This window comes from Lygodium microphyllum, chromosome 30, assembly GCF_053477565.2.
Source record: "Lygodium microphyllum isolate KBCC chromosome 30, Lygodium_microphyllum_v1.1.10, whole genome shotgun sequence".
NCBI lineage: Eukaryota > Viridiplantae > Streptophyta > Polypodiopsida > Schizaeales > Lygodiaceae > Lygodium > Lygodium microphyllum.
In genome coordinates, this window is record NC_141164.1 from 44,334,667 (window position 1) to 44,406,755 (window position 72,089).

General features: G+C 38.0%; 1 protein-coding gene across 2 annotated transcripts; it reads left to right on the plus strand.

The window, feature by feature from the left end:
- The first annotated feature begins 25,735 nt into the window (after positions 1–25,735).
- On the plus strand, positions 25,736–29,057 carry LOC148009799 (uncharacterized). 2 transcript variants are annotated; one of them, XM_087673466.1, is made up of 7 exons: positions 25,736–26,365; positions 27,127–27,520; positions 27,710–27,809; positions 27,921–27,996; positions 28,129–28,242; positions 28,386–28,443; positions 28,626–29,057. In XM_087673466.1, the coding sequence occupies exons 1-7, from the start codon at positions 26,248–26,250 to the stop codon at positions 28,813–28,815; spliced, it is 1,050 nt and encodes a 349-aa protein (XP_087529592.1). In that variant the 5' UTR covers positions 25,736–26,247; the 3' UTR covers positions 28,816–29,057. The 2 variants fall into 2 exon arrangements, with proteins under 2 accessions (XP_087529592.1, XP_087529591.1); XM_087673465.1 differs by having other exon boundaries at positions 25,741–26,365; positions 27,921–28,242.
- Positions 29,058–72,089: the final 43,032 nt, after the last annotated feature.

Sequence of the window (72,089 nt, forward strand, 5' to 3'; positions counted from 1 at the left end):
TCTCTCCTCTCCATACTCTAATTAATCTCCTCTCTCTCTCTCTCTCTCTCTCTCTCTCTCCTCCTTTTACTCTCTATGCTCTCTCTTCTCTCTCTGCTCACTCTCTTTTTTTCTCATATCTCCTCTCTTTCCTCTTTCTCTTCTCTCTCTCCTCTCACTTTTCTCTCTGTCTCACCTTTCTACTCATCTGAAACAATTCCCACTAATTATTTATTATTTAAAAAATGGAAAGTTATTTAATGTATTAAACTAACAAACATTAATTTCCTTTTCTTAATATAATCTGTGAGAAGTTGTGTTGAAGGATTTTGGAATATTTGCAGATAAGGAACATTTCCCATTTCATCTTGCCAATTAGATAGAACTTGTTGGTAGTAGCTCGTAAGTTAGGCACAAAAAACTTGGGGCTCCAAAAAGGGGGATGTTAAAAAAATAGGGAAGTTAGGGCTCCAGTACATAGGTAGATGTTTATCTTGGAAGGTAAGCTTAGTGTTCATCCTAGGTTCAATCATTAGATGTTGAATGGCCTATGCTAGGGTGACCATGGTATACTCTAGGTATTATCCATCCCATCTTGGGGCTTCATGAAGAGAGCTTGGAAACTTGCATCCTTGCAGTCCATCTCTACAATGCATTCTTCATAAATCCTAAACTTCTTCATGATAATGCCCTTATTATCTCCAAGGGGGGAATGCCCTCGTACAAACTCACGACTTTTCTTTTAAGCACAACTTCCTTCTCTTTCTTGCTCAATCTCTCAAGTGCTCATCAGATCTCCATCTCTGCTTCTATTTTGCCAGTTTTTCATAACACATGGGAGAAAAAATTAGAAGTTAGATGCATGCTACTATCTTTTGATTGGCCTTTAAAACTTTTGCACACAAATAGATGCCTTTAATGCAAGTACAAATGAGAGGGGGAAGGTTATTGGCTTTCCAGAGAAGAATCTCATTCTAGCTAAGTGGAAATCAATGATAGAACATTATGAGAGAATATGACCAGTTGAAAGACTTGCTGCTTTCTTTGCATCCAATGAACAAGTGGGGTGTGGTTTCCTTATCCTTGCAACACATGGGGCACAATCCATTTCTAGTCCAATCTTTGGAGCTTTTTCATGTGTCCATATCCTTGCAACACATGAAGCTAGCTAAAGAGAGGGTCCCTGAGGAAAGATTAGACCCAATCTGATTGAGTGATAAATGCTAGGAAAACTTGTGTGCCTAAGTTGAATCCTATGACAATACAATGTAATTTGAAAGTTAAAACTAATGATTTTGGTTGGAAAATGCAGGCTAAGTTATCTCCCATCCCTAGTTTACCATGTTCTTGGTATGAAGATCCCATATACCCCAAGTTTGGATGCCTTTCCCATTGAGCTTGATAGCACTCTTGAGGAGATTTTATGAAATCGGGGGTATAATAATTTTGTACTATATGGAGACTTTAGCAACCTAGCTTTTAGTTTTTAGCTCACTTAAATAGGTTAACAAAGGTTTGTATCTTTGCTAGGCTTCCCATATTTGTTTAATTAGTGGAAAGGCCTCATTGGGGTAAAGTGTGTTTTGGAGAAGATAGCATTATACACAAGAAGGTTCATTAGTCTAGGACACTTAGATACCCTAAATTTGTTGAGATTAAGTAAGGAGAGGATAGCCTAATTCTCTTTGAGTTGCTCTCAACATCTAAGGACCCATCTCCCAATGAGCTTATCTACGATGTCATGTATATTGAATATGCCCAATTATCCTTGTTTTCTAGGTAGGATACAAATGTTCCATGCCACTCTCAAAATCCTATTTTTTTCCAATCCCTTCCCCAAAGGTAATTCCTAGATAAGGCTTCTAGTTGGTCCAAAATAGTTTTTGGTGGCTTCCAATATGCTAAAATAAATATGCAGAAAGGCAAAACTATATGATAAGATGAGTACCCTAGAGCCAAAGCTCTGTTGAAGGTCATTCCATTTGTTTAACTAATTGGCTTGCATTTTGTTTAGTACCCATGCCCATCTCTAATTTAGGTTTACCCCAAAACCCACGGGGATGCCCAATAGCATAAAAATATTATCATCTTTTATGACATGATATCTTGCCTCCAATATCCATTCAGGAGGGTTGGTTAACAAGGTTTTGATTCCTATTTGGCATGGGTTTGGCACAATTTCCCCATGAGCCTAACGCTAAATAGAATATTTGACATGACTTTTGTATTAAATTAATAATCTAAGAAGTAGTTTTCTCTCTACTCACTTTAACTTGAAAAATAATTATTCATTTAATTTATTAAAATAATTAATATATTTATTTCACATTAAATTAATAATCTAAAAATAGCTTATTTACATGCTTGGATACACTCTTTGATGACTAATTGCTTCCACAAAGTGCTCTCTTAGCCTACCTCCCCAATTACATTATTTACCTATGTCAAAATAATTTTGTATGTTAAAACAATTCATGTGTGTGTGTGTGTGTGTGTGTGTGTGTGTGTGTGTGTGTGTGTGTGCGCGTGTGCGTGTGCGTGTGCGTGTGCGTGTGCGTGTGCGTGCGTGCGTGCGTGCGTGCGTCTCTCTCTCTCTCTCTCTCTCTCTCTCTCTCCAAACAAAAACTTAAAGAAAAAGTAAAAGCCTTCACTAATTTAAAACCTACATTCCATATTCATATTCAAAGCTTTCAAAAACATACCATGGAAGTGAGAGAAAAGAGCATTAGAGTTTGGAGAGTACTTATCTCGAAGATCAATAGCATCAAAATCAGCAAAATAGTAGACTCTTAACCCAAGTGATTTTAACATTGTCTTGTAATTTACCACAAACATTGTTGCAAGCCACTTAAGTGGCCGAGGTTCTATTTGACTATATTTAAAATAACATGTGCATATGATACCAAAATTACATGAAATTTTACCAATATTATTAGATAGTAGAATAAAAGCAACAAGGTCCAAGTGAAAATTCATTATCTATAAAATTTGGATTTTCAAAAGTGCATAAAAATCAGTCAAAAAAACCCTCAATAATAATATTAAGAGCTATTTAAAAATTTGATAATTTTTAATTATCTATATTATCTTAATGGAAATCCATGTGATGTATATTAAATTATTTTTCATTATAGTCTTAGCCTTATAAAAATATTTTTGAGATGTTTTTAATTAGAAGCACTAAAACATTTTACTTTTCCATGGAAATGGCCATAAAGATAGACATAAAAATACACACTTTCTAAGTTGTTTTGATCCCTTTTATTTTTTCAATTGCTATCTTATATTAATCACATTTTCCTAAATCCATTTCTTCTTAATATTTATCATTAAGGAGAAATTAAATTAATTTTAGATTATTCAAATTGCCATAAATGTGGCTTGTAAAAGAATTCTATGTTAACCAAATGTGAAGGGCTATAATGAAAGGCAAAATCAAAGACAATCGAAGCATAAGCACTGAAATTACTTTTTTGTGGATTATTAGTTTTGGGAACTTGTGGTACTTCATGGACATCACATTATTATGGTTATATTATTTTGTGAAAGCCGGGCTCATTACTCCCATGCACGTTATATCATCTCCCATAGTTATATTTGTCACAAACACAATTGTTATATGCATTGCGTCCATGGATTTGTGATCAGAATAGCATAAGCTAGATCTAATTAAGCTAGCATAGAAGTATGGTTCAAGGATTGATTGGTCTAGATCCCATAAAGTGGGTAGGATATCCAAAGGAGGATGAAAACCATGATGGATAGTTGTGAAAACCCTAAAATGCAAAAGGAGTGCAAACCCTAACATGCAAAAATGGTGAAAACCCTAAAATGCAAATGGGGCACTACCCTAGAGAAGGGGCCTAACTCTAACCCTAATCTTGTTCTATATAAGGGTGGAAGGTCTCAAGTGTATTTACCCTTTTTCCATTCTACAGAATCATTATCAATGCAACTATTAAAGCAACCATTCACTTCTTCTATTCTATCATCTTGTCTCCATCATTGAGAGTGAGGGAGAGAGAGTGTGAGTGTTGTGTGGAGTGAGGGACTAAGGAAAAATTAGGCTCTACATCTTCTTCTTGCATTTCTTCTTCTTCTTCCCATCCATGGTAAGAGCTCAATAAGAGGGTTAAGTTTGGATTTGTGTGTGAGGTTGTAAGCTTGTGAGACAGCAACGGATCCAACAAGGTGAAGTTATTATCCTTCTTCTTTCTCTCCCTCTTCGTTTCTAGCATCTTCTCTCATCATTGGCATACTTGATAGTGGATGCAAAGGAATGATAGTATTGGATTGTGTTGTTTAGGTCATGGAACCATCTTTGAGCCTTTAAGCTTTCAGACTACAACACAAGAAGGTAAGATTGAGTTCACTACGTCTCAAAGCTAGTCTTGTGTTTTTTCTTGCTTGGTTTGGAGAGAAGGATGCATAGTTAGTTAGAGCAAAGCATTGAGAAGAAAGGTGAGAGATTGTTGCTGAACCAAGTTACAGCTTCTAAAAGAATATAAGTCTATCTAATGTCTTAATTTTTGTGCATATAGCCCAACATTTTGGTTCCATTGTTGGAACAACAAATGGTACAATCATCAAGGTACACTTCTAGTGTATGGTGGAATAGGAGGCTTATAAGAGATGCTTGAGCATGATGGGATCGATAGGATATCAATCCATTTGTTCTTTAAGGATTCTTCATCAAGACCGTTTGAGTATTTGGCATCTACCTTTGATGTGAGTGCCATGGGATTGGTACTCATCTCAAAGGGGGATAATGTTGACATCAAATATGGAAGGCTATACTGAAAGGCAATGTCAAATGTAATCAAAGCATACGTGCTGGAATTATTTTTTGGCAAATTATTGTTTTTGGAAACTTGTGGTACCTCAAGGGCATCACATTATTATAAATATATTATTGTGTGAGAGTTGAGTTCGTTACTTTGGCGCATATTGTATCATCTCATGTAGTTGTATTTGTCACAATCGTAATTTTTGTATGCATTACACACATATGTATGTAATCAAAATAGAATAGGCTAGGTCAAATTAAGCTAAAGTAGAAGCATGCTTGAAGGATTGACTAGCCTAGATCCTAGAAAAGTAGGTTGGACATCCAAAAGAGGATATAAATCCTAATTCACAGTTGTGAAAAGCCTAAAAGGTAAAAGGGGTGCAAACACTAAACTGCAAATAGGGCATAACCCTAGACAAGGGGGTTAAGTCTAACCCTAATATTGGTCTATATAAGGGTGGGAGGCCTCAGTTATATTTACCGTATTATTGTATCCATGTTGTAGAAGCTCTATCAATGCAACTATTGAAGCAACCATTCACTTCTTCTATTATATCATATTGTCTCCATTGTTGAGTGAGGAAGAGAGTGAATAAGCATTGTGTGGAGTGAGGAATTGAGGGAGAGTGAAGCTCTACATCTTCTTATTGCTTTTCTTCTTCTTCTTCTTCTAATCCATGGTAAGAGGTTTGAGTTTGGAGTTGTATGTGAGGTTGTGAGATTGTGAGAGAGGGAGAGATCTGACGAGGTGAAGTTCTTCTCCATCTTCTTTCTCTCCTTCTTCTCTCATCATTGTTCTCGTCATTGTCATACTTGGTGGTAGATGTGAAGGAGCGACAATATCGAATTGTGTTGTTTGAATTGTAGAACCATCTTTGAGCCCTCAAGATTTTGGACTATAATGCAAGAAGGTGAGATATGTGAGTTCACTACATCTAAAAGATAGTCTTGTGTTCTTCCTTAGGTTGGAGAGAAGGATACATAGTTAGTTAGAGTAGAGTATCAAGAAGACAAGGTGTGAGATTGTTGTCGAAGTGACTTATAGCTTCTAAAAGAATAGAAGTTTGTCAAATGTCTTGATTGTTGTGAGTTTAGCCAAACATTTTGATTCTCTTTTTGGGACAAAGGGTGTTGTAATTATTGAGGTCCTTATACTCCTACCATGTGGCAAAATAGGAGGCTTGCTCACTTGAATATGAATGGGATTGATGGGGTATCGATCCATTTCCTGTTCAAGGTTTCTTCATCAACGGTTCCAATATCCTACATCTACCTTTGATGTGTCATGGGAATCAAAGGGGAATCATGTTAATAGTAAATGTAGAAGGCTACAATAAAATGCAAAGTTGGACATCACATTATTATGGTTATATTATTTTGTTAGAGCCAAGCTCATTACTCCAATGCACATTCTACCATCTTCCAAGGTTGTATTTGTTGCAAGCACAAGTGTTGTATGCATTGCACACAAGGATTTATAATTAGAATAGTACCAACTATGTCTAATTAAGCTAACGTAGAAGCATGTTTCAAGAAATGACCAACCTAATCCAAAAAACTTAATAGAATGTCCAAAAGAGAGTATAAAATCCTAATTTTGCAATTGCAAGAACCCTAAAGTGCAAAAGGAGCATAAACCCTAAAACAAAAAATGGATGCAAACCCTAAAATGCAAATAAGACACTACCCTAGAGAAGGGGCCTAGCCATAACCCTAATGTTGTTCTACATAAGGGTGGGAGGTCTCAATTGTGCTTGTCCTTTTGCTCATCCATGCTACAGAGTCACTATTAATGCAACTATTGACATAATTATTCTCTTTTATTCTATCATCTTGTCTCCATTGTTGAGAGTGAGGGAGAGAGTGAATGAGTGTTATTTCGAGTGAGGTGAAAGTGAACATCTATATCTTCTTCTTACTTTTCTTCTTCTTCCCATTCATGGTGGTAAGAGGGTTGAGTTTGGAGTTGTGTGTGAGGTTGTATGATTGTGAGAGAGCAAGGGATCCACTGAGGTGAAGCTCTTCTCCTTCTTCTTTCTCTCCTTCTTCTCTATCTTCTTCTCTCATCATTGGCATACTTGGTGGTGGATGTGAAGGGGTGATGATATTGAATTCTATTGTTTGGGTCATGGAACCATCTTTGAGCCGTCAAGCTTTTGGACTACAGTGCATGAAGGTAAGATAGGTAAGTTCACTACACCTCAAAGCTAGTGTTGTGTTCTTTCTTTCTTGGGTTGGAGAGAAGGATGCATTGTTAGTTAGAGTAGAGTGTTGAGAAAAAAAGGTAAGAGATTATCACTAAAGCAAGTTGCAACTTTAAAAAAATAGAATTTCATCCAATGTCCCAAGGCTGTTATGCATTTATCCCAACATTGTGTGTGTGTGTGTGTGTGTGTGTGTGTGTGTGTGGGTGCGTGCGTGCGTGCGTGCGTGCGTGCCTCTCTCTCTCTCTCTCTCTCTCTCTCTCTCTCTCTCTCTCTCTCTCTCTCTCTCTCTCTCTCTCTCTCTCTCTCTCTCTCTCTCTCTCTCTCTCTCTCTCTCTCTCTCATGTCCATGGAGTTATATCTGCCATAGCCTACTAGTCTATCTTTGTGAGCTCCATACCCAACAAAGAGCCACACTTGAATTTGCAACCACTAGAATCATTCATTTTATCCTTTTCCATCTCAAATATGGATTGGGCTCTTTTACATGTGGATAATGACACTTATTCTTGGGGACCATAGCTAAACTCTTCATTGCATATAACCTTATGATTTTTGACATGTCAAGCATATCCAAATTTATTTTCATTGACTCACACACATATGGCACCTTTATGTATGCACAAATTTAAATTACAACTTACATGAGAGTGAGCTTGGTGCTCTAAAATAATATTACAATGAAAGCTTAGGATTCCTAGAAATTAAATTTAATGTCTCAAATTATCTTGTTCACCTAACAATAGTAGGTGAATTCATTAGCTCACTTCTGACAACCACAAACTCAACACCATAGAACATAAATGAGGATTACTAACAAATTGCTCAAGTAGACACTATAGTAAGCACACCAGGTTTTCCCCTTTTCAACTACACTTCATTCAAAACTTTACCCAATGTTTCAATAGTTCATATTTTCAAAAACACAGAATCTGTAGAATCACAAATCTACAAAAACTATGGGTCTACAAGATTGCAAGAATTGCAAAATTTAAGGATCTACAGGTTTGCAAGTTTTACATTTCTTATAGATCTACAAGTTTGCAAGTTTTTACTATTTTTGAATTGAAATCTCTATTTCTACGTAGAGCTATACATATCTTAATGGGGTAATCTCTAATAAAACCATTACAAATCAATGGACAAAAGCTTTAGAATCTTACATTTCTCTAAGATTGTCTTGCATTCTTTTCTCATTGTTATGCAAAACCATAGCCTCAGTAAAACATATACGATACACTATCCATTACTCAAAAACACAACAAGTTCTTTGTTGTTTAAACATTGAACACAATCCAACTAAAAAATGTCTTCATCAACTAGTTTCCCTTGATCAATATAGGAAAAGAAAAGAAGAAGAAAGTAATCCCTTCCTATCATACATAGAGAATGTAGGAATTGTGATAGCAAACACAAATTCAAAGCTTTTTCTCCATCCACGTTGCATTGTCCTCAAAAGCCAAACAAACTATATTTATATGTTTTTCATAAGTTTTCGACATTCAATGTTGTATCCCCTATCAATCATGTTCATCCACCATGATTATCCAACCTCCTAGTTTGGTACACAAATTGTGAATAGATGCCCTATTGGAAAATCCAAAATAAACATAATAAAGACATGCTTTTAGCTTTAAAATCGTATCAATCATGACAACCTTATATAAAACTACTTGTAACTTTTGATTCATAACTTGCATCTCCAACCTTTTTGAAGAAAAATTATAGCCCCAATTTCAAATTGCAACTCTCTAGAAGACAATATGTGCAAATTCCCAAAGCTTAAGCCTTGAAAAAACTCTCAAAAAACTCTACACAACCTACAATATTTTTCTACATGCAATCCATTTCAAACAACATTAAAGCTATCCAAAGTTCTAATCTGTAGTAACTTATTCTTTGACCTGTATATGCATTACTTACACAACATCCTTATTTGCATGATCTTGCAAATATATATTTTTAGATGGAACCCATTGATCTTGTTCTCATGAATTGTCCCATCCAAATCTTACAATAGATAAGTACCATTGTCAAAATTTTGCTTAATAAAAAAGGGTCACTACCACCTAAGTCAAAACTTAATCTGGAAAGTAGAATCCATACTACTATCATATCTCATAACCAACATGCATGAGAAACATGACATTCATAGGCATTACAACCTCTTGATCATACACTAGATGAAAATAAGTAAACCATGTTTAGTCTTTTGAGGGTCCTATAAGCCTATAAAGCTTGATGCAAATACTTATCCCAATCCTGGGGATTATCTTCCACAAGCTTGAATATAATTTTTTGTAAATTCCCATTGAATGCCCAAACGTTCGCTTCAATTCAAATTCAACTTCTTTGTCAATTCCTTTACTAGCTTATTTTTGAAATTAGGACCTTGATATGTCACTATCTCTAGTGGTATCCCAAACTACAACATATATTCTCCATCAGAAACTAGACTTCTTCCTCTTTCTTATATTTCCTAGTAGCATTAGCTTTGAGCTATTTTTTTTTGAGAGATAGGCATGTGAACCCACTTCATCCAAGGGTGGATAAGGGTAGTTGAGTGTGAATGGATTAGGGGGCATGGAAAACCCTAACCCTAGCCATCTAGAGGCTATTTAAACAGCCCTAAGGGTCACTCTCAGTGTGAGAGAGAGTATACCAATTGTACTTGTTAGCAACTTACTAAGCAAGATCTTCTTAGATCCAACGAAATCCAAAACCCATTTTGCTAACCCTTAGACGAACAAGGTGAAAAATCCAAAAAATCTAAAGTAGAAGACAAGGCCAAGGAAAAAGTGAAACAGAAGATGAAGGCATGTCAATAAAAATCTGGAAACACAAGAAGTGCAAAAAAGTCCTAAATCAAGGAGAGAGGCGCATAAGAAAAAGTGCAAGTTAATACTTTGGTAAAAGAGCGCAAGGCGCACTATGATTTATTTTGTAAAAGAGTGCTTGGCTCTCACCCGTGCAAATTGTAAATGGTTAGAGGCATGGGTTGAGGCCATGCCAATAAGGAAGAGGAGGAGAAGGGTTGGAGGAATGGGCCAAGCCTAGACCAAAAAGGGGATGACCGCCCAAAGAGAATTAGGATTAGGGTTTTGTATAAAATGCAAAAAGTGAATGAAGAAGCTCATTCTTGTGTGTAGCCAAAAGTAGCTCTCCTCCTTTTCTTCTTCTTCTTCTTCTTCTTCTTCTTCTTACTTGCTTGAGCTTGTGCTTGAGAGAGGGAATGTGAGAGTGTGAGGGAGTGAGTGTGTGAGGGTGAGGGACCATGGTGGAGAAGCTCTCCATCTTCTCCTCTCTTCTTCTCTTCTCTTCTCTTCTCTTGGTCATGGCGGAAATGGAGCGTGGAGCGTGGAGCTTGAGGATCGAGCTTGCTTGAAGCTTGCACTTGGATTGTGGAGCTACTGAAGTGCTCGAGAAATGAGGCAACTCGATTGGGTATGGAGGTAAGCTCACTACACTCGTAGAGAGAGATAGTGCATTGGCTATGTGAGAGGTAGCCATTAGTGCTCGTCTTGAAACGCTTGAAAGAATAAGTGGTCCGTGGGTCTTGGCGGTTGAGCTTGAGCATGCCTTAACATTTTGGTCCCGTCCTCGATGTTGCAAAATATCTATTGTTACTAAGTAGGTTGCCACGATTACTAGATACATATGCCACACTCTAATACAATCCTGAGTTCTACAATTGGTTTTTATCCTCACGAAGTGACATGGATTCATAAATGTGTACATAAACAAATAATGTGTTTTGTGACTATGTATAAATAATATCAAAAGAAGCAAAGCCAACACACACACAAGCAATGATAATCAAGCACAGGTGATATGCATCGAAGTCAACACTATGGGATTTAGATAAGTGATGTCTTTTTGAGCTACACCCATTCATTATGGTTGAAGCATATGACTTGCATGTACTCTCACTATGGGATTTAGATAAGTGATGTCTTTTTGAGCTACACCCATTCATTATGGTTGAAGCATATGACTTGCATGTACTCTCACAAGTTGACAAGTGAATGCAGGACAACACAGGTCTTTGTATGAAAGTGTTCAATGTCCAAGTCACCACAAGACCACCAACCCCACAAAGAACCATTATGGAGAAAGCGACAGAAATACCAATTAACAAAGACCCGATGGAAGCCCCGTTGGAAGAGAAAATCACCCCTACAGAAAGCACACATTGCATTTGAGCATGGCCCAAAGCATACTCATTGGCTACTCTCTCTTTCTTGGCAAAAACCTGCATCTGGGTAGGAGCCATACTTTCAACAATGACAAATGTTTCTTCATCAAGTAGGATTCAATTCGCCAGATGCTCTGTCCCTTGTCCACGCACAGCTCACTCCAATTGCTACCTCAATTGTTCCGATGTCTCACATGTTACCAAGAGGTTTGCAAAATCTCAAGTGTATATCTTCATCTCAACAACTATTCCTCTAGCATCAAGGCTAGTAACACAATCATCTTTGTAATATCCATTTTTCATAGTCTTTGGATCTTGACATTTCTCAATCCAAATGGAAGGCTGATAGTCTCAATGTATTGCATTGATTGTATTCATTTCATCCCAAAAAAAGAGAAAATAAAAATAAAATAAAATAAAAAAGGCACCCATGATCACAGCACAGCACCTAGGGGTCCTCAAATTAGGTATGTCCAGTGACCTTGGTCGGTTGGCTTCGTCCCTAGTCCCCTAGCCCTTCATACATCCCCCACAATTGTTCAAGGCACATCAAGGGCAGGACATACCTAGGGAGCTCGTCGTCTCTGGTTAGACATGTCACCCTAAACCATTTACATGATTCTTTTTTGCACTCCATCTCAATGCCATCGCAATCAACAGTGGTAAGGAAGGCACGAAAGACCATGGAAAGTACATTGTACTCTTCAAACATTACAAGTAGCCACCAGCTCTACCAAAAGCTAATGCGTCAATGAGCTAAATTATGCTACATGGTGTTGTCAAAATTACATATGATGTCTCAAGAAGCCTTTAACTGTACTTCTCCTCAACATCGATAATTTCTTCCACCCCATTGAACCCTCACTTCATCCACACATTGCTATGAGAAACCAAACCAATAGTCTTCTAACTACATGATATCTAAGTATGCACGTGCACTCATATAATATCTGCACCATAATCTATACACAGTTTGGGTCCTCAAGTGCAGGACAATACTCTCGGATTGCTTAGAGTTTGACCTGTCTCCCAAACCAATCAAACTAAGCCTTGTGCACGATAAGAAGACTAGCACTAACCCCTAAGGAGAGACCATATGAGAGGTTTTCAATTGTAGGTATTGAAGACTCCAACGAAAGTACTGTCAGCTCTTAATCAACACTCAACTCTAAACTCTTGTCCTTCATCATCATGCAAGCCCACCAAAGAATCATCACAAATACCAACACCTGTGTCAACCATGAGTGTAACTCCCAACAAAGAACAACCCTATCACCAACTACAAAAACCCTATCACCAGGCAATTAGGCCAACAGCGTGCCCCCAATGACCTTCATTTGCACCACCACCAAAGCCCCTCCAAGGCAAACCACATTGGTCCCTTCCACCCACATCTTTGGTGCATGCCAAAGCCTGCTACCTACGACCGAAAGTACCATCATGGGATTGGCACTCATGTCTAGGAGGGGGTAATGTTAACCCTCAGATGAACAAGGTGGAAAATCTAGAAAATCTAAAGCAGAAGACAAGGCCAAGGCAAAAGTGAAATGGAAGACGAAGGCGCACCAAGAAAAATCTAGAAACCCAAGAAGTGCAAAAAAGTCCTAAATCAAGGAGAGAGGCGCTTAAGAAAAAGTGCAAGTCAATACTTTTGTAAAAGAGCGCAAGGAGCACTATGATTTATTTTGTAAAGGAGTGCTCGTGCAAATTGTAAATGGTTAGAGGCACAGGCTGAGGCCATGCCAATAAGAAAGAGGAGGAGAAGGGTTGGAGGAATGGATCAAAAAGGGGATGACCACCCAAAGGGAATTAGGGTTAGGGTTTTGTATAAAAGGCAAAAAGTGAATGAAGAAGCTCATTCTTGTGTGTGGCCAAAAGTAGCTCTCCTCTTCTTCTTTTTCTTCTTCTTCTTCTTCTTCTTCTTCTCCTTGCTTGCTTGAGCTTGTGCTTGAGAGAGGGAGTGTGAGAGTGTGAGGAAGTGAGTGTGTGAGTGTGAGTGTGTGAGGGTGAGGGACCATGGTGGAGAAGCTCTCCATCTTCTCCTCTCTTCTTCTCTTCTCTTCTCTTCTCTTGCTTGCGGTAGCAATGGAGCTTGAGGATCGAGATCGCTCGAAGCTTACACTTGGATTGTGGAGCTACTGGAGTGCTCGGAAAAGGAGGCAACTCTATCAGGCATGGAGGTAAGCTCACTACACTCGTAGAGAGAGGATAGTGCGTCAGCTATGTGAGAGGTAGCCATTAATGCTCGGCTTGAAACTCTTGAAAGAGTAAGTGGTCCGTGGGTCTTGGTGGTTGAGCTTGAGCACGCCTCTACACATTTCTCCAATGATCCATAAGCTCTTAGAAAATTATTGAGATGCATGATATCTTTTACACCAATGAGCAACATCAATACTCAAATTAGGCTAAATAAGTCTCGCTAACATGATTTTTCTTGTATTAAGTCAAAACCAAAGTGACCTCTGCATACTTCTTCGTGGCTTGAAGATAAACAAGCTAGAATTCCAACATTGTCCCCTGCCCTTTCGAGTACATTATCAACACGTCTCATATACAACTTATCACTTTACAAGTATGTATGACTTGGATTTTCTAACAATGGCATGCCTTTTCTACTTATCAGTTAGATATTTTAGCCCATTAGTTTTTAAAATTTCTTCTATTAGATGAAGACTTTCTCTGCCCTTATATCTAGGACTGTCCATCATCATGGTAACAACATAACCCAAAAGAGCATTTTTAGCCAGCTCATGAGCTCTATTGTTATTTTCTCTACCAACATAGTAAATTTCAAACTTCTACAGATACTTAATTAGCCCGTTTATCTTAAACAACCATTCCCTGAAAGATTTCTTATTAGCTTTTCAACATTCTAGATTTACCTAGCTATCAACACATCATGTCCTTTTGTAACTACTTTTTTGTATCCTAGCCGGATACACTATTTTAAATCAAATTGGAACATAAGTCTGGTCCCCATACTGATAACTCTTATTTTTTCCAAGCCTTTTTTTGTAGAACATAAGTCTCATATAAGACATTCCCTTGCCTAATAGTATTCTTTCCACTACTAATGCTAACAAAAAAAGACTTGTCCCAATTTGGAGGCATGTGAATGGGCAAAGTACTCAGCTTCTCTTTTATCTATAAGAATGTGTCCTCTTAAGCCTATATCCAGATTAAAGGATCTTTTTGAGTTTCTTTTTGTGAAGGATGTACATATTTAGTCAGCATATGGAAAGTTCTTGACAGATACCTTAGCTTCTAAATAAAGCATATAAGCTCTTTCAGAGTTTTTGGAGAATCCATAAGAAGCAAAGCCTCAACTTTACTTGGTTTGGGTGAAATGCCATTAGCAAATACCTCATGCCAAACTCATGTCCCAAAAGTATCACTTCGGCCCTTGCTATCTTGCATTTTTCAAGATTCAGGTATCCCCCCATATTGGTCTAGCCTTAAAAAACCTTATCCATCTTTTTAACATGTAAAACTTTAGAGCTATATACATATAATTCATTTATAAATACCCTTATAGATTTCCTATATACATATTTTTGGCATGTAAAACTTTAGAGCTATATACATATAATTCATTTATAAATACCCTTATAGATTTCCTAATGAACTGAGAAACAAACACCCAATTGACCACCCATCTTTGAAATTCGATGTACACATTTACCAACCCAAAAGGCACATGGACTTCCTTGTCATCTTAATATGCATTTGCAACATTGTCTCCTCAAAAACTACACAAACTTAGGTAGTGTCATCTACATAAACATGATCAAATTTTTGTCCATGTATCCATGCATCCATGATAGGTACTATGTCTTCCACATCTAATAGGTATACAACTCCTATATGTTTTGGGGACCTGATTGACTCCCAAAGAAAAATCTTCCATATGACTTTTCCTTCTATATCTAGCCTTCTTGCTAGTCTCTAGCTCATATGTAACTTGTTTTTCTTTGTTAATTATGCTTTCCTTTTAAGCTTCACTTTTGATATTTCTCTCTCTAGCTATTTTGTTAGCTAGAGCATCTACATTTTTCCCATCATCAAATAAGTTAGTTTCAATTAGATTCATATCAAATGGACCTTTATCAAAAGCCTTCTTTCTAATGGCTGCCTAACATGTTAATGCTACCTATGTTCCTCCTAGTGCCTAGCATCTTGTCTAGCATTGCTTTGTGGCATGGGATACATCTCCACTCCTACTCTTCTTGGATATGGAAAATTAGAGGCAATATGTCTTCTTTACCTCCTATTGAAACATTCAAAGTTATTTTATCTATTCCTAGGGGTCCTCTCTGGATGTTGGTCACATTAGAGGTTTCTAGCTTGCAACATACCCATTTTCAAATTTAGAATTGCCAATTGTTCCTACAATTTCTAAATTACATCATCATCAAGTATTCTATGACCTTACTACATAACTCTTTCAACCCCTTCGAATACCCAGAGAAGATTTATAGCTTGATGTCTTGCATTTCCTGTAGCAATATCAACCATGCTAGACATTTTATTGGTAGGTGCAGCAATACCGGGCATCTATTCCAACCTCATTTGCAAATTCCTTTGCTTTTCTGGTCTTTATTAAGTCTTCTCTCTAATTTTTGATATAAGAAGAGAAAAAGACTTGTTTTCTTTCAAGAACATGATTGGAGTTTGCTCCATACCCCATATTACCTCTATCCATCTCTCTTCAAATCTAGTCACAAATTTAGACATTTTCTCATTTTCTTTTCGATATATTCTTTCTAAACATTTTCACAGACCCTCAAAAATTTGCCACATTACAAGCCTAGTAACAAAACTAGTTTTAACTTCATTCCAATTTGCCTTTACTTCATCGATATAAGTGAATCCCACCTCAATCTTGCAAAGCCTTCAAGTAATATATCAATCATTATTTGCTTACAGCATCAATATCACTATCCATGTTGTAGGCTATCCATTCCAATTTCCCAATAAACTTATTAGCATCCTCATTTTCAATACCAAAAAATGGCTTGTACCCGAGAGCATCCATGCTTCACTTTGTGTCTAGGATGGTCATCTATCCAGACACTTCCCAATTAATACAATCAACAAGGATCCTCTGTGGAGGCACCAAACTATGGTAGGTGAATTCATTGGCTAGCTTCTTATCGATGTGAATCCAACACCATAGAAAAAAATCAAGGATCTCCTTCCTAACAAATTACTCAAGTAAACATTTTAGCAAGCACACCAAGTTTTCCACATCTCTATCATCTTTCATTCAAAACTCTACCCAAAGTTTCAACATTTCAAACATGGTATACAAAATTACACATTTACAAGAATTGTGGGTCTATAGGATTGCAAGAATTGCAAAATTGCTTATCTATAGGTTTGCAATAACTACACAACTACAAGTTGTAGAGGTCTTACGAGTAGGAAACTATTTTTTGAACTCAATTCTATATTTCTACATAGAGCACATATCCTAGCAAGCTAAGCTCTTATAAAACCATTGCAAATAAGTAGACAAAAGCTTTAGAACCTCATATGTAGCAAGATTTCATTGCTTTCTTTTCTCACTATCATGAAAATCACAACCTCAATAAAACATTTGCTATACACTATCTACTACTTGCAAACACAACATCTACTCTTATGTTTCAACTACTAAACATAACACGACCAACACAAGTGTCTCCATCGAATAGTTTCTCTTTATCAATAGGAAAAGAAAAGAAGAATGAAGAAATCCCTTCCTATCATACATAGAGAATACAAGAATTGTGATAGCAAACATAAATCCAAAGCTTTGTCTGCATTTACATCAAGCTTTGAAAGTAAAAACCCTCAATTATGTAGGTCTCCCTCTCTCTATGGCCTTCAAAAACCTCTAAAGACTCTTTTCCCACATTTCCCCCTGCTTAAATTGAACAACCCTCTAAAATACCCATTTTTCATGTTTTCCCTCTCTTTTTACACATATATAGCTACCCATTAATTGCCTTTATTTTGCCAAGTGGCAAACATGCCATTGACCAATTGAAAATCCATCATTTGTATAAACTCCACCTTGTGTGCACATACTCAAAAGCCAAACAAACTCTATTTATATATTTTCTATAATTTATGCACATTCATTGTTGTCTCCCCAATTGATCCACCAACGCCTTTGTACTATTTTTAACTTTTTGCATCTTGAACATCTCTTTCACTTCCAACTTCAATTTTTATCGATTTTGGCCCTTGGTGCCCATTACTTTTTTATTTCATTGTACCCAATCTTGAAAAGGGTTAACACTAGGTTGTCATCTTCATGGCCTTTGGAGGCCTCCTTATAAGGAAAACCAACATAGCTTTTGCATTAAATTTGAGAATATTTGAGCATACTTTGTTAGCATCAAGGATCACCTTCATTGCTAGGCCTTTTCCCTTTTTTTCCATGTTTCCCCAAATAGATGTCATCAAAATCTCAAACATTAGTTGAGAATTGGCTTCAAGTCAAAGCTTGTTGCCTTCATTTATTCCAATCGAGTGATGACAATGCTCTTAATTTTCATCCAATGGGATAGTTGCTTTAGATAATATGCAATCCAAATCAACCTTGCCACATTTTTGCTTGTGTGTCCTTGAAGTAGTGTTGGCATGCTCTATCAATACCTCACTATCTTCGACTCCTTTCTCCATGACCTCATCTTCCATTTAAGCACCCTACTTGCCAACAATCACCTTGGAAAGCTCTCATCCAGAGATGTGCATGGGGTGTCACATATTAAACACCCTAATAAATTCATCCCCAAAGGGGGGGGGTCTCACTCGTAAATATGTGTAAATAACTCAAGAAAATGAACTTTTAAACTCCCTTGTTTAGACCCTTTTTATGTAGGAAAGGGTATCATTTAATAGGGAACTTTATAGGTTGAATAAAAAAAGGGTGTGTTCTATTCATGATAAGTTCATAAATAAGGGGTTGTTGAACTATGCCTTAAATGCACATGATAGTAAGAGGACACATGTCACACATAGTGAAACCCCAAGAATATACCTTAGGTGAGATTAATGCTACATATGAGTTAAATGCTCCACTTTGCCACTACGTAATCTCACCACTTGCCCCCAAGCTATCAATACATTTCGTTACTTTTTGCATTGAAGACAACCAACCTTTTATGTTTAGTGCATTTTCTCCTTATTCCTCTCAAATAATTGTACAAACATGTTCAAGTCTAACATTTTGGTCTTCAAGCTTCAATCTTTAAAGCACTTGGTATTTCTTTGATTAACCTTGCTTGACAAGTAAAATTTTGACATTCTCCTAGAATTCAATCATACTTAAACAACATGGAACATTATACTTATCACAATATTATTCTTGAGTAACCTTGCTTGACAAGTAAAATTTTGACATTTTCCTAGAATTCAATCATGCTTAAACAACATGGAACGTTATACATATCGCAATATTACACAATATTAATGAGCTGAGAAACTCATATTTTATCTTACTACTATATTATTTTAGCTATAGGTTCGGAAAGCCTCGAACCTCCAGAGGGCTTCCTGAACCTACCCCCTTTTCCAAACCTCCATCCTCTTCCCCTCCCCTCTTTCTCTCTTGTAATATCTCATTTTCTCTTCCCCCTCCCTTTTTTCATTAAAGCCTCCCCCCCCCCTCTTTTTTAAATTAAAATCCCCTCCCCTCTCTCTCACTTATAATCTCTCTCTTTCTTTCCCCCCTCTCTCTCTCATGTGTAGGGCCTAGGTTTTCTCTCTCTCTCTCTCTCCTTATTTTAATTAAACAAAAATTTTACATTTAAAAGTTTAATTTAAGAGAGAGAGAGAGAGAGAGAGAGAGAGTCTCTCCTTATTTTAATTAAACAAAAATTTTACATTTAAAATTTTAATGAGAGAGAGAGAGAGAGAGAGAGATACAAAGAGCAAAAAAGAAAGAAGAGAAGAGGGAGGGAGGGACATAGAGAGAGAATTATAGAGAGGAAATATAAAATTTAAGAGAGAGATAGAGAGAGAGAGAGAGAAAGAAAAAAGAAAAAGAGAGGAGAGAGGGGGGAGAGAGACAGAGAGAAGCAAAAGAGAGAGAGAGAGAATAAGAAGAAGAATAAGAGAAAGAATTTGAACACAGTGAGAGAATTATAGAGAGAGAAAAGATAAAATTTAAAAGAAAGAAAGAGAATTATAGAGAGATGAAATATAAAATTTAACAGAGAGAAAGAGAGAGGAAAAGAAAAAATGAAAAGAGAGGAGAGAGGGGGGAGAGACATGGAGAGAAGAAAATGAGAGAGAGAAAATAAGAAGAAGAGAGAATTTGAACACAGAGAGAGAATTATAGAGAGAGGAAAGACAAAATTTAAAAGAAAAAGAAAAAGAAAAAAGAGAACCTTTCTTTTTAATATATATATATATATATATATATATATATATATATATATATATATATATATACACAAAGAGCAAAAAAGAAGAGGAGAGGGAGGGAGAGAGAGGAAAAGAAAAAAGGAAAAGAGAGGAGAGAGGAGGGAGAGAGACATAGAGAAGAAAATGAGAGAGAGAAAATAAGAAAAAGAGAGAATTTGAACACAAAGAGAGAATTCTAGAGAGAGAAAAAATAAAATTTAAAAGAAAGATAAAAGAAAAAAAATTATAGAGAGAGAAAAAGGAAAAAAGAGGAGAGAGAAGGAAGAGAGAGAGAGAGAGTGTGTGTGTGTGTGTGAGTGAGTGAGAGAGAAGAAGAATGAGGAAGAGAGATGGGAAAAAATAGAAAAGAGAAAAGTTTTTTTTTAATTTAAATATTATTTGAGAAAGAGAGGAAGGGAGAAAGAAGAAGAGAGGGAGAAAGAGAGAGAGAGAGAGAAGATATAATTTAAAAGAGAGAGAAGGAGAGAAGAAAAAACGGAAATTTAACAGAAAGGGGAGAAGAAAAGGGGGCAGAGCAAGAGAGAGAGAGAGAGAGAGAGAGAGAGAGGAGAAGAAGAGAGAGAATATAAACATAAAGAGAGAATTATATATAGGAAAATATAAAATTTACATACTTTAAGAGAGACTGAAGGGGGGGAAGAAAGTGAAAGAAAAAGAAGAAGAAGAAGAAGAAGAGAGAGAGAGAGAGAGAGAGTGAGAGAGAGAGAGAACATGTAGAGAGAATTACAGAGAGAGAAAAGATAAAATAGAGGAGAAAGAGAGAAGGAAAAGAGAGAGAGAGAGAGAGAGAGAAGAAAAGCGCAAAGAGAAGAAAAGGAGAGAGAGAGAGAGAGAAAAATAAAAATTTTAAAAAGAGAATGAAGAGAGAGAGAGAAGAAGAAAAAAACGGAAAAAAGAGGAGAGGGAGAGAGAAGGAAAAGAGAGGAGAGAGGGGAGAGAATAAAAAGAGAGAGAGAAGACAAGCGGGGAGAGAAAAAAAGGAGAGAGAGAGAACCAAGAGAGGAGAAAAAATAAACTATAATAGAAGGCAGAGAAAGAGAGAGAGATAGAGAGAATTAGACATAGGGAATTTGGAGGGGGAGAGAGAGAAAGAGGAAAGAGAAAGATGAGAAACGGATTGTTGAGAGAAGTTTATGTGCGATAGCACAGCTACTTGTTGCTATAATTGATTCCAATAAAACAGTAGAAGTAGATCCACTTAATTGAGATTTTAAGTATCAAATTAAATGTTCCATAAGATCAAAGCAAAAGATGTGAGAAACCATATAGACTAGGATTGAAGTGATTATGCAAAGGTTAACCCACAATCAACCCTATCAAAATATGTAAATTGGTTAGATAATATTTTGTAAAAAAATTATTGTCCAATCGAAAGGCTTTCTCTTCCTGAAATTTGAGTATGATTTATTCATGAAAGACCTTCTTCATTAACAAAAAGTTCTTCCACAATGAACAAAATTGTGTTATTGGTGAAGAAAGCAGCACAATCCTACTTATTTTGATTTTGCTAAACTCAATTACAAAAAGTTTCCTTGGTGACATGTTGGTTTATTTCTTTTCCTTATTGTTTCTATAAATCGTCCATTGGTGTCGGTAGTGGTTATACCTTGGTTGCAAGAAAGGTGAAGGGAACAACAGAAAAGCTATTGCCTACTTATATTTGGCATAGTACAAGTTGTGGCCACCTACTACCGAGATTCTATTAGGCATTAGTTTGTGGTGCGAATTTGAGTTGGTAAAAGATGAATGAATTTATCATTTCACATGAAGGGGAACAAAAGCATGTGACATATTGTGGATGCAATGTATAGGTACTTCATGTAGATCCCCTAGCTAATTATCTAGGAGTGGTTCAGCTATACAACTTTGCAAACATGTGAATTGGAAGAGTATTATATATAGCTCTTACTTTTAGAGAAAGGAATGTGACATTTGAATCACAACAGAGTTGTATTAAAGTAAACATGTGCCTTTTTTAAAAGAATTGGGACCACATATGTGAATGTTGGTATTAAAGCTATCAATTGTAAAGGTAAGCTTGAGAGTGACTTTTGTAAGCTTTGGTGGTTGAAATAATATATCACTTGCACCTTGAAAGTAACATAAGTTCCTCAACATTGTTATAAGCTCTTAGCACATGAACAAAACGGTTAAAATTGCTTCTATGCTAGAATAAACTTGTCATTCACCTTGTATGCCTTTCGTTCCTCTTTATAATAAGTATTGGATAATGCTAAAATTTTAAATTTGCTATTTAAGAAACTTGTTGCACACCTTTTTCCACGATACCTCTCATGTATCTAATGTAACTTCTTTGCAATATTGTCTTAATCAACTAGTTGTGGCCAAGCAATCAACATGTCCTTTTTAATCATTGATGGGCCAAAACAACTCCTCTACCTCACTCATACCTTGTATTTAGAAAATTTTCAAGGGGTTGATGGGTTAGTTGCAATGATCATCAACTCTTCTTATTCATTTTAATTAGATGGCACCTTCTCTAAGTGTATGTTTTAGGATTTCAATGGCATACATTATGCTTAGATCAAGGAAGCTTTAATACAAGGTCAGTAACCAAGTTTCATGAAATTTTTGTACTTCATTTTCATTTTCAACACACTTTGGACTTTGGAGTGCAAGCTTTTTTGCCACTATTCATATCACTATAATAATACCCCTCTAACTAAGATCATGATATGACTTCATCAATCCATGACAAAAGGCCAAGAGCAATCAGAGACATATTGCTTACACAGTGAGCATGAAGAGGAAGAAGGAATTGAATAAAGTTAACATGTATAAATTCCCATTTATGCATCACTTTAGATTTACCACATCTTCTCATGGATAACAACAACCATTTTAGTACTACTTAGATTATGAAAGAAAAGGTCTAGATGAATCAATTAATAATAAATACTCTATAAGGAAATCCATTATCCATCATGCATTAGTGGCTAAAGCTATGTAGAGACAATTTTGCATGTTATTTTCCATTGGCACGCATGCTAGATTTTGCTATTACTTTAATACAATAAAGTGGCTAATCACTCCCTAGATTGTCATACAATGAAGCAAGACTTTCATGACTTGACACATGCTTGTTAGATTATACTACACAAAAGTTTGATGCCTTGTCACATCCTTGTCAAGTTACGTCAATAACAAAACAAATGTTGTGCATATAAAGAAACATCTTTTCACAATGAAACTGTAAGTTGGGGTTTTAACAGCATAAAATCCTTATAAGATGTGGATATTGAGCCCAAAGGCTACAAAAATCAAGATGGCCCTTGAATACTGTTCAAAAAGCTTGGCACACTATAGTCCTTGGAAAAAAATCTTGATCAAGGTTCCTTGCATAGATAACCAATTATAGGCATTATAGTAACTCGGTATAATGTTAAAGTGAGACACATATACATGAGTATTTGTTGTAAGATGATGTTGTGATGGAACTTATGTTACACATGTGTTAATGCATTTTGAAATCTTACCATCATTATATATATGCATGCATGTTGATTGATTCTACACACTTACATACAATAATCAAAGGAAGTTAGATTCTCAATTGTTTGCTTGAATGATTGGGTGGTTCAATCTTTCAAGATGTAACTAAGGGTGCACTATCACATTCAAAAGTATTGCCCTTTTTGAGAGAGAGAGAGAGAGAGAGAGAGAGAGAGAGAGCACCCTTTTTCTTTAAATTTCTAAAACAAACTCTTCTTTTTAGAAAAGCAAGAAATCCACAAAGGCTAAGTGGATCACTTAACTAAAGTTAACAGTGGGCAAATTTTTTGGCTTGTCATCACTACACCATTGTATAAGGGCAATGCTAACAAAGGCTCGAATGTAAAGCAAGATGTGTGTGGTAGCCCTTTAGAGACGACAATATCTTTAAGTTCATGAGATTCTTGTGGTTTGAGCAATCAATTCTTTTCTAGAAGGCTTAAGTGGCCTTGCTATGTTTTAAGATGTTATATTGGTCCAAATTTGAAGGGAGAGGACCAAAATGCGCCATTAAAAAAAATGCAAAACTTGCATGACACATGCCAAAAATAAGGCCTCATACTTGTGCTCACAAGAAACATTTCTGGAAACCAATAGAAATGCATGATAAAATTGAGAGTTTTTCCACCATAACATATATAATTGAAAACATTTTTGGGAACCATGATAAGATTGAGGCCTTTCCACCAAAATATATTAAATTGATCATAATTTCATACCTACAAATAACAATCTTATGGTGTACTTTCACATGGAAGAGGTTTGAAACTAATCTTGACAAAAAATATAGAACTACCTTTAAAGCATTTCGGTTTATTAGCCTACCAATATTTAAGGCCTTTGCATTCATTTCCTCAAAGGATCACATTCTAATGTATTTTTAACATCTCCTTGGATTGATAGCTTTTTTAAGTGAGCTTGATTAATGTCAATGCTAATGATACATTCTTGATGTTGGGAGTTGATGATAAGAATCTACACGTCAACCATCTCAATCAAATAGAAGAGTTTGAAATGAAGATGGGGGCATGAGTTGTCAATAGCTAGAAAACACGTTACTAAGTTTAGCGCTAGCATTCTCAATATCCCCCTTAATACTCCATTAGTGGATGTCCTAAAACATAACTTAGGATGTAGTCAAGTGTTCCTTTAAACTTGACTAGATGGACTCATGCATGTAAACTTTACATACATGTTCCTTGCACTATTAGAAGTGGCAAATGAACTCGTTTTTGTAATAGAAAATGTTTGAGAGCCTCGACATGTGCAAGTAAACAAGCTTGTGTGAGAAGCTAGCTAAAGTTGAGTAGCAAGGGCATGCATAGAGAAACTAGTCATTGAAAAGATGTTGAAATAGAGCAAGGAGGAGAGAGAAACTAGGAGGAGAAAGAAGCCATCAACTTGCATTCACTGTGCTTGAAAAAGTATTGGGAGGAGAGAGATAAAAAGGCCATTGGCTAATCACATGTTATTTAAGCTTTGAAGGTGTTTTTTGACATTTTTGCAATTTGTTTTGCATTAAACCTTGGTTTTCGGTGAGCTTTGCATGTGTTTCTTGACAATCCTAAACCATTAGGCATGCTTTGCATATGCAAGTCAAGAGAGTACTCCCTTGATTCTATTAAATGTTGTTAAACACCCTAACAAGTCAGTCGGATGAGCTCAGATAGCCACTACAAGTGACAACCTCTATTGACTAGTGTTACTAGAATACAAAAACCTTCACCCTCGATGGGTCTGGGGGGTTTCCCTTAGATTTTGCAGGTTCTCTTACCTTAGTATAACAAAAACTAGGCGCTCTGCACCTAGAATCAGCTCGGCGCTTCGCGCCGAGGCGGGCGCGATTTTTGCGGGCGGGGGCGGGTGCTAGACGGGTGGCACCTGCCCCCGCGTTCTCTTTTTTTCTCGTGGGGGAGGTGGGGGCTGCCACATGGCACCTGCCCCCACCTCTTGTTAACTAATAGTAAAGATGACACTAGATTTTTTCCCATGCCAAAAAAATAAGCCTAGAGTGTAAAATCCAAAAATAGTTTATTCAAAAATTCCATTTGTTTTTCATAATTGACAATTCACGTGACACTAAACCTCGGTTTTTGGTGAAGGTGGATAATTTACTTACGTAGGTCGATTGACCTGTGCGTGTTGAGGCTGTGAGGCAGCTGAGACAGAATCATGTGAGTCTGAGTCCAGCGACCAGGCATCGCTGGCGAATAACGTGATGGACATGAGGTGCATGGGCGAGGTAGGCCCCGCTGATGTTGTTTAAAAGATAATAACAATAAAGTGTGTATCATTGGGGGGTTCACGCAGGTGCTGCGCTGCTTTCTCATGTACAACAGTACAAGCGCGGGCCCCGTGCGCTGACGGCAGCCCCTTAATCAGTTTCAAAGGATAGGAACAACGTGGCAAATACGGGCACAGCCGGTAGTCGGCGCATGCACCCACACGTGCCCTTCGATGCAGGCTTGCGCGCCGCAGGTCAACGGAAAGAGCGAGACGCTCAGACGGGGGCGAGCGGGAGCAGCCTTTTTCTTCTCTCTCTCGCATTCTCACTTTTGTCTCCCGAGGTCCCCCCCCCCCCCTTTTTTCTCTCTCCTGGCATTTTGCGCATGTTCTCGAATTCTGAAGCAGGTTTAATAATGGAGTATGGTACACGGCAACACAGCCACAGGTTCTCCTCTCGGCTCTCACTCGCTCGGAGTCGCTCCCTCGTAGTCTCTATCTCTCTGTGTCTCGCCCTTTCTTTGTCTCAACACAGAAAATCATAAGCCTCTGCGGCCTTCCTGTCTTTCTCAAGCGCGTGCCCAGCTTTCTTTCCCTCCCAGCCTCCCCTTCGTCATCTGCTCCTCCCTTTCCTTTCCGTGTCGCATACCTGAAGGCGGAATCCACCTCTTCACCTGCCTTTTTTGTGTCTCCCTCCCTCCCTCCCTCTCTCTCCGACCGCATTCCTGTCGGCAGGCTTCCCTTTACGCAATTGAAGCTCAGTTCGTGTGTCCATGGCTTTCCAGGACAGAAGAAGAGAACGGATGCCTGAAGAGAAGATGGAATAAAACCGCCGCACGAATCTTTACAACAGATCGAGAGAATCTCATGTCCTTGCTGCGAAATTATATCTGAAACCTTGGCTGTGCTGGCTTGCTGTCACTGAAATGGTTAGAGAGCAACATCAGGTTGTTTTTAGGGATTTCCTTGGAGTCGGCAAGCTTGCAAGCAGCAGCGGGGACAGAGAGGCTTCTGCACAGCCGGAGATTAAAAGCGAGGATCATGGTACGCTGCCTTCTTAGCTCCTATCTTGGCATGCTTGTTTCACTTTCGTGCTTCGTCTGTTTTGGTTTTTGCATTATGCTTCAGTATAACGTGACTTGTGTCATAGGCTTCTGATAAGAGTAGATCAATGCGGTGATCATCATCTTTGAGTCTACATATATAGAGAGCATCTGCTATCGCATAAGCGGTTAAAGATGATTGCCTAAAAAGTCATGCATCATGTCATTAACGGGATAGATCCAGATCACGAGCAGTGTTCACTGAAAACATTTTAAGGAACTGATGCAAAAAATTGATCCACATTTGCAGGTCGTGTTTGCAAGATTTTGAAGCTTTTAGCATCACATTTGGTCTCAAATTGTCAATTATAAAACTACTTTGTCTAAACTTCTGAGTTAGCTTTTCCCCACTGGTTTCATACCAATTCTACGGCAACTATCTCTAGGATTGCTTGCCACTGAACCTTACTTTGTAGTCAAAATTGATCACAACTGACCTCTTCACCGAGAGAAGTTTCAAATGTTGATTCATTAAGCCAGCACATCAGACATGGTTTTCCAAAACCTGGCTGTTTCAAAATTTCTCTAAAGAGAATCTCCAGTAGTTAATTCCCATCTGCACATATGCCATTAAGAAATTCAATTGTTTGTTGCTGGAGGGCTTAAATCTGATGTTTGAAGTCTAAACTGTGAAGGGAAAAGGTGTGCGGTTGGCTGTTTCCTGGCTTCAAGTAATGTCTCAGTACTTCATGATATCTCCAGGTACACATGATACTTCGTGGAACAGAGCTTCAAACATGCAGCAACTTAACTTTCATAAAAACGTCTGGGATGTAACAACCGTGGAGAAGTGTGGTGATAGCCAGCCGCTAGGTCAGGCTGGACAGTATGGCAATCCAGGGATCGAGGTTTCTTCTCCGTGCTTTATAAATAACAACTCATTACTCCAGCTTTCTAGTGACTTTGGAGGGCCTATGCCAAGATCAACGATTTCTTTCTCCTCTTGGACGTCCAAAGATCAGGTCATGCCTATTAGAGCTCGTGTGGGCCCAGAATTGAGTGAAGCTTCCATGATAAACAGGCCTGTTGGACAATTTCCCTTGCCTGGTACATCGTTGAGAGGCTCTTCGACTGGAGCAGTGTCAGCTCAAACAAGGTATGCCTGCTTGTTTATGCTGAAGTGGGCTTTATAACATGCGGATGTTGACAAATAGATGTTCAAATACATTGGAGTTCCAATTATCTATGAAAGATATAAGCTTTCATCAAAACTTCAGGTGGTTTTGAATTATGTTGCATTTTACTGGGGCTCAATAAACATCACACACATTTTGTTGGGAATCAGGAACTATGCATCAGAACTTAGTGGCAAGCCAAGCACCTCAAAGCTCACAATATTTTACGCGGGCAACGTCAACGTATTTGATGGTGTCTCTGAGGAGAAGGTAGCTCTCTAATTTACCTCCGAAGATTGTTTTTTGAGTGGGGGATTTGTATGGTGTGGACTTGACTTTAGAATCAGGGATTGTGATTATGCCACTTGTTGTCTGTTGTAGGCTCAAGCCATCGTGAATCTGGCAGCCAGTAATTGTTCGTGGCCATCAAGTGTATTGACTGCTCCAGTTTCTCAAGGTTCTCCACTTCTAGCTGCCGTAACTTCTCAAAGCAGGCCTGGCTCCCTTCATCTCGGGAATCTCATTAAACAAGATGTGGTTGAGTTGAATGCCAATACTGGTCTATCAGTTAGCTCCAATCTGATTGCAGTTGAGCAAGTAGGAAACCCTCCTCCGACTAACGATAACCAGGAGTTGCCACTTCCAAACACTCCTTCAGCAGCATCAAGTGCACTCCCCCCAGGCCAGCCTGCAGTTCCTCGAGGTTTGGTAGACTGTTGTTGCTTGTGTGCTTTCATAAAAGATTCTGTTTTTCTCCTCTGTCTGCATCCAGAGCATTCCTCTGTTTAACTTCTCTTACTTGTATGCTTTAATCAAATGCATGCTGAGTTGTCCCTCTGTCTGCAGCTTTACCGCAAGCAAGGAAAGCATCATTAGCGCGCTTCCTTGAAAAACGCAAAGAACGGTATATTTCTGTTTTCTCAATATTGCACTTGGGGAGAATAGGATGCTTGTGTTTTCTTTTTGCACTCAATACAATGATCCGCTATGGTCTGAAAGTCTTTAATGGAGACTCTATTCTCTTAAAGAGTTCTTGGTGAAATGAGCTGTCTATTGAGTAGTTGGTAAATGTGCTCTGTATCTCAGGGTTCAATCAAAGTCTCCCTATCTCTTAAAGCAAGAGCAATCTCTTCTGGTAGGAGAAGGATTATCGAGCTCAAACAGTCCAATGCCGGACGATGAGTGTGTAAGCAAAGTCAGTGTTCCTTACACTTGTGGGGTCGTGGACAATACAGGCTCATTTAACGGCATTCCCTACGGTGCTATTAAAAGCTGATATAGAGATGGTGTAATGATATCTTGATTATTAACATTTCTAGAATGTTAGGTATTTTTTGGATTTGTCCTGTTTTGTAAAAGTTAATCCTAACCCCTTCACAATCAGGTATAGCCGAGGACTATATCCATGTACACCGCATATTTGGCAAATCATCTTTGGGCCGTTATATGTTCAGGCCATTGATAATATCATTTTCAGACTTAGATTAAAGCAGTCGTCCTGCTCTTGAAATAGACAAAGCTTACAAGTCTGGTTCAAGGATCAATATGCCATACCAACCAGCGGCAGCCCATTTGTTGGGAGCGCGTGTGTGAGTTATCCTTCAATAAATTCTACCAAAAGGCACTAAAAACACATGGTAAAAAGAACCAATATGTCATGGTACATACTGTGCAGCTATAACTTGAAGGCACTAAAAATACACTGTAGGAAGAGTCAATATGCCATTTGTCCATTCTGTGGAGCTAACTTGAAATCTTTAACTTTAAAGCCTGGTATGCTTGATGATGTTGAGGGTTGATAGTGTGTATATTTCACGGAAATTCCTTTACACAGCATTTGGCTTTTGTTTAGTAGCTCAGAAAACGGAGGCAAAGCCAAATATTATAAATTAAGCTCAGTCCCAAATGAATAAGAATGAATGGCATGTACTAAATTGCCAAAGGACGACACCATAGGATGTGCGACATGATGCACATGATGGAGCTCTAACTGGCTTCGATGGCCTTGCGACATCAGTCCGCTCATATTTCCTTTAATATTTTATCAATCAGCCAACCACATGCACGACGAACCCAATTTGCCGGGTAGGATTTAGACGGTAGGGCAGTTCCATGCTAAGAGATTTGGCTAGGGTTTCAATACAAAGGTAGCCGTAGCAAGGCAAAAGAACATGCTACGCCATGCTCACTCCACACAATTTAGTAAGAGTTGGGTGTGACACCACTCTTAGGTTGGGTTTAGATAGAGGCAGCAGCACTCCAAAACATGATCAACCTTCTGCCTCCTTGTGTGAAGAGTGAGGCGAAGGTAAAGAGGTTTTGTCTTAGTTCCAAGGCTCTTCCGAGGGGGGAGGGGTTGGTAAAAAGTGAGTGGGCCCAATAGAAAGAGGAGGAAAGTCTCAACCATTTGGGGGATGCCACATCAAAAGCACGCCCCTTTGATATGTCTTTGCCACTGCTCGTCTGAACTCGCCCTTAATGCGAAGGGTGCCGCCTAGTAGTTGAGATATTGGACTCAAAATAGTACTGAGGGTAAGCATTCAAGTCTTGTTGTGCACATTACTTGGTTAGACTTGCACATCTTTACTCGTTGTGACTTGGTTTACTAATATCCCTTCAATTCATCTCCTCAAGGAATCTAATTTCTTTGAATTCTTCGTCATATGGCATTGCAAGGCTAGTGTTGCAAATTTATGCATTGATTTAGTCATATTCATCCTTATACATTGATGGATCTATTGATTGGTCTAGTAGATGGTGTATGGGTTTCATTTCCTAGTGAAAACATTTAGAGATTGTGCTCAAACCCATAGAGGTTTACATGTTCACTTTTCAAATCATTGCTCTCTATCTATTTTCTAAAATAACTAGTACATTTTTTCATCCTCTAATTCTAGTGGATGGGGTATGGGCTTTGTGTCTTGTAAGAAATTTAAAGGTTGTGTCCAAATCCATAGAAGTTTCTAAGTTTTCATTCCAATTCATAAACTACTTGTTTCCAAAAAAACACTAGTCTATTTCTTTAATCCTCTCTAAGCCTAGTTTTTGCACCTAAGATCATCTAAGGAATAAGTTTGTCAATCCTTTCTAAACCGTGAAATCAATTGAGAGTTGGGTGCTTGCAATTTTGACCTAGCAAGTTTCAAGTACATCCCTTGTCTTGACTTTAAAGCTTTTGGCTACCTTAGTTTGAAAATTTATTCTCAATCGAGGGATTATCCCGTGATTAAAGTACTCTTGTATTTGTAATTTCTTTTCTTGTTATATCTCCTAGGGTGCTCTAGTTTATTTAAGATTTGGGGCCTTAGAATGAGACACTTTTAAGTGCTACATAAATAAACTCATAAGTTATAATTATGTTGAGTTGCTTGAAAAAGCTCTTGTTACACTCTGTGAGATATACAATTCTCATTAGTTAACTCACAATATCCATTAGGACCTTTGTGAGTATCAAATATGTATCCACGCCTTGTAGAATAGTAAAGGATATAAGAATTTCATAACTTAATTCACAATTCACAATGATATCTAAGAGAAAAAATGAATAAAATATAAAAAATCATTGAGACTATATTGTTTTTTGGTTATACACGTGGTCATGTATATACAAGGATTTGTTTTGCATGTGTTTTCTCAAACATCCCTTGCTGGGGTCCTAAGGGATATCTCAACCTCAAGATCCTTGTTTGATGTCCTCCTAGGAGCCCTTCTAGGGGATATGATGGTTTTTTCATCTTTTGAGGAGGTGGTCTTCTTTGGGTTTTTTCTTGGGGGACTACCCTCTTTATAGTTTTTGATGTTATTCTTTCCTTTGCCAAACCTTATCTTCTACATCCTTAGAGATATTTTCTTCATCTTTCTTTTGCTTTTTATTGCCTATGTTTACCTTTGTACCTTCCTTCTCTCCCTTAGTTCTCTTGCCTTGCCTTTATTGGGGGTCTTCTCTTTCTTGACTACATTTGGTCTCTTGGTCACAGTTCAGTCCCTTAGCTATAGTTAGCTCCTTAGTTGTAGCTGTTTTTAAAGCTATAATTTGTTTCTTCAGTTTTGGGAGAATCTAGGTTTGGAGGTAGGATTACATGCCTATTAATAAGAAATTTAATTTCCTTTTCTATTACTAGCCGGATATACTCTTCCTTGTAGCAATCTTCCGTGAATTCCAAAAATGAGAGCATGGATGGTATTAGAGACAATAAAATATATTTCCTTATGTGAAAGTTGGTACATGGATCACTTATAATAATCTTTGTCTTGTTTTCAAGCATGAATTCTAACATTAGAAACCTCTAGGAATTTGCAATGTGTTGGGGGTTAAAGGCCATTGTGCCTAGTTGCCTACATTTATTATATACAAACCTAGACATTTGTACAATGCAAGATGTGGTGGGCACCTAATATTGTCACTTTATTATTTATTCTTTTATTGACAAAGAGAATAAGGGAAGATAGATCTCACATTGTGATGGTTGGACTTCCCACACACTCGTCTCTCTCTTCTTGCTTGAACCTCCATATCTCTTGCTTCCTTCTCGCTTTCACTCTTGCTTCCACCTTTTTTCTCACCTTTTGACTAGTACCAAAGCACGCATTCGAGGAGCTTCATCTTCATTTTTATTTAGCATGAATTCAAATCTTCAACTCAAGGTTTCATGGCAGCTATTGGTTCTTCTCGATGTATACATTGATCAATCCCTTCTCTCCGCTTATTTTAGCTTGCTTCCAGCTTGTCAAAGATCTTTCCTAGGACCTCTCAAGCATCTTCAAGTGAGTTGTGAGCTTAGCAATCACAAGGAGTGGTAAACAATATGCATCATGATTTGCACCTGCTATGCTGTCATGTTTCTTTGATCTCTACAGCACCTCTCTTGCATCTCATGGTTACTAAGAGTAGACACTTGACAACTTCCTTGGTATCATTGGCTTCCACTTGGTGCTCATTCAGATTGTTGACATCTTAGTTAGTTGCTATAATACATAGAAAACCTATTGTATATAGATCTAGGACAACCATTTCTTCATTGTTTGAGCTTCATTGATGCTTGTATGCTCATGTTTTGGTACTGTATGTGATATTTAGGATGTTTTGAGCTTATATTACCTCAATTTTGACAAGATATTCACTGCTATAATAGTGTGAACACCAAGATTTTTCATTGAGAAGGTTTATGCTTACTATGTCTACTAGTCTTTCGGGTATGCTACATATATAGGTGATTTCTAGCATTGATGTATGCACTTGGATATGCTTATGACATGCTTTGGCACTTGGATTTGAGTTACATTTGATGTACTTGGACTTTGGTCAGTTGCTTTGAGCTTCAGTGATTACTCAGTTATGCGTATCGAAGATTCATTGGATACTTATGCTCTCGAATCTATCTTTGATGTGCTTGGGCTTTTCAAATGCTTTGATGTATATATGTTGAGCTTCACTTACTCAATTTGCATTCCAAATTTGCTTCTAGTGGAAGCCACTTGTACTAACTTGGTAGAGCTTGGTTCTTTAAGATAGTGGGACTCTTGATCCATGTATATGCTATTGGATGTAGTTACTTCTGCTTGTGGGCTTATTTAATTCCATATGTTTTGGACACTGGCACTTACCTTTGTCACTAATTTGTCCAGTGGTATACATGCATATTGGTTATGTATTAGTGTCATTGCTCTTTACTCAATTAGTTTGTGCATTTCATAGATATTTGTAGTTGCTTTTGAGATCTTTTATAGACATGGTGTATATGCTTTTGGGATGTATGGTCTACTAACACTCTAAGTTTGCAAGAGTCTTTGGTACTAGTGTATTTGGATGTCAAAAATCACTTACAGTCTTGACATAGTAAAGCATCGAGTCATAATAAGAGACATGGTTTTTAGGTAAAATTTTATTCTCTTGGTCATCTATTTTCTTACTTTGGGATGGATTAGCTAACTTTCTTTCTTGATTGTAGGTACTTTATCGCACAACAGACTTTATGCCTAGTGTTCAAGTATCATAGTAGAGGATGCTCAAGGATGAATGGTTGTGCCTTGATCAAGGTGCACATGAAAGTACATCTATATTTTAATACAGATGATCTTATAAGGTCCATACCATTTGAATTCTAGCATGCCAAGAAACAACTCATGATGTGCATCATAATATAGGACCAAGTGACCCTACATAAATTTATATCTCTTAGCACAAAGGTTATGAAGCACTTTCATTCTCTTCTTTCCTACCTCTTGATGTAACAAAGCCTGCAATCATATCTCATCAATATGTGCTAAGGAGGTCAAGCTTTCTTGCAATGCTTCCTCTTCACCCAAAGAATGGTTCAACACAAATCTCATAGTTTGGGTAACTCAATTTCCAAGGGCAAGACACACTCTTTTCCATATACCCTTAGATATAGTCTTACACTCATATATAATCTTACATAAAATCCCTATAAGCTATTTGTTAGTACTCTCTACTTGTTCATTCACTTGGGTATTAGATGGGGTGGTTTAATTATGTTTAAATTTTAGAGCTTCAGTCACTTCTATAATCTTATTCAAAAAGTGTGTCCCACGGTTAGACACCAGTGCTTATTCACTACTAGTTGCATTCCACATATCCCGATTGCTACGTAGATATCCCTAGCAATGGGAGCTTGCTTTCTTATCTACTTGCCAACAGTTAGATTGGCATACATTGCTGCATTTATTATAGTAGTGCTGTAATTACTATATTTAATATGTTTTTGGAGAGCATATAGTTTTTTTTTTTGGCACTCTTTTGGTTACAGTTTGTGGATAACTATACCCTCATTTATTACCACCCTTTTCTCCACTCTTTTGGACCAATTTTGGGGGTATTTTGCTAGATGACATCAACCCATACTCTTGTCCTTTGTAGAAATTTGCGATCATTATGGCAGGTTCTCATGCATCAACTCGATAGTGCTATTTTCAACATTGAAAAGCTTAATGGTAATAAATCCCAATATTGGAAGAGGCAGGTTAAGCCATTGAAGTTAGAGGGCATAAAGCCTAGGCTTTATGATGTAGAGAATTGGGTAGAACTTGATGAGCTATACAAGCCAACTATAATTTTGTCATTATCAAAGCAGTTGTATTTCAATGTCATTGACATCGAGGGTGGTGCTTATGCATTATGGAAAAACATTTGTGATCTTTATGACAAGAGAGTTTTGTGTCTTAGTTGTATTAATTCAAGAAGCTTATGGACCTTTGCATGAAGGAGAGTACATGTATGTCTACTCATTTGAATGTGTTTCACTCCATTTTTAGATAGCTTATTTCACATGACATCAAGTTTGAAGATAATATCAAGTCTTTGTTTTTTCTTGTCACACTGTGAGTCATGGGACACTTTTGTACTGTTATGGGTGCTAATCCCCTTGAGCGTGATTTTAAATGTAGTGATGTAGAGAGTGCTCTACTGACAGAAGAAGTAAACATGAAGAACATTGATGCAACTCACACTTCTCATGCATTGATTATTAGAGGTAGAAATGGTGGAAATGGCAATAATAACTGTGGTAGAGACTCACAATCCAATAGGGGCAAGTCTTAGTCTCATGGGTAATTTCATAGTAATTCTCACTAACGTAAGTCCTCTTTGACATATCATTATTGTAGGAAGCACGGTCATATTATGTCGTAGTGCCATAGAATGCGCAATGACATGCACAATGAGAAAGGCAAGGGGAAAGTGCATGAAAATTCAAAGTCCACTAATATTGTACCCATGTCGAGTATGAAGATAGAGGAGATAAATACATAAGAGTATAGTTGTAATGACTATAGTCTTATAGCTTCATCTCTTAATACCACTTAGTTGATTGATGCACCATCTACTTACTCTCAGTGTTGGCTTCTTGATTTGGGGGACTTCCTTTCATGTTACCCCACATCGCCATTGGTTTCACAGAGTTACCATACTGTTATGAGTTCTATTAGACAAGGGGATGACATTGCATTGGATATCATTGGTATAGGTGATGTTAGACTATAGATTGGTATTGGTGCTCTATTTATGCTTCATGATGTATGCCATGTCTCGGCTTTGATGACAAACCTTATTTTAGCTCGACTATTGGATGATGCTAGGTACCATGTATCTTTTGGTGATTCTTCATGGAAGATCACCCATGGCATTTTGCTAGAGGCACCAAGGTTGGCAGCCTCTACCCTTTGCTTGTTTCTGGGTTTGTTGAGTCCCATGTATCTTTATGGCATCGTCGCCTTGGGCACTTGTCTTTGAAAGGAATGAAAATATTGACCCTGTTTGTAGTATCTCCTGCCTTGGATTATTTTTGTTTTGACTCATGTGATCATTGTCATTACAGCACATAGACTCATAATTCCCATAAGAAGTCTAGTTCTACACATGTGGTAAGCCTTTAGCTCTTGTGCATTCAGATATTTGTGGCTCCATGCCCTATCGATTCTTGGGTGGTGGAAGCATTTTGTTATGTTCATAGATGCTTTTTTTGTATAAGATTTGGGTCTATTCCATTAAGTAGAAATTGAATGTTTTACCTACATTTTAGCACTTTCTTGCCATGGTTGAGAACCAGTCTAGGTATAGGCTAAAATGCCTATGATTTGACAATGGGGTTGAATATGCCTCAAAAGGATTTTGAGCAACTATATGATGAGATGGATATTAAGTGTCAGTTGACCACCCATACATCCCACCCTAGACTTGTGTTGCAATCTACATAAACATGACTATCCAGAAAAGAGTTTGCTTAGTCAAGCAAGCTTACTATAACACTTTTGGGATGATGCAGTTACTACTACCGTGCATCTCATTAATAGAACCCCATGCACTACTCTTGGTGGTAGAGTTATAGAGGAGGTATGGTCTGGTAAATCTCCCTTATTACTACTATTGTGCATCTCATTATTTAATAGATCCTGCTTTGATGGATTGCTTATATCAAGTCCTTGAATCTAGGGCTTTGTCACATTGTAGGCAAATATAATCCAATCATTGATATGCTATCAATGACTAGATACAAGGATGAGGAAAATATGGTTTCAAATGGTGAATAAGTTAAAAGTGTAGGATCAACACTTGACCATGTATGCTAAGTTTCTTTTGTTGAGTCTTGTTCAGAAGAGATGTATGAAGGTAAATGGTTGGAAATTGGATGTCAGTTGAGTATTTTGACAAGGCAAGAAATGTGTATTGAGCAAGAGCAACACTTGACCATGTATGCTATGTTTCTTTTGTTGAGTCTTGTTAAGAAGAGATGTATGAAGGTGAATGGCTACAAATTGGACATTTCTTGAGTACTTTGACAAGGCAAGGAAGAAGATTGAGCAAGAGTTTAAGAGGATGCTAAGAAAAGAATATGGGAATTTCTTGAAGAATAGATTTTCATTATGTATAGGGTGAAAAGAGAGGCATTTTGCTGACCCTGTACAAGGATTTTCATGTCTATATGGGTTGAAAAAGTTTTGGATTGTTCATATGTATGTACAAGATTTTTTTTCAACCACTAATATATTGTTTACTATCTAGATTAATGTATGTTGATTTATTTGCATATGGGACTCAACATAGTTGGGGCTTCTGTTGAGTAATAGTCTTAGAACTTGATGTATATGATGTTGTATATGCTATATGTGGTGACATAAACTTTTATGAAATTTATAGAAACTGCAACTGGGGTTTGAGATAAAGTGGTGCCTTCTTACTACTATTTGTTAACTTCTCTCTTTCTTTTCATTTATTTCCATTGAAATCCATATCTTTGTGTTACAAGCTCTTCATTCCTAAGAACCAATGTCTTTTGGCTATACATGCTCAGTTTCTTGACACTGCACCTTGACAGATATACTATTCTCATCACTAAGCTCTACATCTAAGATGAACATGTGCTTCATCTTGAGAGCCATTGAGGCTTGATTTGAGGCTTCCATAGCCCTATTTGGTTGCATTTGGGTAGCGATTAGTGGCGGGAATTGATCTAAGATAACTTGGCTTTGGATTCTCAAAAAGATGTTTTCAATTCTTAGAGAGATTGAGTAGCATTGAAGCTTTCCAGGCAAAGAAGAATCAATATTATATTCTAATTTACTTCTCTCAAATGTATATATAGTAGAGGAGACAGTGAGAATACCTTTCAAGCATTCACCTTGGGAGCCATTCTATCCATTTTTAGTGAATATGAAGCATCGTATAGAAGTCATGGACAACTATGATAGCTTGATAGCACTTCAATATTTTGGCCATAACTTTTGCATCCAATATTAGATTGAGGTATTCTTAGCTAAAAAAAGAGCGTGACAAGAGCTAAAAATTTATGTAACTGTAGAGTTGATTCTACATAGTTTTTAGTTCTTTATTTATTATAAAAAACATAGCTATTCTAATTTTTACAATATTTTTGCACAAAAACTTGTACTTGGAGGCCCCAACTTTGGATTGAATACATATTTCAATGTATTTCTTGACTTAAAGGATTTATCATGATGGTTTTATGCTTATTTTGTATAGATTATATGAGTTGAAATTGATTTGTAAAGACAGTTTGTAAGTACTTGGTCTTTGATGGTGGTGGTGGCTGTTGTATGCTCAAAAGATAGCCATAATGTTAGGAAACCTTACAAAAAGTTCATATAGATTTGGGAGTACTGAAATATTAATTTTACAATAGATTTATATTGGTTTGATATAATAGCCATGTATGGCTTTGTGGGACACTTTCTTGGTCTGTTTTGAGCTTGCAATTGGGTATATCTTACCATTTTTAGTGTGTAGACATACTTTTGTCATTATGACTTCTTAATTGAGTTTAGAAAATGTACTGTTCAATCTTAAAAAGCTTGATGGTATGAGCTTGTTATATTGAAAAGAGCACATCTATAATAAATAAGTCCAGAAGAAGTAAGTAAAGTCCATCAAATGCAATGGAATCAATCTATCAAGGAGAGGGCTGAGAGGTGAGAGAAATAAGAGTAGAAGAGAGAGAAAAGAGGAGAGAGAAAAGTGACTAGGAGAGATAAAGGCTAGAATGATAGAAAAGGAGAGAGAGAAGCCATGAAAGTTGAGTGCGAGCAGGTGAGATAAGAGATAGTAAATGTAGTATGATAAAAGATGCCAAAATTTACATGTCTCACACCTTTTATACCTATGTCAGTGTGTCAAGGTATTATTAATAGCTCTCTCTCACTAAGACATGTATACTCAGCTTCTTACAATCCATCCCTGCTCAAAGCCTTTTGCCCACAAAAACAAAGTTATAGTGGCAAAGAAGGATGGATGAAATAGAGCACTACTCAGATTTTAGCTATACAAAAGATGTGAAAGGAATCGAATAGTGAAGAGTTATTTGTTGAAATGAAGACATAAAGGAAAGTTTGTGCCATATTCATAATCTAGATGTCTTCAAATTTAACTGAAGCCTTCAAATCTTCAAGAAATAGCCACTGCCAAGAGTAGAGAGATTGTTATTAAAAACAGGGCATGCTAAAGAAAACTACCATAACTTCTTATAGAAGTAGCCAAATAGGGCTTGCCATATATTAAAACATATGTTGTCTAGACCGTGTTTAGAGTGCAACTAGCTCCCATGTGAGTATGGCTCAACCATCAATGCATCCCATAGGTAGAGAAACTCATCCAAAATGAAATCAAGTCTCCAAGAAGATTCATTAAGTGGTAAACCCTTCCACTTGAACAAATACTCAATGATAGAGTGAGAGCAAAGATTCTTTTCGTGCTAATCTACAACCTTCTCATCAATAATGTACTGAGAATAAGTCCTTCTTTTACTCTCTTTTTCTACCATTTGTGCTACCACAGAAGCATAGAAATTTGAGTGCTACGTTTGTCTAAAGAATCCCTTGTAAAAGAAGCAAACTTCTCCAAATAATCCCTGGTAGATTGAGCCATATGCTCCATGACTTCCTTGGTTTGCATATTTAATTGAACCAAATGTTCAACCACTTGATCCAATTTAGAAACCAATTCCATGTGTCTGATGGAATGCCCAGTCTCATGGTTACAAAGAATGGCATTAAGAATACTATATGCACCATATTCTTGTGAATCTTCATCTTGATATGCCTTAGGTATTGCCTAGCATGCTTCCCTAATTTGTTGCTGAACATCATCATTGGGGTTATTCTTTCCCTTGTTTCTAGCCATTTCTACTCATTGAGTAGACCCCTTGTTACAAAAATGGCTATAACTTTAGACCCCCCATATCGAAATCAAGAACTTTTTGATGAAAATCAAAGCCTTAAAATAGCTATTCACGATGAGCTATAATACTCATGTTTAGAATCAAAACAAAATATTCTAAGAATATTCTTTTACTACTGTCCAAATCCGTCATGTACCTTGTAAAAACACTATTTTTGTGTATCCACGTCCCCTAAGTCCAAGATAAGGTCTTCCAATCCTATAGTACCCTATGCATGACTTGTAGGAGCTGAATACGATTTGCAATATCTTATAGAGGTCTTGAAAATTCTCTGAATTACTCTGTAGCACCTGTAACTAAATAAGAAGCCTTTCAAGAGTTGTACCAATTCACTGTTGAGTGCAATACTCTATGTAAGACCTATAACCAATTTGGAATGACCTATAACACATGTAGTAGATTATGGAAAATTCATCCAAATGAAGGCTCAAATGCCATGTTTCCAATGAATGCACTCGACCCCTACTTTAGGAAGTATAATTGCTAAAATTTCTCATGTAGTAAACCTATAATAACCTGTATAATCCATATAGCTGATCAATGGAGTCCCAAACAATGCCATCCAACTGAAATCTTTAGATCTTCAATGATTCCACTCATGGTACCTGTGGTGAGGGATATAATGGCATGATATGCTTCCTGCATGGGCTTTGAATAATTAGGAGGTGGGCAAAGTTCCCCCCTTGGGTTGGTTGGTTGCACCCCTTTGGGATCTTTAATAGTGGGGGAGGGTCACCTCTCTATTGTCCCACTATCTCCCTTGGCATCCATCTTTTCCCTTGGTGGGAATATCAACATGGTAGTAGCATTCTAATTAATCAATAAATGATGAAATACATAATAGAAAATTTCTTTCAACGTTCAATGATATGCATGATTGATCAATGAAAGATTGGAATGAAGAAATAAGTGTTGGCTAAGGGTCTTACCAATGCAATTAAGTGACTCAGTGATTGCTAGTACTTACCCTTTACAATATTTCAATCTTGGGGAAAGAAAATCATACAACCAAATCAGGGTTATGCTTCAAGACATTGTAAATGACACCCATTATGAAATAGGGCTGAAATGAATGTTGAAATTCAATGAAATAGGCTCTGATAAATGAGAATAGCACTAATCTATGACTATTGATCAACTTAGAGAATTAATTGATCAACAATCTGCCATTAACAAGTGGAAAAGCTTAAAATCAAGTGGATATTGAGAGATTTTAGAGATTAAGTAAGTGAAATATATTGATCAAGCTTGAAGAAGATGGTTGATGCAAGTTCTAGTCCAATATTTGAAGAAACTTCCATCATCCACTATGAATCCATCATGAAGCTCCAATAATCTCTAAAATCATCCCATACATGCTTGAAGAAGATTAAATTTATGAAGAATCAATACCTCGAGCTTGCTTAAATACTTGAATGTGAAAGATTCAAGCTTCCTGAAGAAAAGCCTCAAAATAAATTTTCAATATGAGCTTCAAGAGGCTCAATATATTGAAATTTTTGAAATGCTTGAAAACTTCAATGTTAAAGATTCAAGCTTCTTGAAGAAAAGCCCCAATATATATCTCCAATATGAGCTTCAAGAGGTTCAATATGCTGAAATATTTGAAATGCCTTCAATCTTGAAGCTATTACTGCTCCAAAATTATAGTAGAGAAGCCTTGAAGGTTGAAAGGAGCCAAATATTGAAGAAATTGAAGCTTCTAGGTCTATGGCTCTATGGTTGTCTTGCTGTCTTTTAGGGTTTACAGAGGTCACTAGAGCAAAATAATAAAGAAGAAAGTTGAAGATTACTTACAAGGGGTTGCTAATGTGACTACTAGAAACTTGGAAAGAGCTAGAATCAAAGAGGCAAGAGCTGAAGATCATTGAATAGACTAGGGAGTAGGCAATGCATTTTGCACTTAAAATTTTGGGCCGATTCTTGGGGCCAATCTCTTGTCAAGTACCACTTGTCTGGTGCTCTATTTACTGCTCAAGATGTGTAGAATCCTTGCCCCATGGTCAAAAAATAAAAGAATATCATTAGAGAGCAAGATATTGGATTTCTTGGTAGCCACCGTGAAAGCTTTAGCCAAAAGCTTGAAAGAGAGAGAAAAGAGAAAGCCTGCCTTGAAAACTAACTAGACTTCTAACCAAGACTAACTTTATTCACTTTATCTTTAATCATTTTAGCTCCAAAATAGAGTGTTATTGATGCACAAATATTTTTTCCAAGAAGCCTCCAACTTTTCCTTCAAGTATTCCAACTAGCTTTGACTAGCTGTCCTTGGTCTACTTGATCATTGCACTGCACTCATCCATTTTTTCGAATTGACACATGTTCTTGAGTAACTAGGAAGTAACAAGATTGAGAAGGAAATCCAAGAAAGGATTGTACCAAATGGATCAAAGACTAATTCTCTGATACCACTTGTCAAGAAAAGGGTTGAGAGGTGAGAGAAAGAAGAGTATAACAGAGAGAAAGAGTGATGAGGAGAGAGAAAGAATAGAATGAAAGAAAAGAAGAGAGAGAAGCCATAAAAGTTGAGTGCAAGTGGGTGAGATGAGAGAGAATAATTTTATTATGATAAAAGATGCCAAAAATTATATGTCTCACACCTTTTATACCTATGTTAGTGTGACAAGGTATTATTAATAACTCTCTCTCACTAACACATGTATTCCTAGCTTCTCACACAATCTTGAGGGCATGGATGTAGATATATAGGATGAATTGGATGTGCTACATGGTCAAATATTATGTGGACACTTGAAAATTCCATATATATTTTTAATGTGAAAAACATTCTATGCACATATAATGTATATAAAAAGTTTGTATATGAAAAAAAGTGTAATCTTGAAGGTTTATTGGCTGAAAAAGCTCATGAGGAGAGGGCTTTGATGTCTAATTACCTCAATGAATTGAATACTATTTTCAACCAATTGATATCTCAAAAGATTATTTTCATAGGGACATAGGGACATAGGGACAAGACACTAAGAGCAGTATACTCTCATCTTCTCTTCATTATACCATCACACTAACTGAGTAACACAAAATGAACTAAGTCTAAGTGACTACACTAACTAACAATTGACCAACTATGGTTGAGTTAAGTACCAACTTATTCAAGTCACACACATAATAGACAACTACACACACCCAACTATTGTAATATCCCTACCTCACTGCATAGACTCCCCCTTTGTAATTAAAAAGGAAATTTTTAAAATTCATTTTCCCCTCTTACCGTCGCCAACAGATGGTGAGGGGGGGAAGAAGAAGTCGACGTGGAAGGGAGAGAGGATGACATCCACAGAAATAAGAAAAACGACGTTGATGAGGAAGTTGACGTGAGTGATGACAGGCGGGAGGAAGAACATGTCGACGTGAAGGGGAAGAAGGTGATGATGCCGATGATGGAGAGATGCCACGGGCCGATTACCTTCCCCCCCCTTGGAGTTGCCATGCTTATGATAGGTGGTGGGTGTGGAAAGACCACCACCACACCTCTTCCACATGCCCCCCCCCCCCCCCCCCCCCCCAACATCGAAAAGAGGGACATGTGACACTACTTCTTTGCCCCCCTTTTATTGCCGTGAAAGAGAGAGAGAGAGAGAGAGAGAGAGAGAGAGAGAGAACCCTTGAGGAGGTTCTCCTTCTCTTCCCCTCCTTAGAGGGTGGCCACATGCATTTGCCCTTCCCCTCCTATCCGTAAGCTTAACCCCTTCCATCGTGATAGAAGGAAGTCGTTAGCACACCATCTCTCCAACGAGAGAAAGGGAGAAAGAGACTTACAAGCTGAAGTATGGCCCCAAAATGGAGGATGACACACACCAATGGAAATCGCGCATCCGGTAGTGGAGATATCGGTTAGGGCGTTACCATCAATACAAATGCTTTGTTGGGTACTGTTAAGCCATCTCTGAATACCCATGTACGAATTGCAATCTTTCCTATTCATGAGTCATAGGCTATATCACTTCGGTATGCACATGAATTTATGCAAAGGAGTAGCTTGAACTTATTCATATTATTATAATTTGGCATTCTAATTCTTCCTTTTAACCCAACTTAGTTGCATATGGCCTATTTGTTGATAGTGCAATTACAAGGAGGAACTAGTCAAGGGTTATGAACAGCATAGTTGCTAAAAGAACTAGTCAAGGGTTATGAACGATACAGTCAAGGGTTATGAAGGGTATAATCGTTAAAAGAACTAGTCAAGGGTCATGAATGGTATAGTCAAGGGTTATGAACGGTATAGTCGCTAAAAGAACAACATTAGAAGATTGTGCATACAAGTGCTAGGTTAAAGCATAGTCAAGGGTTACAACTAGCATAATTTCCAAAAGAATATGACATTAAGAATCGAGAATAGAAAGTTCCAGTTTAAAGTTTGGATACTTCAAAAGTACTTAGCCTAAGATCCCAAATATCAAGAAAAACTAGATTCTAGCTCAATGCAAGGCTTGTCGGAGTCTAGTTACTTGAAATCATCTCGCACTTATCTTATCAAGTATTTACACGCTAGTCCTATATGATGCTTGATATATGAGAACAATTTCCTGTTTTCTTCATGGATTGGCTAAGAGCTAGTACAAGAAATTAATCACAAGGATTAAAACTAGAATGTTTTGAGATCCATCTGATAGCCACGACTTTCACCAATCCAATTCAAGGTTGGATTATCGATCAACATAAGTGGCCTATAGAACTTATGTCATGTACAATGTTTGAACCCTTAACACATGTCTTAGCCAAAGGAAGGGAGTGTTAAGTAAATTTTACATCCTGATTCCAAGGGGGAGAGCAAATACGTGATGAAAATGTTATCGTGACTTTTCGTGCAATGTTTGGAAAAAGGATACCATTATCTTTTATGATTGATTAAAAAACGTCCTAAATGCTTTTGCATTAAACTGATTGTAGGGATGTGATTTGGATGATTATTCCAAGTGCTTGTGTTTGATGTTAAATGCATGGGAGGGGACAATGATGACAAGTTGCCATGGGGAATAAAGGAATGTTTTCTTGGAAGATGATATTAATCTAATTGCCTTGATTGTGCTTGATTCTTAATTGGATTATTTAAGGAATGATATTTTGTGTGGGTGGATCATCTCTAAGGTCACGACACATTTCAACTCGAGAGGGCATTGCTCGATTCATGGGCCAAAGGTCGAGTGGTGAAAAGGCCAACCACGGAAGTTGTGTCTCACTCCTAGGTCGCTTAGGGTCAGTGGAGCTCTGGACACCCCTTGCCTAGTCCGGAACAGAGTTGTAGACTGACGTTTAGGGCATTAGAAGATCCTATTCTAGATAATGGATAGAAATTATGGTGCCATGTGATTTGAACCGGGTACTTCTGTTGGATAGAAGGGATACATAATTTCTCTTGTATGGGCAAGAGACAAATATTAACTTGAATATAAGTTAAGGAACTTGTTTGTCAAAGGGACTGCTTGCTCTGTTTTCATGTCTGTGTTGTAAATTATGTGAACGAACCCTGTTTCTTAAAAGACTTAATTAAAGAAGCTGATTTTAAATGCCACAGATAAATCTGATAGGACCTAATTAGATAACTAAAGAATGCCTATTGAGAGAAGCGAATGGGCAAAACCCTCAACTGGTCTGTCCTATGGTAGGGTGGTCCCAGAGAACTGGGAGGCTTCTCACAAGGTTTTACCATCTTTTGACATTTAAGTATTGATAGGTTAGAACTGGATTCATTCTGTTTTAGGGGATTGGAATGGGACTATGCCCTATGGGTAGAGAGGTTGAGTGGTGTATCCCTCTCATGTTCCATTCTCTTTGAACCAAGTGTGGTATGGATCAACTTCAGATTGGGCATCTCTGCGTAAAGTAGGATGTCCAAAACCGACGTTAGAATGCTCCCCTAGGAACCCAGATTTCAGGTTGATCCTAGTGGGTTTGGGCAGCGGATGTTTCGTTAAGAGGTAGAATCAAAGGCGACGAATCCTAGAACATTCAGTGGGAGTGCCGGGCGACAATGCTTAGATTCGTTTCTCGATGGACTGCTAAAACGTGCTTGGATAGGGCAGGTTACAGTTGGTATCAAAGCGAAACTTTGTATGATTCGTGATTGATTAATGTAAGGTTTGTAGGCATATCCTAAACAGAATAACCTAAATGGTATAGCTTGATTGCCAGGCAGTTTCTGCACCCACGAATCCTGACATGTGACAGATGATTTTTGATGCCGAGAAGTGCTTAAAAATAGCCAAAAATTACGAATATCAGGGAAAAAATAGACTTCGTTGAAGGCGGCAGTGGCAATCAGTACGATTTTAAGTGGCAAGTCCCTAAAGCGCTAATGCTAATTTTCATGGAAAATCAAACGGTGGCAAATGACCGAGCTAGAGTTTTCCTAAAAGCAAAACGACGTTAGGAATCCAACACAAGTCTCAAATCTCAATTCTGAGGTCGTTTGATCCCCCATTTAATCCTCACAAGGTTTGGGGTTGTGAAGCGGCTACTGGATCTAGAAGTCGAGAAGAGGGTGACGGGACCCAAATTTGTAGATTTCGATGCCACGGAACCACCCGTCCAGACAGATCTTGAATCCGTTGTCATTTGCCCCTCCAAAAGCGAAAAAACCACTTGCCAAAAGTGTGAAAGCAAGAGTCATGAACTAGATAATTTGATTAAAAGCTTAAAAGCTCTTAACAAAGAGCTTAATAACCAAGAATGAAACGCCAGAAGGGGGGGGGGACATTAATTTTTCGGCGCATTCCAAATCCCCATTTTTTTGGGATTTCTGATCGGTCTGAGGTAGGAGGAATCCTCTTGGCCCTGAGATGCTTCTATCCTTCGCCCTCCATCACCATAAATGGATCAATCCATGGCCTGCCTAGCAAAACTCGATAGCTAGGATGTCCTACAAACCTTATCACCCTAAAGTCCAGATAGCATTCCACACTCGCAACTGTAACGTGGACCTTAGTAATCCAACCTTTTGGTTGTCTTAGACTATCATTAGGCATCCTAAGAAGTGTGGAACCGTCTTTTTGGATCTCTAGACCTAACCTCTCCATCAAGTTTGAACTTATGATATTGACGGAGGATCCAATGTCCACGATAGTGTGCTCCACTAATATTCCATCCACATATGCTGGGACCCTAGGGCAATGCTTTTTAGCATGGTTGAACCAATCTTCCCCCACTTTTGCTATGCCCAAAGGTTCTTCGATATACCCTATACGTAGGATTTTCTTGAATTCCTTGCATACTCCTGGAGAAAGTTTAAACAATTGCAGGAGATTCACATCTGATTTGACTTCGCAAAGGGAACTTGCTAGATCAAAGCCATGGTAATTAGCCAAAGTTCTCTTCTCGCGCCACACCATTCTCTCCTTTGGTCTTTCAATCAGCTTTGGTGCCTCTTTTTTAGCCTTTACCTTCTTTCTTGGCAATCCTTTATCCTCCTCGGGATCGACTTTACTGCCAACAGGTCTTAACAGTCCACCTCCCTTATCAGGATTCAGGACTCGCTTTTCCCTAGCATCTTGCTTAGGGCTTCCCTCAACAGGTATTTCAATTCCCTTGTCACCCTCTTTATCCTTTTGACCTCTTGTTACAGCTCGTAGATTAGATTAAGGAACGGGTTGTAGGAGGAACTACAGAAGTTGCAGAAAGTGGGTTTGATCTTCCATGTTCAACATACTGAATGGTGCTCACCAGTTGTGATCATGAAGAAGAAGAATAATCAAATCTATCTTTGTGTAGATTTTAGAGAGTTGAATAAGCAGACTGTTAAAGATTACTACCCTTTGCCGTTTATTGACCAAATTTTGGATCAATTAGCGAGTAGGGAAATATATCCGTTTATAGACTACTTTGCAGGGTATAGCCAAATAGTGATCGCTAAGCAAGACAAGCTAAAAACGATGTTTATTACAATCTTTGGTGCCTTTGCGTACCATGTGATGGCATTTGGGTTGTGTAATGCACCTGGTTCGTGGCAAAGAACAGTCGACAAGACCTTTGGTGACGTCTCCCCAGAGGAGCTGAAAGTATTCATTGACAATCTGGGGGCAGCCACCGTAAGGGATAGACATTTGATCATTTTGCAGAAAGCAGGTTTAACACAATATTAGTGAGTTTGGAAATCTTCCAATTCCCATTTTTTGAATACTAAAAAGGTGGCACCCGGATAACATGCCCATAAGTTTCTCAAAACCTTATGGTGTAACATATCATTGGAAAGCACTTGAAAAATGGAATCTATTGAGCTATAGACCGCTCAATTTGGAGTTATAGTTTTCAAGTTATGATAAATCCAAAGATTTGATCATGTGTTCCGAACTTATGGAAATTTTCCATATTTCCCAATATGGTGTTGTTTGATCTTCCCTGTTCAGCATATTGAATGGTGCTCACCAGTTGTGATCAGGAAGAAGAATAATAATCAAATCTATCTTTGTGTAGATTTTAGAGAGTTGAATAAGCATACTATTAAAGATTACTACCCTTTGTCGTTTTATTGACCAAATTTTGGATCAATGAGCGGGTAGGAAAATATATTATTTTATGGACTGCTTTGCAGGGTATAACCAAATGGCGATTGCTGAGCAAGACAAGCTAAAAACGACATTTATTACAGTCTTTGGTAACTTTGCATACCATGTGATGGCATTTGGGTTGTGTAATGCACCTGGTTTGTGGCAAAGAATAGCCAACAAGACTTTTGGTGACATCTCCCTAGAGGAGCTGAAAGTATTCATTGACAATCTGGGGGCAGCCACCGTAAGGGATAGATAGTTGATCATTTTGCGCAAGTGTTTTGAGCGTTGTAGACAATTTTGCATAGCTCTTAACCCATGAAAGTGCATATTCGGAGTTCCTTATGGGCTCTTGTTAGACCATGTGGTCAGTTCGATAGGGATTGTAACTGATCCTGAAAATATCAAGGTCATACTCGCCATGAGTCCGCCACGTACTCCAAAGGAAGTGCATAGCTTTCTGTCATCAGTAGGGTATTATCGGAGGTTTATCAATGCCTTGGCAGAAAGAACGTTGCCGCTGACAAACATATTATCCTTTAACTATCAGTTTACATGGAGTGATGCTCGCAAAGTGTCTTTTGATGATGTGAAGCAGGAGCTTGCCAAAGCACCTACTTTAAAAGCACCAAAAAGGGGCCACAAAATGTTCTATATATTTTCAACAGTAACCATGTATAGTATCAACTGCTATTTAGCTCAAATCTGGGAGGAAAAGTGGTACCATTTGATAGCTTTTGCTATTCGGAAGTTGGGCATATCAGAAATTAACTACACCTATATGGAGAAGTTGTGCCTTGCGATGGTATTTGCGACCAAAAAGTTCAGGCATTACATTCTTTATGAGAGGATGGTTTTTTATACGAAGGTAGAAGGGCTTCGATTGTTGTTGAATAAGTTACAGCCGCCTGACTGTTTAGCAAAGTGGTTAATTACTTTGCAAAAATTTGATTATGAGATCAAGAGCAAGCCGCCGAAGCTTTAGGGCATTGTAGAGTGTCTTGTGGATTTTGGAGAGCCAAAAGAGGTCATGGTTGAAGAAAGTGACATGGAAACTTTGTTCAAGATTGATACGACATCTATTCCCTCCTGGTATGCTATTGTAACACACTATCTTTCTACGGGAGAGAATGGAGCTACTTTATCAAAATCGGAGAAGAGGAAAATTAAACAACATGCATTGAAATTTTTCTTAATCGCAGGCACATTATATTGGCCAGGTGTTGATGATATCTATCGACGATTTGTAATGCTTGACAAGGTTCCCTTTATTTTGGAAGAGTGCCATGACTCCACTTGTGGAGGGCACTTTGCTGGGCGGTTAACGGCACAGAAAGATTTAAGAGCTAGATATTGGTGGCCATCCATTTTCCAATATTCCTTTGAGTACATTAAGAGATGTGATACCTGTCAAAGGCATGACAGCAGAGAGAACATGAAGCGACCACTTACGCCTATTATGGCTACCCTTCCATTTGAGAAGTGGGGCATTGACTTTGTGGATCCTATCACCCTATCATCTACTACTCAGAAGAGGTATATTATAGTAGCAACTGATTATTTTACAAAATGGTCAGAAGCATAGGCGACGAGGCAAGACAATGCAAAAGAGACTGCCAGTTTCTTACTTGAGCAAATCATCTACCGATTTGGTCTGCCAAAAGAAATAGTATCGGACTATGCAACTCACTTTTTAAATAAAGTGATTAAAAGTCTGAATAAAGCTTGGAAAATCAAGCATAACAAGATGGCCCCCTATAATCCGCAAGCAAATGGACAAGTCGAAATATCAATAAGAAGATTGTGGATATTCTATCCAAGACAGTCTCCGAGAAGAAGTGAAACTGGGATACAAAATTATATGTGGCAGTTTGGGCGTATAATACGATGTTTAAATGAGCCACTGGCCACACCCCATTCAATTTAGTTTATGGAGAGGAGTGTGTCTTGCCCTTAGAAATTGAGTTGTCGACCATTAGATTCGCAATCAATCATTCTCTGGGTGATGAAGATGCCCTATTTGAGCAGTTTACGACTATAGCCCATTTAGACGAGCTCAAATTGCAGAGTTTATTGTACCAGGAGGTAGCTAAATGTCGAATGAAACGGTTGCATGATCTCAAAGTGAAGAAATATAATTTTAAAAAGGAGCAATTAGTTTTATATTACGATGCGCGTAGGAGGGAGCTATTTCCAGGAAAGCTGGAACCTCGATGGGATGACCCTTACAAGATAGTGCGGTTAGGTAAAAATAAGTCCATAGTTCTATTATCTGATCTACAAGGGGTGGAATTTAAGAATAAGGTTAATCTTAATAAGATTAAATCTTGTTATTTCTAAGTATGCTAACGTAGAAAAATGCATTGCAAGAGAGCTTAAATTGGTTGATGGGACAGTTAATCCCTTATTTGGAGCACCCATATCTCGAGCAACGATATCATCAGGGAAGGCTTATCTGGTGGAGCAAGGGATATAAAGTGATTGAGCAAGAAGATGGTACCTTTGTGTGGGAAATTAAAGTTTTCTGCCATCACTACTTACAAATCTTGACAAGCATCCCTGTTGAGTTTAATCAAGACGGTGCAATGGAGCCGTCAATTCATCCTCTAAATATGTTGAACTTTGACTATCATAATTACGAATAGGGGAGTTCTTGATGGTCGGTTGTGTAAACCCATTATGGACATATACATTATATTTTGATGGAGTGTCCAAGGGCCCTAACAGAAAATGAAGTATTGGAGTAGTTATCCGAGATCCCCAACGTAGAGTTACAATGAAATTAGCTGCTTATCTCGGAGTAGGATTTACTAACAACATGGCCGAGTATAAAGCTCTGATTATGGGATTGAATATTGCTAAAAAAGGTGGTATTAGTGGTTGTTAATAAAAGGGGATTCCCACAGCTGATCTTAAATCAACTCAATGGGACATATACAGTCCGGAATCCTCTCCTTCGTATGTATCATCACACTGCTATAACCCTACTTGATGAATTTGAGAGTATATCTCTTCAGTTCATCCCACGTAATTGGAATCAGTTTGCAGATTCCTTAGCTAATTTTGCTTATGAAGAGGACCTCTTTTTCAACTGTGGTCCTAGTCCGGGCGTCATTATTGATACTGAGATAGGACCTGGTCACTTGTGGGGGATGTTATCAAACCACACATTATATGGTAGGCGATGGTTGTTATGGGTAATGCAAAGAGTAGTCGAGACCCATCTACCTTTGTTATCTTGGATCCATAGGTTGATCTGCCGACATGTTATGCATACGCCTCTTGCTACATATGCAGGAGGTATGTGCCATAATTTGATGCATTTAGTTTAGGGCTAAGAGCCCTATTTTTCCCCTTGGAATGGAGTGTATTTGCATATATCTGCCTTCTTCCAAGGACGGATCTCTATGAGATGGTTTGTTTGTTTCATTAGGCAAAGAGGGCCAGTTGCTTTAAATAGTTAATGTCTGATTTCTTTAGGCCAAGAGGGCCAGTTGTTCTCAGGTTTTAATAATCTATCTCTTTAGGCCAAGAGGGCCAGTTAGTTTGCAATGAAATGTGCTATTTCTTTAGGCCAAGAGGGCCCTATCTCTATTTGGTGCAGGTACATTTAATGCTTTGTTGTTTTAGTGATTGTACCCTACAAGTTGACGAAGTCACTGGAGGGAGGCGTTGCTGCAAAGCAGCTTCTTGTGGCCATTTGAGGTGGTTTCATCCCCTTTTTGAGTTTTTCCCTTTAGTAATTAATGATATATATGCGGGTGAGGGTTACTTTCTTTTGTTTGTTGGGAATCGACACTTGAGGCATGAAGTCCCAGGTTTAGGTTCTGTATATCTGGGGGAGGTCTGAGTAGTCATTGCCTCCTGCAAGGCATTGTCAGGCATTGAAAGACCTGTTTTAGATGGGACTTCTAGTGACCCTGTTCTGCTAACCTGCTAGGCAGCCGTTCTAGGAGTTCTTGCTTAGTTGTGAGACAGTCAGAGAAGCCTACTAAAATAATGATGGAAAGAGACAAAACTCTAAATATCTGAAAGACAATATATGAATATACGGAGGTGTGTAAAAAGGGGTTTTAGCCCCTATAAAAATAAAAAAGGAAGGAAAGAAAAATCCTTGAGCTATTGTTTATCGCCTTGCGAAGGCCTAGTAGGTTCCTGGGGATGAGACAAGATCCCAGGCCGATGCCTTGTCTTCCTAGGAGTGGCATCTAGCCAAAAAATAAGGAATATAAGAAGGTTGGAGCGAAAATAAAAGTGAGCGTTAGAAAAGGATTAAGTGTCATCTCGCGAGGGCCTGGTAGGTTTTTGGATACTGAGATAGGACCTGAGGCCGATGCCTTGTTCTCCTTGGGTCACTACGCTCAGCTCCCTCCTTTTTACACGCCCGAGTATGGAAAAATAAAAGCCTAAAAGAAGAAATGTGCTAGAAGAAACTATTTCTTGATCAGGCTATAGGAGTTCTCGCCTAGTAGAAGCTCCTAGTTGAGTTGTCCTTAGTTAGGTAGGTAGTTCAGACCACCACTTAGGGTGACCTCTTTGATAGTTCCTTTTAGTTTGGTTGTGTTGGAGCAGTCTGTTAGTGACTAGCTTCAGGCCTTCTATCAGATTATGCTAGGCCTACTCCTCATGGATTTCATGCCTTGGTTTTGACAGGGGGTAGGGTGAGAGCTGTGATGTGTTTTGTTGTGTATCTATTTTGTATCAACTTGATGCTCTTTATGGTTGTCTTTATGTGCAGATTTGTTCATGGGATTTGACGAGTTGTGTCGCCCTATCCCGTGGTCGCCAATGACTAATAATTTTTTATGCCGAGAAGTGCTTAAAAATAGTCAAAATTTATGAATATCAGGGGAAAAATAGAATTCGTTGAAGGGACAGTGGCAATCAGTACGATTTTAAGCGGCAAGTTCCTAAAGTGCTAATGCTAATTTTCATGGAAAATCAAACAATGGTAGATGGTGCGCAAATCGGACGCTGAGCGCTTGCGTAGTGAATGCCGGAAGGTCCCCAAGAACAATAGAACTCTACTTTTTGCACAAATTACAAGGTAAAAAGTATGAATGACAAGTGCAAGAGACCAATTGGGTACAATCTCTCCCCATGCCTTGTGTGAGCGCTCCACAAAGCATGTATTTTATGTATTATTCATCTTCACGCTCAAATAATAGCCCAAATTACAAAATAGCAAGCTTTTAGCTTTTGAGTTTGCTTTAACACAAAATAGGAATAAAGCTAGTGGGGCGGTGCCCAAAAAGTCTAGCACGCCCAATACAATGTCCAAATAGAAATAACATAATCGTGCGCCCATGCGCATACAAAATAATAATAATAAATATCCGACGCCTTAATAAATAGGCATGACAAAATATAAGTGCCATGCCTAAGATATGCGCCCATCAAAATATAATCCATAAATCGAATACTCGCTATCCTCCAATGCTTTCCTCCACCACTGCTGCTATCTCTACACATCAACTGAAGCATTCACAATCGTTAGTAAAATAATACAATTAAACCGACAAAAGTGAATACCTAGCAGTCTTCAGCTACATAAATAAATCAACTGGTTAGAAATAAATCCTAACCTTAATTTATTACGAGTGCGCACTCTAAACTCATAAACGTTTATTAATTTAATATGCATTTTGCGGAATCACCCGCTATGGAATCAACCATGTACACACTAAATTAATGAAACGCCCGAAAAGGATAGGCGTCCCCATCAACTTCTCGCACAAAGAATTCAATTTGTGTATGAGCCCCGGTCATCAAAGTTTACGGAATCCATCATAAGACCTCACGGAATCCACCGTGGCACGGAATCCACCGTGGCACGGAATCCACCGTGAAATATGCCTCCTGGCATCAGCGACGCTAGGAATCCAACGCAAGTCTCAGATCTCAATTCCGAGGTCGTTTGATCCCCCATTTAATCCTCGCAAGGTTCGGGGTTATGAAGCGGCTACTGGATTTGGAAGTTGAGAAGAGGGTGACAGGACCCAAATTTGTAGATTTTGATGCCACAGAACCACCTGTTCAGACGGATCTCGAATCCGATGTCGTTTGCCTCTCCAAAAGCGAAAAAACCACTTACCGGAAGTGTGAAAGCAAGAGTCATGAACTAGATAATTTGATTTAAAGCTTAAAGCTCTTAAGAAAGAGCTTAATAACCAAGAATGAAATGCCATGAGGGGGGGCATAAATTTTTCGGCGCCTTCCAAATCCCCATTTTTTTGGGATTTCTGATCGGTCTGAGGTAGGAGGAATCCTCTTGGCCCTTAGATACTTCTATCCTTCACCCTCCATCGCCATAAATGGATCAAGGAATGATGCACTGAGCAAAGTGATCAAAATCTAGTATTTCTCTCTCCTCCATCTCTCTCCTCTAAGCGGTGGTTTGCATGCAAGAAATCAAGAAGAAGAGCAGCTGAAGGATGCTTGTCTGACTGTGATCGGATTGCTTCAAGATGAAGAGAAGGCTGAGGAAAGAGGTTCAGCACTGAAGAATGGTTGTTGGTCAGTCCGTGGACTGCCCAAAATAATTATTAAAAAACCCACAATACGCAAAACATGCGGTATGCTCCAATTTTATGAAGAAATTTGCTTGTTTTTGTTGTTTCATGGTCCAAATGTTGTTCATATGCGATGACTGTTTGTTTGAATCTTGTTTGCATCATGTTTGAGGGCTGCAATTATAAAAATGCAAAACCCATAATGATTTAGAGCTGTTATTAATTTTTTAAAACCTGCAAAATGTCATTTTTCAATGGAAATTAGTGGTTTTTCAGATTTTGAGTTGGAAAAAAGGAGTGAAAATGGGATAAAATCAAAGAAAATGTTAAGTTTCAGTCAAAATAATAATTTAACACAAATAAATAAAAAAATACCTATTTTCTATGAATACTAAATAGGAAAAATAGCAAAAAATAAAGAAAATTGGGGTTTTCACGCTAAAAAAATATGGAAAAATAAGATTTATATGTGTGAATGTTTGGCGAGGTTAAAGCATAAGATTAAGTCTTAGTTTGGCCTCATCCTTTGTGCTATAGTACGTTTTTACTATTTTTTATATACAAAAATGACACAAAACAACCATTTACACCTATACAATGCAGCAACACCTAAACGGTGGGGGGGGGGGGGGAGGGGGAGATAAAGTTTGTGCGATGATCTAATTGCTGAAAAGATAAAAATTTTGATTTTCCTCTTTGTGCATAGTATTTAGGGATCATTCCATAATTAAATATAGACAACTAGTAGCACGGAAGTTCCGGTGCTAGTCCCTAAAGCAGCGCAGCGCGTAACGCTTAGTTAAAATTCATGAAAGGGCTGTTTTTTGCACCTCACATGGCTGGTTTTTTAAAAATCATAAAATGGTTGTGCACAATCGTCACACACCTTGCATCAAGTATATCACGTGGTATCTCCTGAAATGCATTGCAATTAATTGATAAACTTTGACCAACGCTGAGAGGATAGGAAATCTAAGTCATCGGTTAGATGAGCGCTTCCGTTGGGGAAAGTTTTGTGAGGCAAATCAAATCTCCTGGAACGCTGAATTATGAAAGAGTGGAGTTTGTGCAAATGTTATATGTGTTAGCGACGCATCTTGGGGCCAATCCCTGAGGTGTAGGAGAGTCGCAGTTGAGCCGCAGCAAAATCAGTCGAGAGGTGTTTCCCTATGTGTATATTACCAGGCATTATGCCTATATGTTATGGGATCTTCCTCTGAGGAGAAGGGAAGGTGAACGTTGGACTACATATTGGATACAAACGCAAAATTGTCATAAGCATTTAGTGCAAAGTGAATTTTAGATGCTCCTGGCCTGCGAGGCCGTGTGGTGGGGTTGTTTGTCGTATGTATGAGGTCCGGCTAGTGCCATAGCTAGTGCTGGCCCATTTTAGGTCCCATCAACATGCAGGAGAAGAAATTCCTTCTCAAGCAAATTAAGGCACCCGAGTTTGATGGAGAAGGGATAGACATTGTAGCGAAGGTGGAGATATGGATTGAGTCAATGGATAACTATTTCTCTGATGCGGGAACTGCTGCTACAAATCAAGCAATGATAGCCAAATTTAGGTTTCTTGGTGAGGCTAAGATATGATGGAAGGAGTGGTGCAAAGATCAAGGTATTTTTGAAGCCGCTGTCAATAAACTCAGCTGAAAGATGTTGTACACGGACGATACCTTCCACCAACTTACCAGAATTTGAGAATGAATGAATTCTTCAAGCTCAAGTAGTTAGAAATAACCTTGGAAGCTTACTATTCAAAGTTTGTAACCCTACTAAAATATACGCCACTTATGGATATTGCGTAGCAAGTATCCAAAATTTGCCATGGCATGAACACTCCTCTAAATTACTGTTTTAAAGCAATGCATGCAACAAATTTCAAGATGCATTACTTCGAGGAAAGCCAATCATCTAAGAAATTGGATTAGGAAATCATGACCAAGATGATCCCTAAGATCAGGGCAAGAGATGCCACACGCACGGAGAGATAGGGAACATTCGTAGTAGGAGATATCCCAGCTATCGCTGCTTCCATTATAGTGAGCTAGGACACGTCCAAGAAGAGTGCATTGACCTAAGTTCAGAAAATATTGAACCCCCCAGAAAACGAAGCTACATAAGTGCAATCTTTGGATATATAGAGGAATCAGATGAAGATGAAGACCTAGAGCCTACTACACCTTTTTAGGATGATTAGCAAGTTTTATCGACATGTAATACAACTTATATTGGGAATAAATCCTACTCTTGTACCTACAATTAATTGCAATAATATGATTTGCACTACTTGAATCGTTGAGAGAAGCACGAATGCATGATGGGCCCTAACCCACAGGCCTTAAGCCCCATTAACGCTTGTCTTCCTCATTTCTTCTGAGATGAGGACATCTCAAGTTCTCTAAGGGGGAGAGGATGTAATATCCCTGCCTCGTTGTACAGAACCCCCCCCCTTTGTAATTAAAAAGGAAAAAATTTTAATTCCTTTCCCCCCCTACCATTGTCGACAGGTGGTTAAGGGAGGAAGAAGAAGTCGATGTGGCGGGGAGAGAGGATGACGTCAACGAAAAGAAAGAAAATGACGCCGACGAGGAAGTTGACATGAGTGATGACAAACGGAAGGAAGAACATGTCGACGTGAAGGGGAAGAAGGCAAAGATGCCGATGATGGAGAGAGGCCATGGGCCTATTACCTTCCCCCCCCTCTGGAGTTGCCATGCTTATGATAGGTGGTTGATGGGGAAAGACCACGACCATACCTCTTCCACACTCCCCCCCAATAATACCCCCTTACCACCTATAAAATCTCCCCCCCCCCATCAAAAAGAGGGACAAGCGACAATACTTCTTTGCCCCTCCCTTTTGCTATTGTGTGAGAGAGAGAGAGAGAGAGAGAGAGAGAGAGAGAGAGAGAGAGAGAGAGAGAGAGAGAGAGGAGAGGTGAGAGAAGGAAGAAGAAGAATAAGAAGAAAGAGAGGTAAGAAGAGAGAGAAGAAGAAAAAGAAGAAGAGGAAGGGCCTCGATGTTTCCACATAGAGAGAGAGAGAGAGAGAGAGAGAGAGAGAGAGAGAGAGAGAGAACCCTTTAGAAGGTTCTGCTTCTCTTCCCCTCCTTAGAGGGTGGCCACACACGTTTACCTTTCCCCTCCTATTCTCAAGCTTAACCCCTTCCATCACGATAGAAGGAAGTTGCCGACACGTCATCTCTCCAATGAGAGAAAGGGAGAAAGAGACTTACAAGCCAAAGTATGGCCTCAAAATGGAGGATGATATACGCCAATGGAAATGCCGCATGTGGCAGTGGAGCCATCGGTCGGCGCGTTGTCGCAGCATGTAGGGTTGAAGGTCACCATAGGGGTTTGGCACGAACACTAAATAAAATAGATGGAGATGTGTCTTCAAGAGATAAGTAGATTACAATGAATGCTTAAAGGTTCAAGATGTCAATCACACGGGTTTGAGAGAGAAGAATGTATGGTGTTTCAAGAGATTAGACTTTGGTGTGATGGTAGAGATAAGAGAAGGGTTGAAGGTTTCAAGTCAAGTTCTTGAAGATGTTGATAGAGCTTCCAATTACATGTTCTTAGCAAAGATCACAAGAGTATTATCTCATAAGTTCTAACTCAAATCTTGCTTGTTTTCTTGACTGTAAGAGCAATTCAAAAAATCAAGTACAATATGCTGTCATGTATCATAAACAACTCTTCATCCCATCATTCATACATGATGCCATAGCATGAATCAACTTTGCAGGATTACATTCAATGTAGATTGTTAGGGACAAAAGCTTATGAGTCAATTACAAGGCTTGTACGACAAAGAGACTTGCTTCAAGAGAGCTTCAAATTGAGTTCCTGATAAGGATAAGTTACCACAGCCAAGAAATAAGAGAAAAAACTCATGTTAATTCAACTCAAAGCATCTATGAATGATCTATAAACATTGCCCTACCATAGAGGCACATAATACTTGCATATTTTGACAAGATGTCTTGTGTAGAGTAAGAAATTAATTAAAAGAACAATGCTGTAGCTAATTCTCTGAATATAGCTGAAGATATTAGCCCCAAATCAACCCAAATATCTTTCGGAATTCACATTTGATGATAGCATAAACTTCCCCTAACACGGTGTTGGTGTGATTGGTGTCGAGAGTCCACTAGGGTGTAAGAGACAGCAAGGTGAAGGTAGATTCAGGGAGAGGAGTAGATGGAAGAGAAGGGGTTTGAAGAAATTGAAGATGTAGAAGAATACTCCCAAAAAAAAATAGAAAATGAAGAAGAATACTAACAGAGATGAAGCCTGTCAGTTTATTTTAGCATTATCTCTTGAAGACACATTTGATGCTTCCATTGGCTCCGAAAGGAGGGTAAAATACCAACAAACCTGACTAGAATTCTGCCAGATCACTCATTCATCTCCCACTTTGGAGTACTGTTCACTACCTGAAAACAACGATCATGGGTCGCGCGATTTCGCCAATCTCTCTTTTTACATAAAATATTCTCAATTTGGTTGAAAGCTACATGCTTTCTTTCACATGTCATCCTAATCTAGAAGTTGTCTATAGTTTTATGGATTTTTACAAGAGATAATATCTAGAATATCAACAATTGGCTAAAACTTGTCCAAAAATTTAATATTTTTGAACCATGGGCACACTAAGTGTCTAAAATGGCATTGGCTCTCTAAATCAATAAGAAAGCCACTTTCTAGATTTTTTTTACACAATGTGCGCGTAGCAACATCCACCCCCTCCTAGCCTGCACATCCTCTGGCATGTGCCAAAGTCTTACGGATTTGCAGTGTTAGAAGAAGTATCTTCTTCCATGTCAATGTCTTCATCTTCTATCTCTTCTTCTTATTCCTCTATGTCTTCATGCTCTTGAATTACATCCAAGTCTTCTAACTCATATGCTGAATTTTCTCTTCGTTTGAACAGCTTGATTCTTTTTTCAGCTAACAGGTATCTTCATGCTTGTCCCATCCAATTCATCCAATGAATATGTGGCATTGTCATGAACGGCCTTTACCACATATGGGCCAAACCAATGCTTTACCATCTTCCTAGAAGCACTATATTGATTGTCTAGGTTGCTGTCATAGACAAGCACCCAGTCATTTTCTTGAATGGCTCTTGGCCGAAGTCGATGTCACTTATCAAATCTTCTTTTGTTATTTAGTCTTACTGTCTTTAGCTTCTCAATAGTAGCTGCTTGAACATCTTTAGGCCTTCTTTCTAGCTGCTATATGTGTAAAGTCAACAACTCTTCTCTACTGATGCCTTCCTCCCAAGGTAGAAGACTCCATGCGAGAATAGATTCTTCAATTAGCATAATTGGTTATTGTCCATGCATAAGTTTAGCTAGCATATAGCCAGTGACTGTATTGTGAGTAGTCTGGTCAGCCCATAATGCAAAACGTAGCATTTTAGGCCATTCTTTGGTCTTTCCTTACAAGACTTTGCTAGAGCTTTGAGAATAGGCTGGTGCCCTCTCTTACTTTTCCCATTGCCTTTAGGGTTGTAGGCTGATGTTAAAGCCAAATTAATACCCAATTGAGCAAATAAGCTGCATGCCTCATCAACATCCAACTCTCCTCTATCTACAGTTACTTTACCCACACAACCATATCTACAAAACACTTCTTCAAGCAAAAAATGACAAACAGCTTAAGTGATCTTGGTTGTTAAGGCTTTGCCTTTAACTTGATTAGATCCTCTCTTGCAAGCACTAAATATTGCATATTCCATATTCTTGTAGGCATAGTTATAAGGTCAATAACCCATCTATAATGTATAGACAAAGGATAAGTCGGTTGTAACCCATCTTGATGCTTGACCATAGAATACATCTGACACACATAACATGTTTCAAAAAAATGTGCTATGTCCCAATACATGTTTTGCCACCAATATTTTTCTTTGACTTTACTAAAGGTTCCCCATATGCCCCTATGGCCAGCCCACAAGCTTTCATGAAATTCCTTCATATTACCTATTGTTGCAATCTTTTGTTACCTAAAACTCAAACAGGCGCTCCTTTTTTCTTATTTGTGTGCTTCCATAGATGCCCTTCTTTTAAAAAAAATCCATAAGCTTTCCTCTTAATATGCCTGAACTCCTCATCAGTCCAAGTCTCCTTCTTCTTCATTGTGCTCAAATATTGGCTGATCTTCAGCCAATCTTCTTCAAGGAAATGAACTAGAACTTGAGCAATGCAATGAGCATGTTGGCTTCTAGTTGACCACCCTTCTTCCATAGATAAATATTTGATCTTTGTTGCTGCATGTTGATTTACAGCAATACATTTTCATGTTCTTATAGTACTTAACGCTATATCATTAAAAATATCAGTTCACCTACAAGATTCAGCTTTGGGTTTGTATATGTAGCAACGGAAAAGGTACTTTCAGTAACCATGGAATGAAATTCTGCAAGTATAGATTCTTCAGCTTCATCTTCTTCATAAGCTCTTCTTCATTGTCATATCTTGCATGTGATAGCATGTCAGCACTGGATGCGACTTTCCTGCAATATGTTTTAATTAGGGTTTGAGAGATTTAATATATGCAATCAATCTTAGCATAGCAATGTTGGGTGTAGAGCAGTTGGCAACCATGCCCAAGAGTGGAAGACAATCGGTTTCTACCACTATGGAAGCACCTATAAAGTATTCACAATCACACTTTAATGATGTTACAACTCCCCACAATTTCCTTTTTACTTGTGTATACCTTCTTTGATGTTCATTGAGAACCTTTCCTCCAAAACGAATTGCATACATGTTACCTTCAAGGTCTTCTTGGTCAACAACCCATCATATCCCAATGGGACTTGTATCCACAGTAATAATGATGGGTTGACCATTTGAATAATCAACCCTTTTGAGAGTGGGGGCTGAAATTAACTTCTTTAGTTTCCGTATAGTGAGAGTATGCTCTTCCCCCTAAGAGAATCTTTGGCCTTTTCTTAATAATTGATAAAGATTTTCGGTGACATGAGCAAAATGTGGTATCCATATGAGATAGAATACACATGCGCCAAGAAATCTTCTCACCTCTGAGATATTTGTGCATTTTTCTTGCATTCTGCTGATGGCATCTATCTTGATTGGTGAAGGTTTATGTCTGTAGGGGCCACATAGATGTCTGACCACTAGGACTTCTTCTACTCCAAAAATCAACTTGGCTCTAGAAATGGTAAGATGTACCTCTTCTAGCCTTGTCAAAATCCTATCACAATCATGAATATGGTTAACTACAAATGTCATGTAGCCATCTTCGTCAAGCTCCTCATTCTTTTCATTGACTTCACATCCCTTGATAGATACATCATCAAGAAATGGAAGAGTAAGTTGTGGAATAAAGTCCCTTAAGACTTTGTGCATGGCATTCATCATATGGGCTACACAGTTTGTTGCACCTTGTGGTAGAGTGCACGCACATGCACACCAATCTAACAGGTGTCTTCATTATGGTAATGTCTCGGCTTTCTAATGAAAGCTCAAATTGGTCATATCCTGAATATAGGTCACCCATAGAATAAATTGCTTTACTTGCAAAAGCTTCAGCAAACTCGTCAACAATTGGACCCAAACCAACATTTCGGATTGTGACACGATTAATAGGCTATAGATCTTGGATGAATCATAAAGATCCATTTTTCTTGGGTACGGTAAACCATCGATTTGAGTAGGGTGCTGAAGAAGGTTCTAAAATCTTCATTCTGATCTTCTCATTTAGAAGTTTCAATAATTTGGGCAAATGCGCCCTTGGAACGGGAATGGGCTTGAGGTTCCAAGGCACATGTGGGACCGTAAAAATGACTATAGAAGCCACAATATTTGGATCCACATAGCTATTTCACTTGGTTGAAATGCAAAATATTTTCCATGTTTCATTAGCATTTTCATAAAAGAGTGTTTTTCAGTCGATGAAAGGAAAGAATTTTCACCTATTTTGAGCTCTTTTATACTTTCAGATGTGAACTTGTGACCAATGTTGAAAGGATCACAAAGACTTGGCTGATTTGCTGCCCTATCTAGCTAGCCCTTCACTTTCAGGAGGCAGTGGGTTGACTTTCTTATCCACCATCTTGTATTTTGTCTCCACTTGTGCTTTAGCCTTGTTGAGTAAACGAATGTCTTCTTGCTCAAAAATTTCTTGAATTGTTTGATAAAAATCCAATGTACATGCTTCTATGGACTGATTTTTAGCCTGATTTTCTGTATGAGCAGCTGCGTATATTTCAGCTAATGTGTCAATAGTAATCAATCCAAAAAAAATTGACCAAAATATTTTCATTTTCAACCATCATGTCATAATTTTTTAGCTCCCTTTTTACATAACATAAATATTTTCTTTTAGCTTTATTCATGGCTAGAAGAGACTTATAACAGCCCATACTATTGGCTATACATACATATAGATTTGCTAGAGGCACAATTTCTATAGCATAGGGAGGTTCAATCTTTTTACATGATGCACTGCCATAGCCTCCTTTTATAGCAGTGTAGCTCAAAAACCCTTGAATTCTTGGGCATTAGGAGGCACAGGATAATCACGTAGTCGATCTCCATTTCGATGATGGTTAACACACATAGTAAGAAGCATTATGAGAAGATATAACTCTAATAGACAAAAACGTATATAAAATAATACCTTCCTCTATGCTGCTCAGATCGCCAATCTGATGCTTCCATTGAATCCAAAAGGGGGGTAAAATACCAGCACACCTAGCCAAAATTCTGCCAGATCACTCCTTCATCTCCCACTTTGGAGTGATGTTCATTGCCTGAAAATAGCGATCACACGTCACGCAGTTTTGCCAATCTCTCTTTTTACATAAAATCCTCTCAAATTGGCTAAAAGCTAAATACTTTCTTTAACATGCCATCCTAATCTAGAAGTTGTCTATAGTTTTATGGATTTTTACAAGAGATAATATCTAGAATATCAAAAATTGGCTAAAATTTGTCCAAAAATTTAATATTTTTGAACCATGGACACTAATACTAATGTCTAAAATGGCATTGTCTCTCTAAATCAATAAGAAAGCCACATTCCAGATTTTTTTTATATGATGTGCGCGTAGCGGCACGAGAGTGTTATAGCCAATACGAATGCAACCTTGGGTATGGTTAAGCCATATCCGAATACCTAGGTATGAATTGCCATCTTCTCTATTCATGAGTTATAGGTTATATCACTTCGGTATGCGCATGAATTCATGCACATCATTAGATTGAACTTATTCTTATTATTGTAATTTGGCATTCTAATTGTTCCTTTTAACCCAACTTAGTTGCATACGGCCTATTTGCTGATAGTGCAATTACAAGGAGGAACTAGTCAAGGGTTATGAACGGTATAGTCGCTAAAAGAATGACATTAGAAGATTGTGCATAAAGTGCTAGGTTAAAGCATAGTCAAGGATTACAACTAGCATACTTACCAAAAGAATATGACATTAAGAATATGGAATAGAAAGTTCTAGTTTAAAGTTTGGATACTTCAAAAGTACTTAGCCTAAGATCCCAAATATCAAGAAAAACTAGATTCTAACTCAATGCAAGGCTTGTCGGAGTCTAGTCACTTGAGATCATCTCGCACTTATCTTATTAAGTATTTACACATTAGGCCTATAAGATGCTTAATAGATGAGAACAATTTCCGGTTTTCTTCATGGCTTGGCTAAGAGCTAGTACAAGAAATTAATCATAAGTATTAAAACTATAATGTTTTGAGATCCGTCTGATAACTACGACTTTCACCAATCCAATTCAGGGTTGGATTATCAATCAATGTAAGTGGCCTATAGAACTTACATCATGTACAATGTTTGAACCCTTAACATATGTATTAGCCAAAGGAAGGGAATGTTAAGTAAATTTTACATGGAACCGCTCATCCTGATTCCAAGCGGGAGAGCAAATACATGATGGAAATGTTATCGCGACTTTTTGTGCAATGTTTGGAAAAACGATACCATTGTCTTTTATGATTGATCAAACAAAGCCCTAAATGCTTTTGCATTAAACTCATTATTGGGATGTGATTTGGATGATTATTCCAAGTATTTGTGTTTGATGGTAAATGCATGGTAGGGGATAGTAATGACAAGTTGCCATGGGGAATAAAGGAATGTTCTCTTGAAAGATGATATTAGGCTGATTGCCTTGATTGTGCTTGATTCTTAATTGGATTAATTAAGGAAGGATATTTTGCGCGGGTGGATCATCTCCAAGGTCATGCTGTGTTTCAACCTAAGAGGGCACTGATCGATTCACGGACGGAAGGTTGAGTGGTGAAAAGGCTAACCATGGAAGTTGTGTCTCACTCCTAGGTCGCTTAGGGTCAGTGGAGCTCTGGACATCCCTTGCCTAGTCTCGAACGGAGTTGTGGACTGCCGTGAGCCCAACATCTAGGGCGTTGGAAGATCTTATTCTAGATAATGGATGGAAATTATGGTGCCATGTGATTTGAACCAGATACTTCTGTTGGACCGAAGGGATACATAATTTCTCTTGTATGGGCAGGAGACAAAGATTAACTTGAAGATAAGTTAAGGAGAACTTGTTTGTCAAAGGGATTGATTACTCTGATTTCGTGTCTATGTTGTAAATTATGTGAATGAACCCTATTCTTTAAAAGGCTTAATTTAAGGAAGCTAATTTTAAATGTCACACAGAAATTTGATAGGACCTAATTAGATAACTAGAGAACACCTATTGAGGGAACTGAGTGGGCAAAACCCCCAACTGGTTTGTCTTATGATAGGGTGGTCCTAGAGAACTTTATAAGTTTGCAAGTGGCAATATTCTATCGGCCAAAAAAATCCAAAGATTTACAAGTGTTGGATATTACAACTTGTGGTGTTGGGATTTTTAGGGAGACTCTACAATTTCTAAAATATATGGAGCTACACACTTTCCACCAGTAATAGTATCCTCAGCTTGGCTTTGAATTTTCCTACCATCTAGTTTAAAATAGAAGCTAACATGTGGATTCTACATTAACATTGTAATTTCTTGGCACATCATACTCAAGGGCCAATCATCCTCCATTTGCAATACTTGGGACTCGTGACCCTCACAAATGATAGTAATATCCACAACTGCACTTTTACATGTGTCTTGATCAAGGCACAACCATTCACCCTTGTGCATCCTCCATCTACGATACTTAAACACTAGGCATAAAGTCTATCATGTGACAAAGTACCTCTAATTGGAAAGGAAAGTTAGCCGATCCATCCCAAAGTAAGATAATAGTCAACTAAGAGAGAAAAATTTTACTTGAAAGCCATGTCCCTTGTTGTGATTCAACATTCCACTATGTCAAGACTCTGAGTCAGTTTTTATGTACAAGCTTTTCCTAGAATCCTTGTTATATAATTCTTCAATGCACTTTTTATGACATATATGACGTATGTGCTTTTGGTACGTCTCAAATCCTTACATTCGTTGAACATATGTGCAAAAAGAACTTAGATATACATTCTTTGAGCCACTGCTTGGCTTCATAGAGTTCAATATGTCTGTTGAAATTTGTGTGCTACACATGTGCAAAATTCCAATACTACACAATGGCCATTTTATGCTATTTAGCTTTGGTATGTGCATAGACTCAAGGTTTCCATATTCTTGACCCCCCTTGGGCGATATGTTCTTGGAGTCATAGAAAAAAAAAAGGTACTCTACGAGCTGCTTAGTTGTACGTCTCAAAGAGCAATCTATCAATTTCGAGGTAGTAACACTTAAAAGAACCTGTGAAACTCTCGACATTTTGCCAAAACAGCAATCTAAAGGGTATACTTGTGTAAAACGAGACAAGTAGTTACATATATATCATGAAATTTCTCATTCTCAATGAGTTGCAAATACTTATTGTTTGGAATTTTTTCTTGAAAGGGCATAGTGGGAAAAATATGTATTTGTTTTTGCATGAATACATGTTGTACCAATGCCTCTGTTATAAGGTGAGAATCAAAATTCATTTTTCTGAGAGCTAAAAATTTTCCCTTCTAGTGCTTTGATACATCTGCAATTGCAGATGCTTTCACCCTGAAAGCTCCCTTCATATTGGACGCATATGTACCCAAGAGGAGCAATGATATGTATCAGAGATCAAATTCCCTTCTTCATCTTTTATGTTACGTACTTCTATTAGGAGAATGCTTGTTCTTCTCTTGGGCATTATAACCTAGGCATTAGATGTAAAGAAGTATGTATGTTACCCTAAACAATAAGCATTTTAAGTCTATCTAGTAATCACCAATATGCCATACAAATCAACATGGCATTAAGAGATGTTTACACTTTTGTAAACAGACACAAACACCCATATCAAAATGCATGTGGATATGTACATCAACACAAAGTGTAGATTCAATTTCAAGGCATCATTTTAATCATACCATTTACATGAAATATAATGGAAAGAATAGCACAAGAAAACTCAAAGAATTTTGCCAAAATAAATTTCATTATAATGAATAGGAGACTGATTTGACTCAATACATTGTATGAAACGTGGGTATTACAGAGTAGTTGTTACAAGGATAGCAGCCACATGGCATGCAAATCTTAATAGGCACATTGGATTGACATCTGAGATATTCTATGACCCAACACATTGTGGGTTATATGGATGATATAATGCAAGAGTTTCATGGATCATTGTTATTGGCATGGAGATCTGAATGGACACAGAGAGGACCAATAAAGCAGAGGATTTTTGAACCATCGACTTCTAGCAGATCCATATCATCCAGCACAAGGGAATCACTTACCATAGTAAAATAGTCGATCGAGAATTATGTACTTCCCCTAAACCTTGTACAATACTACATGTACAAAAAAATACCCACATGAATCCCTTTTAACAAAAAATATCTAGATAACTGCATGAATAGATGCAACACAAAATAGGGCCAATTTAACTACAAGATGATTTGTTGAAGATAAGATTGAATCATTAAGCTGATCAAAATGATGGACAAAAGAAAACATCAATCACATCAAACGTAAAAGTCACTAATTAAATGAATAAATTTTGGTACCACAAAATATGGCAATTTTATATGTAAATCAAGCTACAAAATCTCTACTCTACCTTGTGTTAACTGTTGCAACAACAATTGATCCTTAAGTTAGAACTAGCCTCAAACCCTATTGTAGAGATATTAGAAAAGGGAAATGCATAGAGGAAGAAAGAGAGAGTGGTGTGAGTACACAGGAGAGAGAAAGAAATGAGCACCTATCTAATCTTGCCCAAATTGATCTCTACAAAAGACAATAGCAAGAGTTAGTATTTACATGAAGGTATACTTAAAAAATGTAGAAAAGAGGAAACATAGAGAGAGAAAGAGAGAGGGAGAGAGAGAGATGAACACTTATGCAATGTCACCCAAAATGATCTTTGTAAAAAAACAACAAGGGTTACAACTAACATCATGCTGTATTGAAAAGTTATCAACAACAAAAAACACACAGAGAGAGAGAGATTAACACCTTTGTCTCTTGCTCAAAATAAACTCTCTGAGAATTTACTATATGTATATCCTCTACATCACGTGCGTTCAAGGCCTATTTATAAATATCCTTATTTGTGAATTTTTCATGAATAAAACATAACCCTTTTCTATTTAATCTATAAATAATCCCTTTGTATTACACCCTTTTGTATGTAAATTTTTTAAAAAAATGGTATAATAAAAATACCTTATTTTGAACCCACGAGATGCACACTGACAAAGATGCGAGATCTAGAGCATGGCATATATGGAAGCTATGGAGGTTGGAAGAGAAAGTGTGAGTTCATGACGACACTGACATGACTGACTGTTACACAAGTGAATTAGGTTCCAAGATGGAAGCTTGGACTCATAAACACGATCTTGTGTATAGACTGACAATGATACAGAGACTTTATTGAAGGTCAAAAGTACTATGACATTGCATTAGAAAAGAGAGCAAGTACAATGCTTTATAGAAAACTGGATGGTAGCACTTCTCCTACTGTGCATATGGGATTCTAGTCCTGAGCCCTCACTGCTCCTTACAAAGAGACTGAAGTAGGTGTGATTGCAAATATCTCAACACCCCTCCTCAATCACAACCAGAAGTACAAAGCATATAGAGGCTTTAGTGAAGGCAACACCCTCACAAAAAAGGCTAAGTGTGGGTACCACAAACATGATGGTCATCCAAAGGCTGTAACAGGGGCCTCACAGAGTGTACAAAGGCTATAGTACAAGGCTACATAAGGAGTTTACAAGTTTATGTTGGAAGCATTAGGGCTAGGAAATACAAAGCTAAAAGAGTCTATCTAAATAGAAGGGCTGATGAGGTTTGTCCTTTTCCTGGTGGTATTCTTCTTCTTCTTCTTCTTTTGCTCCATGTTTTCTTCTTCTTTAACTGCAACCAGATAGGCCTTTTGAGACCTCTTTCTGGCACAACAGAACTTCTCAATGTGTCTGGTCCTTTTGCAAAAGTCACAGAAAATCTGATCCTTCTTGCATTTGCACATGTTGCCAACATATAATGCTTGTTCATCGCTAGAGGTGCTTGGTTCCTCCTTAGTTTTTAGCTTCTTTTCCTCCTCTAATAGTGATGCTTGGATATCAACAAGTTCAGGGTTTCGCATATTGATTAGAGTTGTTGATACATTATTATATTCAAGAGGCAAAATTTTAAGTAGAACAAAAATGCAAAGATCTTCTTCCATTTTAATGTTGATTCCTACAAGCTGGGTTAGAAGTCCTTCCATGTAATTTAGATGTGTGGCAAGTGATGTGCTGGACTTCATCTCAAGCCTAAAAAATTCAATCAAGAGACCATACTTTGATTACTTAGATTGTGCACCAAACAAGGTGTCAAGTCTCTTCCATGTATCCTGTGAAGTATCACAGTTATCCACATGGTGGATATAACTATCGTCTAGCTCCAATTTGATAATGGCATGATCCTTATCATCATTATTTTGCCAAGTGACTACAAGGTCCACATCACGAGGCTTCTTTTCTTTTCCAATGGTAATGGCCCAGAGACACTTCTTCATTAGGATGCGTTTGATGTGGGTTTCCCAAGTGTGAAACCCAACTCCTTTGAAGCGAGATGATGGAGAGTATTTTCCCATGTTGGATTTGCAGGGATAGCAACAAATCAACTTCAGAATCCCAGATTTTATTAGTGGAAGAGTATATTAAAGTGTGTCAAGAGACACAAGTAATGCCAATGTAAAAACACACTATGTAAAGACTATGTATGACTTAATGTCGAACTTGAATCTTCTTAATTCGGGGTCTTTGATTCTTCTTCAATATTTCCAGGTCCTTCCCCTCCTTGATTTGATGCTAGGATAGTAGATCAGAGTGGCAATGGGTTTCTCCAAGTGGCAGGAGAGAGAAAATGATAATATTTTTGAGCTTATTTGAGGTTAGGAGGGACTGAGAGAGGAGATAAGGGAGTCATGCCATGCCTGATTGGGCTATGATACCATGACAAAGATGCGGGATCTAGAGCATGGCAAATGCGAAAGTTATGGAGGTTGGAAAAGAAAGTGTGAGTTCATGAAGACACTGACATGACTGACTGTTACACAAGTGAATTAGGTTCCAAGATGGAAGCTTGGACTCATAAACACATTCTTGTGTATAGATTGACAATGACACAGAGACTTTACTAAAGGACAAAAGTACTATGACATTGCATTAGAAAAGAGAGCAAGTACAATGCTTTATAGAAAACTGGATAGTAACACTTCTCCTATTGTGCATATGGGATTCTAGTCATAAGCCCTCACTGCTCCTTACAAAGAGACTGAAGTAGGTGTGATTGCAAACATCAAAACACACACATATATTCATCGGTAACTTACTTGAGAATAAACTCTACAAGAAAACAAAAATTAGAACCAACATCAAATTCTATTGAAAACACAACATAAAAGAAAAACGGCACAAAGAGAGAGAGAGAGATGAGCATAGGTTGCCCAAAATCCGGAGCTTCACGAAGAAGAAAGTGCAGAGGTAAGTAGAATGCTCAAATCCCTAATTTCTCTCACCATGGAGCTTTAATGGAGACAAAAATTCACTAGTATATAGAAGAGAGGGAAAGTAGTCTACTGCTCAACTCTTGGGTCAAACTAATTTTGTGTGGACAGGGAAAAAAACAAAATTTGAAAATTCTCCAAAAAAGAGGGGGAAAATACGAGGTGAGAGAAACTCAAATTTTATGTACTATTCATACTCCCTTTTTTAAAATCCCCCACTACCCCTTTTTTAATAAAAATTCCAAGATTTGGAGAGAGAATATTCACCCAGATGTCAACATCTAGCCTTCCTATTGGACAATCCAAAATGCCCACGTCTTAAACTATATTATTTTTAAGGGCCCATTTGTGAGTTCATTTTCTTCCTAATGGGAAGAGGGTCTTACCAATGCAATTCAGTGACTCACCGATTCCTACTACTTACCCTTTAAAATATTTCAAACTTGGATAAAGAAAATCAGCCAATCAAGCCAAGGTTATACATCAAAACATTGTAAATGATATCCATGATGGAACAAGATTAAGATGAATGCTAAGATTCAATGTAATAGGATCTAATTAATAGAAAGAGCACTAATCTCTAATCTATTGATCAATTCACAGAATTAATTGACTAATAGTCTCTCATCTCAACAAGTGGAAAAGCTGAAGCAAGTGCATTATTGAGAGATTTCAGAGATTAAGCAATCAGAATACCTTGATTAAGCTAGAAGAAGATGATTGATGTCATATTCAATCCAAATAATAGAAAAGTCCTCCATTTTTACACCATGAATCCATCATAAAGCTTGAAAGATACATAAGATCAGCCCAATATAAGCTCCAATATGGTTGAATCTGTGAAGAATCAATGCCTCAGGCACTTGCTTGAACACTAGAATGTTAAAGATTCAAGCCTCTTAGAGAAAAGCCCCAAAATAAACCTTCAATATGAGCTTCAAGATCCTCAATAGGTTGAAATCGTTGCAATGTCTTCAATCTTGGAGTCCATTTAGCTTCAAAATGATGGTAGAGAAGCTTTGGAGGTCAGGAAGGCCCAAAGATTGAAGAAATTTAAGCTCCTAGGTCTCTGGCTATGGTTGACCTATTGTGTTTTAGGGTTTTCAACAAAGGGAAGGAAGACCAGGGCTCAAATCTTGTTGAACTTGCATCAAGATGCTCCCCATTGAGTGTAACATGATTGCTCAACCAACTTGAAAGAGATTAGGAGCAGGAGAAGTGTGAAGCAAGAGCAAGAAGATCAACACATTTTTTGGTGCAATTTTTGG

Excerpts from the sequence above, each read along its gene's own strand:
- LOC148009799 (XM_087673465.1), top strand. The coding sequence starts at position 26,248 with ATGGTTAGAGAGCAACATCAGGTTGTTTTTAGGGATTTCCTTGGAGTC. Across the intron at positions 26,366-27,126 it reads GATTAAAAGCGAGGATCATG|GTACACATGATACTTCGTGG; the intron begins GTACGCTGCCTT and ends TGATATCTCCAG. Across the intron at positions 28,243-28,385 it reads CCAGCCTGCAGTTCCTCGAG|CTTTACCGCAAGCAAGGAAA; the intron begins GTTTGGTAGACT and ends CTCTGTCTGCAG.